Here is a 72089-nt window from a genome sequence, read left to right as displayed (position 1 = left end):
GATCTCATTTTTGAGACGTTTGTATTCCTTTTTGCCTGCTTCATTTACTGCATTTTTATATTTTCTTCTTTCATCAATTAAATTCAGTATTTCTTCTGTTACCCAAGGATTTCTTCTAGCCCTCGTCTTTTTACCTACTTGATCCTCTGCTGCCTTTACTACTTCATCCCTCAAAGCTACCCATTCTTCTTCTACTGTGTTTCTTTCCCCCATTTCCCACTATATCTAACTTTAACCTATCCATTTCCCTTTTTAAATTTTCTAACCTACCTGTCCGATTAAGGGATCTGACATTCCACGCTCCGATCCGTAGAACGCCAGTTTTCTTTCTCCTGATAACGACGTCCTCCTGAGTAGTCCCCGCCCGGAGATCCGAATGGGGGACTATTTTACCTCCGGAATATTTTACCCAAGAGGACGCGATCATCATTAACGATACAGTAAAGCTGCATGCCCTCGGGAAAAATAACGGCTGTAGTTTCCCCTTGCTTTCAACCGTTCGCAGTACCAGCACAGCGAGGCTGTTTTGGTTAGTGTTACAAGGTCAGATCAGTCAATCATCCAGACTGTTGCCCCTGCAACTACTGAAAAGGCTGCTGCCCCTCTTCAGGAACCACGCGTTTGTCTAGCCTCTCAACAGATACCCCTCCGTCGTGGTTGCACCTACGGTACGGCTATCTGTATCGCTGAGGCACGCAAGCCTCCCCACCAACTGCAACGTCCATGGTTCATGGGGGGGGGGGGGGGGAGTGTCTGGCGATATAACATCTAAATTTCGGAGAAACATCATCCACACAATTCCGCAGACTCCAAATGCCGCCAAGTGCGAGAATTATTGCACAATCAGCTTAACAGCCCATGCATACAAGTTGCTAATGAGAGTAATATACCGACCAAGAACGAGGGCTCGGATTATAAAGGGTGTAACACGGGGATGTAGACTTTCCCCCAACTATTCAATCTGTACATCGAAGAAACAGTGATGGAAATAAAAGCTTCAGGTGTGGAAGTACAGGTCAAGGTGAAAGGGTATCAGTGATAAGATTCGCTGATGACGTTGCTAAATTAAGTGGAAGTGAAGAAGAATTGCATGATCTGCTGAATGAAGTGAACAATCCAATGAGTACAGAATATGAATCATGTGTAGATCGAAAAAAGGCGAAAGTAATGCGATGCAGGAGAAATAAGCACAAAAACTTAACATCGGGATTGGCGGTCACGGAGTACATGAAGTTATGGACTTCTGCTGCATACAGCATAATTATCAAGAGAAAGTCGATGCTGTACAGATGGAGGTGATGGTTTAATTTTAAATAGTGACGACGCCTTTGGTACGATTTTTTTTATGTATCTCCACTGCAGGATGTGGTTTTAATGTATTTTTGCTTCTGATGAAGGTATATTTAGATATACCGTAACCGCTGTCAAGGATTTCAATAAATTTTTATCCTGCAACTGCTTGGCTGTTATCATTACCGTGAAGATTTTCGACAGTTGCTGCTTCAGCCATGTTTAAAATTTTGAGTCTACTAATACGAAACATAGGTCTTAACGTGAGGAAAAAATTTCTGACAATGTGAGTGTGGAATACAGCATGCTGACAGTGAAACATATACTATGGAAAAACCAGAAAAGGTGAGAATCGAAGCATTTGAGATGTGGTGCTACATAAGTATATTGAAAATTGGGTGGACTGATATAAAAAATGAAGTGGTTGTCTGGTTCTTGTACAAAAAGAAGGGGGATAACTTTTGGAGGGAGCTGTAGAAGGTAAAGCTGCAGAGGAAACCAGCGATCAGAATACGTCCAGAAAATAATTGAGGACTTAGGTTGTAGTTCGAGATGAAGAGGTTGGCACATGAGAGGAATGGCATGCGCATCAAACCACTCAGAAGTCTTTATATATATATAAAGTGCGATAGTTCAGGTATACATGCCGACGTCGCAAGCTGAAGATGAACAGATAGAGAAAGTGTATGAGGATATTGAAAGGGTAATGCAGTATGTAAAGGGGGACGAAAATCTAAGTCATGGGCGACTGGAATGCAGTCGTAGGGGAAGGAGTAGAAGAAGAGGTTACAGGAGAATATGGGCTTGGGACAAGGAATGAAAGAGGAGAAAGACTAATTGAGTTCTGTAACAAGTTTCAGCTAGTAATAGCGAATACCCTGTTCAAGAATCACAAGAGGAGGAGGTATACTTGGAAAAGGCCGGGAGATACGGGAAGATTTCAATTAGATTACATCATGGTCAGACAGAGATTCCGAAATCAGATACTGGATTGCAAGGCGTACCCAGGAGCAGATATAGACTCAGATCACAATATAGTAGTGATGAAGAGTAGGCTGAAGTTCAAGACATTACTCAGGAAGAATCAGTACGCAGTACTAAGGAATGACGAGATACGTTTGAAGTTCTCTAACGCTATAGATACAGCAATAAGGAATAGCGCAGTAGGCAGTACAGTTGAAGAGGAATGGACATCTCTAAAAAGGGCCATCACCGAAGTTGGGAAGGAAAACATAGGTACAAAGAAGGTAGCTGCGAAGAAACCATGGGTAACAGAAGAAATACTTCAGTTGATTGATGAAAGGAGGAAGTACAAACATGTTCCGGGAAAATCAGGAATACAGAAGTACAAGTCGCTGAGGAATGAAATAAATAGGAAGTGCAGGGAAGCTAAGACGAAATGGCTGCAGGAAAACTGTGAAGACATCGAAAAAGATATGTTTGTCGGGAGGACAGACTCAGCATACAGGAAAGTCAAAACAACCTTTGGTGACATTAAAAGCAACGGTGGTAACATTAAGAGTGCAACGGGAATTCCACTGTTAAATGCAGAGGAGAGAGCAGATAGGTGGAAAGGATACATTGAAAGCCTCTATGAGGGTGAAGATTTGTCTGATGTGATAGAAGAAGAAACAGGAGTCGATTTAGAAGAGATAGGGGATCCAGTATTAGAATCGGAATTTAAAAGAGCTTTGGAGGACTTACGGTCAAATAAGGCAGAAGGGATAGATAACATTCCATCAGAATTTCTAAAATGATTGGGGGAAGTGGCAACAAAACGACTATTCACGTTGGTGTGTAGAATATATGAGTCTGGCGATATACCATCTGACTTTCGGATAAGCATCATCCACACAATTCCGAAGACGGCGAGAACTGACAAGTACGAGAATTATCGCACAATCAGCTTAACAGCTCATGCATCGAAGCTGCTTACAAGAATAATATACAGAAGAATGGGAAAGAAAATTGAGAATGCGCTAGGTGACGATCAGTTTGGCTTTAGGAAAAGTAGAGGGACGAGAGAGGCAATTCTGACGTTACGGCTAATAATGGAAGGAAGGCTAAAGAAAAATCAAGACACTTTCATAGGATTTGTCGACCTGGAAAAAGCGTTCGACAATATAAAATGGTGCAAGCTGTTCGAGATTCTGAAAAAAGTAGGGGTAAGCTATAGGGAGAGACGGGTCATATACAATATGTACAACAACCAAGAGGGAATAATAAGAGTGGACGATCAAGAACGAAGTGCTCGTATTAAGAAGGGTGTAAGACAAGGCTGTAGCCTTTCGCCCCTACTCTTCAATCTGTACATCGAGGAATCAATGATGGAAATAAAAGAAAGGTTCAGGAGTGGAATTAAAATACAAGGTGAAAGGATATCAATGATACGATTCGCTGATGACATTGCTATCCTGAGTGAAAGTGAAGAAGAATTAAATGATCTGCTCATCGGAATGAACAGTCTAATGAGTACACAGTATGGTTTGAGAGTAAATCGGAGAAAGACGAAGGTAATGAGAAGTAGTAGAAATGAGAACAGCGAGAAACTTAACATCAGGATTGATGGTCACGAAGTCAATGAAGTTAAGGAATTCTGCTACCTAGGCAGTAAAATAACCAATGACGGACGGAGCAAGGAGGACACCAAAAGCAGACTCGCTATGGCCAAAAAGGCATTTCTGGCCAAGAGAAGTCTACTAATATCAAATACCGGCCTTAATTTGAGGAAGAAATTTCTGAGGATGTACGTCTGGAGTACAGCATTGTATGGTAGTGAAACATGGACTGTGGGAAAACCGGAACAGAAGAGAATCGAAGCATTTGAGATGTGGTGCTATAGACGAATGTTGAAAATTAGGTGGACTGATAAGGTAAGGAATGAGGAGGTTCTACGCAGAATCGGAGAGGAAAGGAATATGTGGAAAACACTGATAAGGAGAAGGGACAGGATGATAGGACATCTGCTAAGACATGAGGGAATGACTTCCATGGTACTAGAGGGAGCTGTAGAGGGCAAAAACTGTAGAGGAAGACAGAGATTGGAATACGTCAAGCAAATAATTGAGGACGTAGGTTGCAAGTGCTACTCTGAGATGAAGAGGTTAGCACAGGAAAGGAATTCGTGGCGGGCCGCATCAAACCAGTCAGTAGACTGATGACCAAAAAAAAAAAAAAAAAACAGGAACTTCCTCACGTAATTACACAGGGCGATTCAGAATTCCTATTCAGTTGAAAGACCTTAAACGATGGAAGGCAATATCCGTACACAGAAGTCGATGTGTCGTGTCACGTGATGTCAGTAATCATCAGAGAATAATCCAATCAACTGAAGCACTTCAGGTTGCCAATGAGTGATCGTGAAAGACAGTACATTACCCAATGGCAGAGTGTGTTTTCCGGGTACCCCGAGATGTTGTTCCCCTACGATAAAAGTGGGCGAAATGATCGATTAACACAACGCCTGCAATACGGAAGATTCCAGTGTCGTGGCCGTCCATCACATGCCAGTTTTGTTTCGGGAAACCGCCACCTTGAAGGCTAATAGGGCCGATTGTGGTCGTCACCGGACACGCCGCACTGTTGATGCGGAAGGGGCATTCCTTCAATTGGCCCAACATAACCCATCGTCGAGAACCCGAAACACTGCAGATTCCGCGGATGTATGCCAGAGCAACGTCTGGCGAACAGTAGCTTCGCCCATACCGCCTCCAGAGGGTGCAGGCATTTTGCCAGTTTCTGCGCATGGTTCCCACACCGTTGTGTTGACGTTCCAGACTTTTTTCGGGTTATTCTTTTCATATATGAAGTGCATCTTACAAATGAAGGTCTCTTCACCGTCGTAACAGCCACATTTTTGACATGGATGACTCTCAAGCCACACATTCCTATGGATTTCAACATCGTTCCACTGTTGATATATTACTTAAGGTCGTCTGAGAAGCCCATGTATTGTGTCATCACATCTAAAGGGTCACCACTACTTTGCCTTCCTATAAGACGTACAGGTGCAGCATTTGAAGGATGCGACACTGTATATACATCGGACGATGTAATTCCAGGAATGTGGACAGCCAGCCCATATTTCACAGGACATTCGTCAGTATCTTCACCGAACAATCGAGGCCAGGTTGGTAGGTCGTGGTAGACCGATTCGTTGGCCATCACGAACGCCCCATTTAACACCTCTGGACTTTTTCATGTGGGTCTTGTTTATCCTGTTGAATCACAGCACGATCTCCTTGCTCGTGTAATGGCTACAGCGGCGGTCACTCCAGGACTCTTGCACCACGTGTATGCGAACACTGCTCGCATTTACACTTCGTGCAACGAAACTCATGGTCGTCACTTCGAGCCTATTTTGAATTTTACCCAGGTACGTGCTGGTTAACACACGTGAAGCGTATCATTCCACGTACTTTCAGAGTCGTTTATCTTCCAGGTGGCGTATTTCTGGACATAGGTTTACTATCAAATACTGCTGTCCGGAGATCTCTACGGCACCTGTAGTTGTGTAATAGGAATTCTGAATCATGCTGTATAAGATTTCCTTTGCAGATACGAAGACCTGGTCTGGATACTTCGTCTTACTAGGACTGTATAACAAAAGAGGCTGTGGGTAGAATGTTACTGCAGTCTGGAGTCAGATTTTCCCAAAGAATCTAAATTAAAATCTTGATCTGAAAGCGAAAGTATGCTTCAGGTGGTTTCCGTTCTCTTAACAACCGACAATTCTGCCACTCTCTGGTCATTCTGCTCTCTGTTCACTGTACACTTCTTGCATTTGCACCGAGCGAGGTGGCGCAATGGTTAGCACACTGGACTCGCATTCGGGAGGACGACGGTTCAATCCCGCGTCCGGCCATCTTGATTCAGGTTTTCCGTGATTTCCCCAAATCGCTTCAGGCAAATGCCGGGATGGTTCCTTAGAAAGGGCACGGCCGATTTCCTTCCCTATCCTTCTCTAATCCGAGCTTGTGCTCTGTCTCTAATGACCTCGTTGTCGACGGGACGTTAAACAGTAATCGCCTCCTCCTCCTTGCATTTGCGCATGCATACCCCGCTCCAGGCGAATTCGCCCCACCAGTAATAATGATCCAGGTCGCTTCCACAAGAGTGACATACGTCAATACTGGGAGACAGTCACCTTCTGACAAAGAAGATCGTAAATGTTTTCTAAAGCTCTAGTTTTAACTCATATATGTATGGCACCATGGGACGCTTCCAATTCGTTGTTCACAACAGTTGAATCTTAAACGTTACTTCAATTTAAAACGTATAACCTTAGCTTTGAGCCGCGCGGGGTAGCCGCGCGGTCTAAGGCCCCTCATCACGGTCCGTGCTGCTCCCCACGTCGGAGGTTCGAGTCATCCCTTGGGCATGGGTGAGTGTGTTGTCCATAGCGTAAGTTAGTTTAAGTTAGATTAAGTACTGTGTAGGCTTACCGATGACCTCAGCAGTTTGGTCCCATAAGACCTTACCACTTTAGCTTAGCTTTGACAGCTTACGTTCTGTGCAAATGACACTCTCCATGAGAATTTACGTAGACCCACCGAGCTTTCAGGACAAGTTGAAAAAAATCTTTGGTAATATGTGTTACATTTAAGGCTTTCTTTCTTCAGTTACGTTATAGAGTGTTAAGATAGCTTTTGTGAGCTAAAGTAATTGAAAAAGCTTATTTTCAGACATATCTTCTGTCTAATAATTTTTTCTAAAATTACATGTTCCTCTCTGGGGTACTAAATTAGCCCATAGTTTCTATATAATGGCAAGAGGAGAATTCGAGACAATGAGTACTGTTTTTGGAGGCAACTAGTACGTCTGTGTCGAGACTGACACCGTCTCCACAATATCAAATTGGCGCGTACGTGTTGTTGCTATGTCGTGAGACAGTATCGTGTGTAGAAGTCAGATGCCTGTCATCGCTGTCGGCGGGAATTTGAGACAACACCCTCAAAACTATTTTCCAGCCCTGCAGCTAATGTTTCAAAGATGGGTCCGTTATTCAAGGCGAAAATGCACGAGCTTATCATCACCACTCGTAATCATCTTCCTTCAGCAGACGCGATCAACCGAATGGAATGGTCCGTGATATCTGATCACATGAACACGACTGAGCATGCTTGCCATCAGCTGAAACTTGCAGTGCGTCGTTGCAGGAATCAAACTTACACACTGAATGAGGGCCGACGTTGAGGAGTTGACGATCAATGCTGTGAGCTCGTTGTGGGAGCTACGGCAATGAGGACCAAGATTTTGCAATGCATGGAGTGAAGCAAGCCGATATTAAATTTTATACAGCGGCAGGTTTTAATTTCATAGCTGAACAAAGATGTGCACCTTCGAACACACTGCATTAATTTTGGTTATTGTTTCTTTTTCATTCCACAGTGAAGTTATTGTTCGTAATTCCAAAAGCTGATTCTTTTATTGGCTGCTCCTCTTGAATCTAAACCAACACACTTTCGGAGATGTGCAGCTGATGAAAAAATTTTTTTCAGCAGGTTGTTGTCTTGGCTTCGCTTGGCCTAGCGACTGGGTATAAGCACAGGTCATCCTCGTTTCCAAGAAGGATCGTCGAGCAGACGCACATAATTACAGGCCTACACTATCTGAGCAAAAGTATTCGTTCGGACATCTGTTAGTCGACATTAAAATGCTGTGTGTCCACCTTTCACGTTTATGAAGGCCTGAACTTTGCTGCGGACACATTCAGTGAAGTCTCTGAATGTCTGCGGAGGAATGGCAACCCTTGCTTTCTCTTGAGTCGAAACCTGAGAAGTTATTGATGGCAGACATTGGAGCCTAGGGCGAAGTAGACATTCTAACTCAGACACAAGGTGTTTCATTGGGTTCAGGACAGGACACTCAGCAGCCCAAACCATTTCAGGAACGACAGATTTACATTGCAATGCTAATGCAGATAAGCATCGTCTCGTAACTGTTTCTCTACTGTTCGCAGTACAAAATGCTGTAAAATGTGTTCATACCCTTCAGCATTTAGTGTCTCCTTAAGGGGAGGTTTACTATCCTTGGCCCGAAGAAAGCATGTTCTTTGAGAATTTTTTTCTCAGGATGTGTTACAGATATCAATGTCAAATTTGGTCAAAATGTTTATTGATATTTCCTCTACAAACTGGAATTTTTTCGACAGGAAATGTCGAAGAGCAATGGTGGAAGCGCCGTCGGAACGAAACAAAATTTCGATGTAGACCTCCACGGGTGGTATGTCACAGGTCAGCCGGCTCGTCTGCAATCAGAGTAGCGAAGTATATAAGGTTCTTTAGGAGTTGTACCTCGCTTAAGTTATTTGGGCCATAGGAAAAAAATGGCGGCCATTTGAAGAAAAAAAGGGGTTTTTCTCATCGATTTTTCGACTACGTCGGACAAGTAAAAATATATATAGTTGATGGATCGGAATAAAAATGGTACAACTCCTAGACAAATTAGATACCATCGTCGGAGACAATGAATCATGCCAATCGGTTCAATAGATTTAAAGTTACCATACCGGGCGATTAAAAAAAAGTCATTTCGAGAAAAACGCGTTTGAAGTTTTGACTACATATAAATGCAATATTACGCAACTTACGTTCAAACTGCTATTTCGGGTCCATAAAGTAGTCCTTCCTTTTCCTCATAGCGTGCGCTCTACTCGATCTGGGCCATCCTGTGCTGCTAAAGAGCCGCTCGTATGGCCGGCGACAAGCGGTTTTCGGCCGCTTGAATCCGGTGGTCGTCCGAATGATTGCCGAACTGCGTCGAATAGAGTCCCGGGTGACGTCCGTCGTTGTCATGGACTTCAGAATTGCTGAATACGTTTTGCGGAAGCTGCTCACTGCCAAGAAAGTCGCAGTCTCCACAGTCTTCGCACCAGAATTCAAATTCTTGGAGGCCAACTTCCAAACACACGCGTTCAAACTTTCATTTGAATTTTGTGTGTTTCCTCCCAAGCACCGGTACAGTAACTCGTCCTCCGAAAGAAAAAAAACTTGTGCGTGAAAAAGGCCGATTTCATGGAGGTGCATTTTTTTGTTCAACCGCGAATAACAAATATTTCCGTTCCGTATTCGGAATAACCGTTTCAGGGGTGGATTCTAAACACTTTTATGGATCCAAAAATGCAATTAAAAATCGATTTTTTGAACCAAAAGATAGTAAACCTCCCCTAAGCGCAATAAGGGGACCACACAGTAACTATTAAAAAAATACCTGCACACCGTAACACCACCTCCTCCGCACTTGACTCTTAGCACTACACATAACAGCAGGTAATGTTCATTCTCCTGACGTTCTGCAAACCCAAACTCTTCCTAATTTAGTTTCGTTCCTCGTATTAGATATTTCAGGAAATGCCTGTAACTTTTTCATTCATTACTCAAACTCTTCCATGGGATTTCCGTAGGGTATAGCGCGATTATCAATGGAAATCACTCGTTTCCACCTTCCACTGCTCAGTGACATAGCTCTTTACACAGCCTCAGGCGACGATAACTATTGACAAGAGAAATGTGTGGCTTATGAGAATCTGCTCCACCATTTGACCCCATCCTTTTTTTAACTCTACGCACATTGCGGTAGTTGGAACGCTGGGTGCACTTTGGAACTCACGAGTGATTCCTTCCGCTGATTTCATGCAGTTTTTTTTTTTTACAAAAAACCTCCGCAGTCTTCGACTGTTATGCCCATCATTATATGAGGTCTGCCTTGTCTTGGTTTTTCCGTTGTTATTCTTTCGCGTTTCCACTTTACAATCACACCTTTCACAGTAGGCTTGGTCGGCTTGAGAAGTGTTGAAATATCTCCGAAGGATTTGTTACTAAGACAATATCCAATGACAAGTCGACGTTTGAAGTGACTGAGCTCTCCTGGCTGATCCATTCTGCTGTTAATGCTTCTTTATTGGCAACACAGCACTCCCCGCTTCCTTTTATACAGGCGAATCCCCTCTCGATCTAGCGGTCAATCGGCATTACACAGTGGTGTGTGGATATATTTGATCAGACAATGAATATCAATGACATCAATTGGTTGTAGAATTGTGGAGCATATTTTATCAGCGGACATGGAGAACGAAAATATGTCCTATAAAAGCTACCATACACTTCGGAAATAGAGATCGCTGTGTATGTTCATGAGATCGACAGCGCTGTAGACGAAGGCGCTCAGTTTCATTACATGTCCCTTAACTTCCGGAAGGCATTCTACACAACTTAACACTGTCGTTAGAAGAATACGAATATACATAGTTTCGGGCGAGATTTGTGACTGGATACGCCATTTCCTTTCAGACAGATCTCAACACATTTTCCTTAACGTCATAAAATGGAAAAATATACGATAGTAATCCCGAAAGTAAGGTCTCCTATTTTTTTCATAAGTACATAGACCTGTTTATTTCTACAATTGTTTACATCAGTTTACAGCTTGAACATTTAGCTATTTCTCGACATAATCACCATTTCTGTCGATGCATTTTTGTAGACTCTGTGGCAGTTTTTGTATGCCCATATCATACCACCTCGCCGCCATGCTGTTCAGGAAGTTATGAACCTTTTCTTTCACCTCGTCGTCGGAGCTGAAACGCTTTCCGGCCAAATGTTCTTTTAACCTAGGGAACAGGTGATAGTCATTGGGCGCCAAGTCAGGACTACAAGGTGGGTGGGTGATTATGTTCCACTGAAACTGTTGCAGGAGAGCAACGGTTTGCCGCGCAATGTGTGGGCGAGCGTTCTCATGGAGAACGTGTATGCCCTTGCTCAACATTCCTCTTCTCCGGTTCTGAACTGTCCGTTTTAGTTTTTTCAGAGTCTCACAGTACCTGTCAGCGTTAATTGTGGTCCCAGCGTTTCAGCCCCGACGACGAGGTGAAGGAAGAGATTCATAACTTTGTGAACAGCATGGAGGCGAGCTGGTATGACATGGGTATACAAAAACTGCCACAGCGTCTACAAAAATGCATCGACAGAAATGGAGAATATGTCGAAAAATAGCTAAATGTTCAAGCTGTAAACTGATGTAAACCTCTGTAGAAATAAACATGTCTATGTACTTATAAAAAAATAGGAGACCTTACTCTTGAGATTACTCTCGTATAAGTAATTTCGGGGTCACCCCAAGGGAGTAGTATAGGGCGGCTCCTACTTACTATTTATATCTTGGGTAACTTTGGATGCTCCATGTGGCTATTCAGGGACGATAATGTTGCCTATAGAAAGATCCGCAGAGTATCGATATTTGGTGCAGCGGCTGGCAGTTGACCCAGAACGTAGATGTGACGTGTTGCCCATAAACAGGCGAAGAGATCCACTACCGTTAGATTACAACACCGACGATAATTCACCGGAAACAGAGCTAGAGGTAACCATCAGGAGCGACTAAAAGTGAAATAACCACACAAAACAAGTAACGGTAAAAGCGAACGCTGACTGAGATTGACTGGGAGAACCTTAAAAAATTTAATTCATCCACGTTGGAAGTGGCTTATAAAACACTTGCTGGACCGTTTCTTGAATACTGATCATCAGTCTGGCACCCGTACTATTTAGGATCATAGACGAAGCAGAGAAGGTCTATCTAAGAGCGGCATGATTCAAAAGGGAATCGTTTACTGGGCGCGAGAACACTGCAGAGATGCGCTACAGTTGGGCGTCATGGAGAGGGTTGCCACTGAAATTTCGATAGCTTACGTTCCAGGAAGAGATGGGCCACACATTACTTCCTCCCAACTAATTCAACGCGAAATGACAGCAACGAAAATGTCAGAGAATGTATTGGCTTGGTCCGTAAGTCCTGTCCCCTAGACTTTAGAACAACCTAACGAACCTAAGGACATCACACACATCCATGCCCGATGCAGGATACGAACCTGCGACCATTGCAGCAGCGCGGCTCCGGACTGAAGCGCCTAGAACCACTCGGCCACAGCGGCCGGCCGAAAGAAAATAATGTGCACTACAAAATAATGTGTTTCGTTTATTATGCTGATATACCTCCAGTACTTCTCAGGTCAGAGACCTGCTTTTTGCGTTTTATCGAGGCACAAAAACCACAGAAGCTGCTCGAGAGATTTGGGAAGTATACGCAAAGAAGCGATAGCACTTAGGACGGCTCAAAATTTGTTTAAGCCACACAAAGACAGTAATTTCGACCTCACCACGAATTACTTCCTCGGAACCAAATAGTGAATGCGGAATTTTACGTCCAACAAATGCAACGACTCAGTTTAAACAACCTAACAGACGATGCGGCGTTATTCTGCAACGCTACAATGTCCTGTCATCGCCACGGATGACATTCAGACGCTTGGTTGGGAAATGCTTCCAATTCTGCCGAGTCGGTGCCTTCGGATTTCGATCTGTTGTAACCCCTCTCAAATACAATGTTTGTCATTTTGCTCAGTAATGAAGTGGAATTGAAGGTTTGGATGAACGATTTCTTTGAGAGGTAAACCATGTGATTTCTACCGTAGAGGTAATGAACAACATGTTGAACGATGGGAAGATGTCCAACAACAACGGTGAATGCTCTACTGACTGATTTGATGTTCATTTCTGTGTCATTTTTATGCATAGCTAAACTTTAAAAAAAACGCCAGAACTTATAGGCCAGCCAAATAGAGACAATAGGGAGCTTTACGGAAATCATTCTTCCATACACCATGTGGAATGAAACAGGAAAGGGCGAAGAAGACTGCGGTGCCAGCAGTACCTTCCGCCACAAACCGAAACGTGGTTTCCGAAGTATAGATGAATTAAGACGAGCTAAGAAAATCGACCCTACTGCGCAGATGACAAGTCACAGTGGTGAGCCACATGGGATATATTTACGGTGACAAACGTTACAAGATTAACACCTGACTGAACATAGTATAATAAATAGTTTTTCTTAAGCATTTGACTACTTTTGTGGGAACACGCGTAGTTACTAGATCATTCATCTCTGGACTAAATCACTGTCATAAGCGGGTACACCCCAGCGTGTGTACCCCCTGGGGCTCCCAACTATAGCTGCGCATGGTCGGTAATTAATCATCCGTCGACGCCATCTGCTAAGCACGCTCCGTCCCCCCACCCAGGTCACACCTCAGTACAGAGCCACAGCATCATATACAGTGTCCTCATCTACTCACAACTCTCTGTATTTTCTCCTAAATGTAATGGTTTTTGCCGAGTAATTTATTCAAAATCAGTATTAAGAACATTATAACTAATAAATGGTGTAATAAGCTGAATATCGACTATAGGAGGCTCTCACGATACTGAGTTGGCACTGTTCGTAAGCTTCTCTCAATGAGTAGTGAACACCTAGCGTAGGCTCAGATTTTACACATTCTAAATGAGCCTACGATAGTAATAGTGGTCTAACCGGTGGCCTAGCGCTGTTGTCAGGTGATATTGTGAAAGGAATTTTCCGAATGGGGAGGAAATCGGTACATGGGTTTTCATGTACAGGCAAACAAATTATTGCAGTTTCAGAAAAACTGGATAATTTATTCAAGAGAAAGAGCTTCACAAATTGAGCAAGTCAATAATGCGTTGGACAATTTATGGCCAATATTCAAGCAGTTACTCGGCATGGCATTGGTTGATGGAGCTGTTCAATGTCTTCCTGAGTAGTACAGTGCCAAATTCCGTCCAATTAGGGCCTAAGATCATCAAAATCCCAATATGGCTGGATGATGATGATGAAGATTGGTGTGTGGGGCGCTCAACTGCCTGGTTATCAAAGCCCTTACAAATTCCCAACCTTCGCTCAGTCCAGTTTCTACACTTTCTTGAATGATGATGAAATGATGAGGACAACACAAACACCCAGTCGTCTCGAGCAATATGGTTGGAGGGCGCCGCCAATAATGCTCCAGACGTTTTGATGGGTAGAAATCCGGCGAACTTGCTGGCTAAGGTAGTGTTTAACAAGCACGAGCACAAGCAATAGAAACTCTAGCCGTGTGCGGACGGCTTATCATGAAGGGTAACAAAGCGGGGCGTAGAATATCGTTAACGTAGCGCTGAGCTGTAAGGGTAGCGCAGATGATAACCAAAGGGGTGTTGCTATGAAGAGAAATAGCACTTCGTGTCTGGGGCTTCTCTAGACACGTCTGCGGCATCGAATCTCATTGGCTGGGACAGAATTATTCTCAGTGATGAGTCCCATTTCGAACTGAGCCCCGATGACATGCGACGACGTGACTGTAGACGCCCCCGACGTCATGGGATACCAGCCTGACTGTCACTTGTCATACGTCCCGACAACCAGGAGTGACAGTGTGTTTTCATAGCAGCACCCGTTCGGTTGTCACCTGCGTCACTATTACAGCACACCGGTACGTCGACGATATTCTACGCCCCGTTTTGTTGCCCTTTTTAGCAATCATATGGCGCTTAAATCTCAGCAAGATATTAATTCTGAGGAGACGGAATGGCTGTTTTGCGTAGAAGAGGAAATAACCTTGACACTGACGAACATCTTGTTATAGGTGTAAAGAGTTTAAGAGCCTGGGTAGTATCCTTTTACGAGATGGAAGACGTGACAGAGATGTTCAACGGCGGATCAGGCAAGGAAGGCCGAATATCCAAAAATTACACCCCGCATTTTGATCCTCGAAAATGAGGTTAAAGGTTAAAATTCAGTTATAGAAATCCATCATGGAACGAATAGCAACCCATGGGAGTGAGTGCTGGAAACTTAGATCATCAGAAATGGACCACTTGAGAAAAGCTTGTAGACCCGGTTTGACGACGTAAGAAATGATGTTATTACTGATAAAATAGAAGAAAGACAGCTAAAATTCTTTGGGCATGTAAAAAAGAATGGATGAAGTCAGATGTCCCCAAGAGAGTAATTAACATGGCAACTTCCTGGTAGGAGAAGAAGAGTAAGACCACGAAAAGTGTGGCCAAGTGGTTTCACTGAGTGATAGAGAGAAGAAGAATGGAAGAGGATCAGAAAGAGTCGCGAGATCGACGCATTTGCCTACAGAGATGCGGGAAGGTGCCGCACTTGTAGGACCCTCGCAACAAGGAACAAAGGAGATCAGACCCGCCCCCACACGACGGGAGATCCTACCTCTCGTTTTCGTGCTTGCCAAAGCCTACCTTGGCCAGCAAGGTTGCTGGATCTCTCCCCAATCGAGAAAGCTTGGACCATTATGGACAGAACCCTCCAACCAGCTCGGGGTTTTGACAACGTAGCGCGTCAGTTGGACAGAATTTGGCACTATATTCCTCAGTAGCATATCCAACAACTCTATGAATCAGTTCTAAGCCGAATAACTACTTGCATGCGGGCTAGCCGTGGACCAACGCGTTATTGACTTGCTCAGTTTGTGAAGCTGTTACTTCTGGATAAGTCATCCAACTTTTCGGGAACTGTATTTTTTTTCTTTTTGTCTGTACGTGTACATAACATCTACTGATCTCTGCTCCTTTTTGGTGCGTCATTTTTTCCTGTCTTCGAATGTAGTACACAGATGTGGTGTCACCGCCAGACACCACACTTGCTAGTTGGTAGCCTTTAAATCGGCCGCGGTCCGCTAGTATACGTCGGACCCGCGTGTCGCCACTATCAGTGATTGCAGACCGAGCGCCGCCACACGGCAGGTCTACAGAGATTTCCTAGCACTCGTCCCAGTTGTACAGCCGACTTTGCTAGCGATGGTTCACTGACAAATTACGCTCTCATTTGCCGAGACGATAGTTAGCATAGCCTTCAGCTACGTCATTTGCTATGACCTAGCAAGGCGCCATTACCATTTGCTGTTAATCTTGTGATGCCTGTACCGTCAGACCGATGTTCACCAATTATGGATTAAAGTTAAGTATTCCTGAAGCTACGTACTTTTCTTGATAGTATAATTACTTTACCTGTTCCAGACCTCACGCCAGCCTCCGTGAGCTTAAACGTGTGCCTTTCGGCTACCTCCCAGTGACTTGGCTGTCTTGCCAAGTCAGAACAGATGTCTCAAAATATTACGATCACTGTTCAACCCGACATCGAATGCCGCCTAGTAGCGTTGGAGCTCGTGGAACAATAAGGAAAGTGTGTAACACGAGCGGTGTCGACTGGAGAATCATTCAAGTGACGAAAATGAATAATTCCCCAAAGATGGCAGACTTTTATGGCCCAGCCCCTGGGAACGAGCACCTCGAGGACAACGAAGCTAGTCTGCTGTTCGGCTGAAGGACGATGAAGTCACAGGGCGGTGACAAAATGTTGGCCATCCACATCTTATCACAGAACGTAGAGCTGGGCAGGTGGCTTCCAGTGACCTGTATGACGACGGAGTAAAATACTCCTGCAGGTACAAGTGTTTTGGAGCACACCGTTAGGCGCACATTGCTGAACATGAGACCCCTGCGTGTTTCCGGGCTGACCCAACTGCTATGTCAGTTACGAATGCACTGGTCACGAGATCGTCAAGATTTGACCAAGGATCAATGGAAACGTGGAGCCCTGTCGAGTGAATCACTTTTATATACTAGGGCGATGGTCGAGTCTACTGGATACGCCGCCATCCCTACTTTAAACATTCACCTCACTACCGACGTAAGCTGATGGCGGCATCAATGTGCTTGGGAGACACTCACCAGGGTAGAAATAGCAGGCACCGTGACAGCTGTGGACTACCTGAACATTATTGGAACCACCTGCATCCCTCTTCATGCTTCATGTCTTCCTCGATGGCGAAGGTATCTTCCAGCAGAAAACTGACTTTATCACAAGCCCAGCTGCAGTAGTTTGAGTAGCATGATAGTGATCTCACGTTACTCTCTTGGCCACCAAATTCGACTGATCTGAAACATATGGAACTATATTATGCGCCACCTCCGAACTCATGAAACACCGTCTTGTAATTTGCCCGAATTGTGTGATGTGTGCATCGACATTTGGCGTCCAATACCTCTGGAAATCTTACAGGTAACTGTCTAATACGGGACAGCAGATTCCTGCTGTGTTATGTTGCAGAGTTGGAGTAACACACTACTAAACTGGTGGTCATAATATGGTGGTTCAACAGTTTATGTTATTAACTCCGTTAGCCGGCCGGAGTGGCCGAGCGGTTCTAGGCGCTACAGTCTAGAACCACGCGACCGCTACGGCCGCAGGGTCGAATGCTGCCTCGGCCATGGATGTGTGTGATGTCCTTAGGTTAGTTAGGTTTAAGTAGTTCTAAGTTCTAGGGGACTGGTGACCTCAGATGTTAAGTCCCAAAGCGCTCAGAGCCATTATAACCATTTATTAACTCCGTTCATGTGAATTTTGCTACAATTTTGAACATAGTAGTCCTACACACAAAAGCACGTATGTTATAATAGTCCGACAAGATTCTTGTTACGTTATTATGCACAACAAAAAAAGAAAAAAGCAATTCGCTGACAAACTCTCTCCTCTCTTCCACTGGATTTGCCATCCCTCAACTTCCGGCTTTTGGTATTTTTAGTCTAATGATGGTTGAAGTAATTAGGAATTTAATAACCATCTTCCACCGTGTTAGACACAGCAAAGGGCTTTTTTGTTGTTGCATTTTTAACAATTGTAGCAACAGTTAGGAACAGCTGTCTCTGTAAAACTATACCTTCTTTTCAGTTATCACTTACACGAGATAAAAAATATGACTGCAAGAAACGAATAATAGGAATTATTGGGCACTGCAAACGATCCTTTCATCGGTTTTGGTAACAGCAGAAATCGCAGTTGATGTTGTAAAATACGTATAGCTGGATTATTTCAAAACTGCGGCTGAGTAATATGATAAACTGATGGATCTCCTACGGAAAAAATGTTTCAATTCTCGACCGTGTACTACGAATACTTACCGTTGATATATATTATTGAATGATTTGTGTTCTGACTGATTTGATACGGCCCGCCACGAATTCCTCTCCTGGGCCGAACATTTCATCTCAGAGCAGCAGTTGCAACAACCTAAGTCCTCAATTATTTTCGTATGTTTTCCAGTCACTGTCTTCCTCTGTAGTTGTTGCCCTCTAGCATCATGGAAGTTATTCCCTGACTGTGGCATTGTGTTTAAGATTATTGATTATTTCTTCAAATTTTTAATATGATCAGCTCAAGTCGAACGCTTCCTAGCACAATAAGCTCTACACAGTATGTTTAATTCACGCGAAACTTGATTTGTTGCGTGTACCTTTTCCAATATTTCTTCTATGATATAGCTCTCTTCAGCATTAACATCTCGCAAATTATTACTGAATTCAGTATTTTCCTGTAAGTATCCTTTATTCTTCATCACTCTAATAGGCAGTTCCCAGGTTTCATTATTACAGCCTATATGACTTCCTATTAAATGTTCTCTTATTACCTGAGAGTCAGGCAGGGTTAAAACTAAGTTGTTCTGGTCAAAATCAGTCCTTCCCTGATACTTTGATAGAAAATTGGTACCTATCTGCATATCAACACTTAAACCTAGCATTATTAAACAAGGATGATCTATTATTACGTCACTTATGCCCATGCGTATCAGAGCTTCATGCTGAACTGGTCTAGAAACTTTTCCAGTAGCAGCTATTATTTTTAAACCACTTACTTTCATGACAGTTAATTCACTCTTATTGGGAACAGAATCAAAAAATGCAAAGCGCTTCACTGCCACTGCCAAGATGACAACGTACTGTTACTCCTGAGATGTTCGTTTTTTAATAGGGTGATTTATTTTATCCTGAACCGGTTTCTCATAAACATCTTCTAACAAATCCTTCTAAATTTGTTTCCAGCTAAAGTAGTTTTTATCAGTTGTAAGAATATTCACACTTAAATTTTGGGGTTCATCAATCTCTACAATTTTAGCTGCTTTTTCCAACCTGTCCACTAATTTTAAATCAAAGCACTTGACGACTCCCTGTACTTCTGTTTGTTGCACATCAGCCAAACTATCCTCGAACTCTGAGCGACTGTGTCCCATTTGTGGCAAGTCAGTATAGCTATTAGATTCCTTAACCTCATTACTATTACTACCCCCTTCATTCATCAATTCCTCCTCTTTAAAACTTTGCGAAACTGATTCTACTTGCGCTACCGCAGCTTTAACTTTTAGACTGCCATCATTGCCGAAGATCTTCGTCCAAATCAGACTCAAAACCGTTAATAACTTCTTCCCTGTTACCTATAGCGTATTCTTGTTCTTCTTTGACTCATTTTTCCAAAGTATCCAAAATGCTCTCAACTGTGTTATGAGAGTGGTTTAACACATCACTGGTACTGTCTGTTCCCATTTCATCATCCCTGCGTTCTGTTTGCGTGTGTTGGCTGACAGTGGTCTGTGTTTTCGTTGCTGGCTGTGATACTGATACCGCCTGGTGAGCGCCAGTTTCCTCATAGAAGGGATTTAGTTTCCCCACACGCAGCCTGTTATGTTCATTTGATACAGCAATAGATATGGTAGCATTTTGTTCTCCTTCTTGTCTCAACGACACTGTATTTATAATTCTGCTTTCGTCATAATAACTGTTACGAAAGCGTGGTGAGTGTGTGCCCCCCCACCACATTTCCTCTACCATGGCCTTGATTACGATAATTAGTCCTTGTTTTCCTAACCTCCACACTTCTAACATTAACGTTCCCACTGTCATGATATCTTCTATGTACGTGATTGTTAGAAGTTCTGTTATTATTCTGGATCTGCTCTTCCGCAGCAGCTACTCTTTCCACTCGCTCTAGATATTCAATGAACTTATCTACATTATGTCTAGGTGCGGAAATGATTCTTTACTGCCAGTAGCAAGGCAGCTTACCTTCCAAACCCATAACAATAATATCCGGTTTCATCTTTCCTGTCAAATGTGAGTCGTGTTTCCCCCTTTCTAGGGAACTCTTTTACTGATTCACGTCCTGGGGCAAAAATTTTACCACGCCAAAACTCTCTTAACACTTCGTTTTGTTTTTTGTGTGACCAGTACTCGTTAAGAAATGCAGATCTAAATTCAGAAAGAATTTTACATCCTATCATAACGTCAGCTGACCACCGCAAAGCATCTCCTGACAAGTGACTTCTTATGCAGGAAATTTACTCCCGCTCTGACCATGCATGCATTAGGCAAAACATCTTCAAAATCATTCCAGAACTCTAATGGATGAATTTGTTTGTCTGGATCAAAACGTAAAAATTGTCGACACCCGATGAAAGCGGCGCCGACTGAACAGTAGTATTACTAGAACTACCAGAGGTTACTCTATTTTCTAGGTTAGCAACGTGAGTATTTAGTTCTTCTACTTGTAATTCTATTGATTCCACCCTGTCGGAACATCTTTTGCCCACATCTTCACAAAATTCTTTACAGTTCTCTTTCATTTTTTAAATATTTTTCTAATTCTTAATTCTTAATATTTTTCTACCTTAGTATTTACTTCCTCTACTTTCCTACAGCAAAGTTTGGATTCGTTGCCTATTCTTTCTGACAACCTTCCTTCGAAAAGTTCATCTGCATCTTGGAAATCTTTGCGAACTTTGTCAATTTCGCGTTTGAAAGTACTGCGCATTTTATTTAACTGTTGCCCTACTTTGGGTTCTAGATCATGGTGGATAGCATCAATTTTATAATATAAACTACTCAATTTTGAGGTCATTTCATCCTTTAATCCTTTATTAGTATACTCACTTCTATTCTCCAGTTCTTTGTTACTGTCCCTCAATTCTTTACTACTAGATTCAATCTTACTGTTTAGTTCTTTATGTTGCGATTAGAGGTTGGCAAACAGTAACTGCATGCAATTTGGAGTCTCTACATTGCCACTTGGCATTTCCTGACCTGGATGAGTTTGAGATATACCGAGCTCAGTTTCATTATCTGATAAGATTAATAATTCCATCTTCTTCTTTTTGACCTCTATTTCAATGATTTCATCATCAGAAACTAGTTCTAATCTCGCATTATAATGGAAATTCAAATCGTATTTTACTTTTGACAAATCACACTCCGATTTAACATTAGTTGGTTCGACTGATTCTGAGGATTAATTGTCAGAGACCGGTACCGTCTTAAGTTTCATATAGGTATCCATTTTTAGTAGCCTGTTAGCAGCAACTAACAAATATTTTACATACTCTTGACTTAACTTAATTGTTTGAACTCGATGAATGGAGCCGGCGCGCTGTACCAGCAATCGTGCTGCAACGCGTCGCGATGTAATGTAGGCACCACTTGCCACGCGGATTTGTAGAACTCACGGATGGCACACTAACAGTTACTTTATCGAAAATCTAAGCGATCTAGGACGGTGTACAGTCCTTGCAAGTTCACTATCAGTTATTACAGAAAATACACGCTTTGTCACAGTCCGTCCCTGACGTCATTCGAAGCAGAACGCAATCCGGTGGTCAGCAGACGCGGATCTTACAGTGGTTGAGTGCGAAGTGAAACTTATTCCTGCCTCTCTGGCTGTATTTATATATGTGCCATAGCGGACGGCCAAGGGAACACCAGCTGTCATCTGCCTTATGCACATGACGGCAGTCTCTGAACGACCGCTTTCTCGGACGCATAATATTTAATAACAAAGTTACGAATTATTTGAGATTCTTCTTGATTTTTAACTGCATTCAGGTAAGTTGGCTGAAATAACAGAAAATGTTTCAGCTCGCTTTAATAAAACCTTCGCCGTCTAGAATTTGTAGAGTGGAACTGACGGTAGATCGTTACCTCTGAACTATAACTTTAAAATACGTGGTATTGGTTGTTATTAATATTTCGGTCCTAAAATTTGTTATAGTTCTATTACTTAATAAGTTTTCCCATGTGCTGTAACCAAAATTTTCTAGCATTAAAATTACAGATACTTAATCTACTTCAAAGTTTTAGTTACAAATTTGGTTTTCATTAAATTACTCGAAAACTATTAAATGTAGCTTAACGTGGCCTCTTAGATATTATTTTTAGGTTGAACTAAACCAGCATACAAAATTTTACATTTCTAAGTCTAATATTTAGCACTTTAAATTTTTAAAAAAAAAACGTGGATTCTGACTATAATTTTTATTCTATCCCTCTGAAACTTGCACCATTTTTTTTTTTACATGCATTGACACATTATGACCAAATCCCGGCTTGTTAGCTTTATTATTTAGTACCACCTAATTTTTTCTTCAAACTGTATTTTTACGAAAACTATTGATTTGATTAGTTTAAGACTTGACATTTAAAACATTTCGTTATAGTATGTGTGGACAAAGTTTCAAAAAGAAATTTTGACTTTGAATTGTATACTTAATTACGGTGCAATACTTGTGTGCCACGCGCAGACGCACTAAGGTGACGTGGCGCTACTAGCAGTGAACTGATTAAGTCACGGTACACTCGTTCGCCTCTGTATCTCACAAATGATACAGCGCTTGTTTCGCTTCATGACGTCTTAACTGATGTCCTATCATCCCTTTTCTTCTTATTGTCTTCCTCGCTGATTCATTACTTACTTTATCAGTTCACCTCATTTTCAACATTCGTCTGTAGCACATCATCTCAAATGCTTCGCTTATCTTTTGTTACTGTTTTCCCACAGTTCATGTTCGACCATTGTACTATGTTGTGGTACAAACCTACATTCTCAGAAATATCTTCCTCAAATTAACGACAATGTTTGATACTAGCAGACTTCTTTTGGCCAGGAATGTCCTCTTTGCCAGTGCCAGACTGCTTCTGATGCCCTGTTTGCTCCGTCCGTAATTGCTTATTTTGCTGCCTAGGCAGCAGAATCCTTTAACTTTATTTACTTCGTCATCCCCAATTCTGATGTTAAGTTTCTTGCTGTTCTTTATTCTACTATTTCTCTTCTATTTACTCTCATTCCACATTTTGTGCTCATTACACTACTCATTCTATTTAACAAATCTTGTAATTATTCTTCATTTTCACTGAGATTAGCGATCTCATCAGCGAATCTGATCACTGCCATTCTTTCACCAGGAATTTTGATCTCACTGTCCATTTATTTCCGTCATTGTTTGTATGGTTATAGATTGAACAGTAAGGCTAAAAGACTACATCCCTGTCTTACGGCGTTTTCAAACGGAGCACTTCGTTTTCGGTATTCCGGCACAACGCTAGCTGGCTGTTTTCAGAGAATTGTTTGCTTTTTTTGCCTAGTAAGAGCCTGTTATCTTTGTAACCTAAAAGGCTATATAATCCCCTGCAGGTGTCTACAGTGTCACGGAACATTTAGTGAAGCTTCAGTTTGGAGACGTAGTTACATTACTGAAAGGGAGAATGTAGGTTAGTCGTTACCTCGGCCGCGAGGACAACAACTCTCTAGATAACGATTTCTGGTGGTAGAGTGTGTGTCTAGCCGTATCCTGGAAGTAATAGAGTGTTCTGACAACGCTGGACACAACAAATTCAGCTCGTTCTCGGAGATGTTTATCGCAACGCCTTTGCGTTCTGTGGAGTTATCATGGAACAACAGCGGCTCTGGGAACTCCTCGGCTCTTTGGCAGACACAGGACGGATGTGTGTCGACAGCTTCAAAATGTTACTTTCCCGTTAACTGTAATAGCTGTGGTTCCCAGGCCACAGTTATACGGGAAAATTCATCCGGGATGTGCAAGAGGGGTGATCATTTCTGAGGCAGCAACTCAAAGGGACACAGCAACTGAGAAAGTAGCAAAGGCAGTCGGCGTGGGTCTAGAGACGGGGTTGGGTGTACGTGGGCAGTTTTGAGCGTGTCACGGGGAGTTGGAAGCAGATCAAAGGAAGCGGTGGCAATTTTGTCTTGACCGATGGGCAGCGGAGAGATGTAGCGTTCACTGGCAAAGGTAAAGCGCCACAGGGAACGTTCTGTATCTTTTTATTTATGAGGATGGTTCCAATGGCTCTGAGCACTATGCGACTTGACTTCTGAGGTCATCAGTCGCCTAGAACTTAGAACTAATTAAACCTAACTAACCTAAGGACATCACATACATCCATGCCCGAGGCAGGATTAGAACCTGCGATCGTAGCGGTCGCTCGGTTCAAGACTGAAGGGCCTAGTACCGCACGGCCACTCCGGCCGGCATTTATGAGTGACAGGATTGAAAACTGGAGAAAATGAGAGTGTCGGTTGTACCAGCTCTCAGAAAGGTTGGTAAAGAATAGAAACGTTTATCGAAGAATATGAATAAAATCCTTTTTAATTTATATCGTCATGTCTTTTTAACATTTGGTAAGTGCTACGAGCCGACCTTTTATTTTCAGTGTCCGGCATAATCTCTGTTTGTGGTAAGACGTAGGAAGGGTACAGTATGTGTGAAACCCTGGTCCGATGTAATAGAGGGGTTGATGGTACTAATCAGATCAGGTTCAGGAAGTAAATTATTAATATAAGTTTATGTATAGTTGCCTGTCTTCCTCCACTGACATCCCTACAGTTCCAAGATCTTTATGAATGGAAACCGATGTCCGGTGAATTACTTCACTCGCGTCCAAGGCAGCAAGATTCCCACATTCTCCCTTTAACCGAAGAGTCACCAAAATAGAGCATAAAAACATCTCCAAACTGAAGTACCACCAAACGAACTGTCATATAATTACTACTGCTTGCTACACAACATTACAATTCTGCTATCGACTCATTAACCCATTACATAACAACTAGTACTTCCGTTACTTCTAGCGTCACTATGTCTATATACACGAAGGCGAGCTGAAAAGTAATGCCTCCGTATTCACGTGAAAACTTTTAAAGCTTTATAAATAAGACAAACTTTATTAACATTCTACATCTTTATTTTTCGTGTCTACACTTTTATAGTTTTTATGCGGCCCGCTACGCATTCCTCTCCTGCGTCAATCTCTTCATCTCAGAATTGCACTTGCACCCTACGTTCTCAACTATTTGCTGGATATATTCCAATCTCTGTCTTCTCCTACAGTTTTTGCTCTCTACAGCTCTCACTAGTACCATAGAGGTTATTCCCTAATGTCTTAAAACATGTCGTGTCCTGTCATCCCGCCCCTACGCTTTGTTAGTTTTTATTCTTCAGAGCACCTCCTCATTCCATCTTATGAGTCCACCTAATTTCCAACATTGATTGACTGATTAATTGAGAGGGGTTATCGGACCAAACGGCGACGTCATCAGTCCCGTGATTCCGAAGTCAAAGAAGAAAGAGGGTCTGCTAAAGGTGGATGGATCCAGTCAGGGAAGTCAAATTATAAAATAATAAACATTAAACACACAGAGTAAAGGCATAAAAGGAGAAATCAAATCTAAAAACTGGAAAAAAGGGGGGAGGGCGGTCATGGGATCACAGACCGAGAAGACTGTAAAAGAAGTCTCAGCCACAACCGACCGGCCCCTGCTCCAAGACTAAAGTACAAAATGGTTCAAATGGCTCTGAGCACTATGGGACTCAACTGCTGAGGTCATTAGTCCCCTAGAACTTAGAACTAGTTAAACCTAACTAACCTAAGGACATCACACACATCCATGCCCGAGGCAGGATTCGAACCTGCGACCGTAGCGGTCCCGCGGCTCCAGACTGCAGCGCCAGAACCGCGCGGCCACTTCGGCCGGCACTAAAGTACAATCTTACACTTGGAAATAAAAACTACTTCCACGGAGGAAACTGAGGACCAGTTCAACCATCAGTGAATCGTCGCTAATATTAAATTTAAGGAATAGGGAAGACTGTACTTAACACGAAGGACCGAAAGAAGGAACCGTTCCACCAATATGTGAGACATCGTCAGCCTGGCTCCACAACCACATTGTGGGGGTGGGTCGTTACGTAGGGGGGAACAATGTGTGGGCCGGGTATGACCAACGCGTAAACGGCATTAAGCATTGGACTCCTTCCGACAGGAGCCGAAGGAAGAGCGCCAAACTACAGTAGACTCCCTGATTGTGCGGAGTTTATTACTATGGGAAGTAGCCCTCCAGATGGCGTTCGACTTTTGAGCAAAGAGAGATTTGACGTAGATCCGCATATCCGCAGCTGGAATCATGAAAGGAAATGGCGGGTAAGTATCTACTTCTATAGCCAAACGGTCAGCCAGTTCATTCCCTGCGATGCCCCAATGATTTTGGACAAAGAGAAAGACGACTGAACAGTCGGCACGCTCAAGGGCAGAGAGAATGTCATGGATAGCAGAGACCAAAGGGTGATGAGAGTAACATCGGTCGATAGCCTGCAGGCTGCTCATGGAGTCTGAACAAATTACAACACTGTGGAGGGAGGCCTGAGAAACAAAAAGGAGAACCCTTTGAATGGATAGAAGGTCTGCTGTGAATACACTACATGATCCCGGCAATAAATGGTGTTAGAAGCCAGTACGAGACGTGAAAGCATACCCTACCTTATCGATTGTCTTAGACCCATCAGCATCACACATTTGAAACGCTTCTCTTCTGTTCCGGCTCCCCCACCGTCGATGTTTTGCTGCCATAAAACGCTGCGGCGCTAACGTACATTGTCAGAAATTTATTCCTCAAATTAAGGCCTCTGTTTGACACCAGTGGACTTCTCTTGGCTAGGAATACTCTGTTTGCCCGTGCAGGTTCGCTTTTTATGTCCTCCTCGCTTCGTCCCACATGGTTTATTTGGCTTCCAAGATAGGTTGATGCATTCCTCTACTTCTTTATCACCAATTTTGATGTTAAGTTTCTCACTGTTCTCGTTTCTGTTGCTTCTCGTGATTTTCATTTTTTTCGGTTTAGTCTCACTCCATATTCCGTGCAGATTATTGTTCATTCCATTCAACAGACGTTGTATTTCTTATTCACTTTCACTGAGGAAAGCAATGTCAACAGCGAATCTCATCATAGATATCCTTTCATCTTGGTTTCAATCCGATCCTGCAACTTTTCTTTAATTTCTGTAATTGCTTCTTCGATTATAGATTGAACAGTAGGGGCGAAAGGCTGCCTCCCTCTCATATACCCTCTTTAATCCGAGCACATCGTTCTTGGTCATCCAGTCTCATTGTTTCTTTTTGGTTCTATTATGCGTCTTTCTCCAAAGCACACTACTATTTTTCTCAGAATTTCGAACATCTTGTTCTATTTTACGCTGTCGAATATTTTTTCTAGGTTGATAAATCCTGTGAGGGTGTCTTCATTATTGCCCATTCTTGCTTCGATTATCAACCGCAACATCAGAACTCCCTCCATGGTGCCTTCTCCGTTTCTGAAGCCAAACCGATGGTCATCTAATAGATCCTCAACTTTCTTTTCGATTCTTCTGTATATTATACTTGCTAGCAACTTGGATGCACGAGCTGTTAAGCTGATAGTTATCGTAATTATCAGTCCTTGCTGTCTTTGAAATTGCGTGGATAATATTTTATCGAAAGTCTGATGGTACCGCACCATTATCATTTATTCTTCGCTCCAACATGAATATCGTTTGGTTTGCGCTTCTCCCAGTGATTTTGGTAACTGTGATCGAATTTTATCTATCTTTTCTGCCTTATTTGGTCTCAAGTCTTCCACAGCTTTTGTGCCTAATTCTGGATACCCTATGTCTTCGCTTCAACTCCTTACTGCGTGACGTCATCAGACAAGTACTCCTTGTCATAGAGCCCTTCAGTGTGCTCTTTTCATCTATCAGCTCTCTCCTTTGCGTTCAGTAGCGGAATTCCCATTGCACTCTTAATGATAGCATCCTTGCTTATAATTTCACCGAAATCTGTTTTAACTTTTTTATATGATGAGGCACTCCTACCAACAATCATATCTTTTTCGATTTCTTCACTTTTTTTGTGCATCCATTTAGCCGTGTCTTTCCTGCACTTCCTGTTTATTTCATTCCTAAGTCATTTATACTGCTGTCTTTTCCTGAGCATTTCTGTAGTTCGTTCTATCGTTGAACAATCGAAGTATTTCTGTTTTTAAAGGCTTCTCCTCGGTTATCATCCTTGTCTGCTACATCTGTGATTGCCCTTTTAGAAATGACCACTCCTGTTCAACTGAACTGCCTTCTCTCGAATTCCTTATCGCACTTTCCATATCCTTAGCGAACTTCATTCAAGCCTCATCATTCCTGAGTACTCCAGAACCCCACTTCCATCCACATTGATTCTTTCTAGCAACCCTCTTAAACCTCAGTCTACTTTTCGTCATTACTAGATTGTGTCTGAGTCTATACCTCCTCCTGGGTACGTCTTAAAATCGAATATCTATTTCGGTATCTGTATTTGACCATGATGTAATCCAGTTGGAATCTTTCCTTGTCCTCAGATCTCTTCCAAGTATATTTCCTCCTGTACTTACGCCAACCACATAAAATTTATTCCAGTCAGTCACATACTTGTGAAAATACCGTGCAAGATCTTACATAGATTTCAGTCACCAATGTGGCACAGCATCGAACGCATTTCGGGAACCTAGGGGGACTGAATTTACTCCTTTACTTGCATTTATTATTTGCTAAACATTAAGTGTGGAAAAGGAAGGTTGTGCTCGTGTTTTTATTTATTTATTTTTTATAACTCTCATACCGTGCTGCTTACCTGAACAAAATTTCTCTCCTGCCGTGATATGTGTCACATTCCACCTCAGAATATGTCTTAAGATTCTACAACAGACAGACTTTAGGGTATCAGCCTACAGTTCTGTACATCGCTTCTTTTACCTTTTTTGCGAACATATACACTTCTGACAATTAAAATTGAACGTCAGGAAGGAGAAGACGCAACTCCATTTTACTTATTGTGCATAAATTGTATAGCAGGAAGACGACATTATTAAATTTGTAGGTGATTCTGGATATAAAAGATACGAAATGTAGTGAGCAAATGTTCCCACTCTGTCAGGAACAATACCTCTAAGGACGCTGGGCATCGAGTCGAACTTCTCGGGTGACAAGTGTGGGCGCGTCGTTCGATACTGCTTCAACTTTGCTCCAGAGCCTACCAGTCACAGTGTCTGGCGAGTACTGGCGTGCCAGCTTCACTTCAACCCATGACCAGAGGTCTTCCAAGGGAGACATCCGAAGAACATGCTGTTCAGGGCGACAGTCGCATATCCTCTGTATCGACAACAAGTATTCTTGCGTTATTTTGTTTAAGGATGGCATCACGCAAACTGGACGTGGCCACTGTTTTTAACATGGTGGATATGTAACAGTTGCTGACAAAGCTACCAGCTATGTGAACCAGAAGTGATCGTGTTGCTTACCCAATGGCGCCCCGTGCCATCACAAATGGCTCTGAGCACTATGGGACTGAACATCTATGGTCATCAGTCCCCTAGAACTTAGAACTACTTAAACCTAACTAACCTAAGGACAGCACACAACACCCAGCCATCACGAGGCAGAGAAAATCCCTGACCCCGCCGGGAATCGAACCCGGGAACCCGGGCGTGGGAAGCAAGAACGCTACCGCACGACCACGAGATGCGCCGTACCATCACACAAAGTGCTGAGCCGGTATGACGATGATGGACGTAATCTGTCATCGTTCATTCTCCCTGAAGCCTCCACACACCGACACGTCTATCGTTATGGTGTACACAGAGCCTCCATTGTCGTTGGGTATGCCGTTATCGGTGCGCCTTAGCCTGTGCCGTGTCAAACGTGGCCGCACATAGGGTCACTGTGCTGACAGTGGTGGTGGTGGTTGTTAATGTTTAACGTCCCGTCGACAACGAGGTCATTAGAGACGGAGCGCAAGCTCGGGTTAGGGAAGATTGGGAAGGAAATCGGCCGTGCCCTTTCAAAGGAACCATCCCGCCATTTGCCTGAAACGATTTAGGGAAATCACGGAAAACCTAAATCAGGATGGCCGGAGACGGGATTGAACCGTCGTCCTCCCGAATGCGAGTCCAGTGTGCTAACCATTGCGCCACCTCGCTCGGTGTGCTGACAGTCTGTGCTGCTACATATAGTAGTAGTAGTAGTAGTAGTAGTAACTTTATTCGTCCTTACATCTCTTTTTACAAAGATATAGGACATGTCAAAGTATTTACAAGTTTAGTGTAATTTAAAATAAGCTGATTCGTATACACATACACTTACATACTTTCTAGTTGGAGGCAATCATTAGATTTGCTCTGGGTATACAATAATTTTTTTTACTAATGACTTATTAAATAATGTAATGCCACGCTGTTCACTCATATCTCACAATCAGTCACTGCACACGCTATACACACATTGCTTCATAACACTTCACACACTACACACACACACACTTACACACACACACACACACACACACACACACACACACACACACACAGAGAGAGAGAGACAGAGAGAGAGAGAGAGAGAGAGAGAGAGACAGATCTCTGGGCCATTTTCAGCACCACAACTTCCCATTTGCTATCCTGAAAAAACTGAGTCGGCATCCTTCTATAATAAGTGAGATGTTGAGCTCAGAAAGAGGAAGAGGTGTTAGGTTTGTGCTATGAATAGCTTGGGGGTAAGTATTTCTAGAAAGGAAAAAAGAAGGAAGAAAACGTAATGTGAAGGTGTTATGAGGCATGTTGGATGTTTTATAATAATTATTATTATTTATTTGTATAACGTTTTTTATCAAACTGCTATTCTATTCTGTATAAGTAATCCTTCAATATACAAAATGTATTGCACAACAGGTACTTCTTAACTGTCTTCTTTAATCCCTTTTGGTAATTTATTGTATAGTTTTATTCGTTGGTGGAAAATGCTGTTTTGAGTTTTATGTTTATTTTTTTTTTTTTTTGTAAATATAGGTTGAGTCTAGCTCTTGTTCCATGGTCATGGACAGAGCTGTTTGTGCAGTAACTACAAATGTTACCTTTGATGTGTACAACTGACTGATTAATGTATTCAGATGGAGCAGTTAAAATCTCCAGTGTTCTGAACAGATCTTTACAATGAGTTTGACTACTATTTTCTGTTATTGTTATTATATTCCTTTTCTGGAGTTTGAAAACTGTGTTCACATTTTGTGCATTTGTTCCCCAAAATATAATGCCATAGGTAATGAATAGTATGTAACTAAAAGACACACTGATGATAGGATTCTAAGGGCATGACATGCTGATGACGTTCTGTTTGCAAGTACCGTTGTGTGCCCACACCACTTCAGCTGAGAATCAATATTCATTCCTAAAAATTTTGCATTTGTTACACAGTCTGTAGAGATGCTATCTACATTTAATTTAACACTGTCATTTTCGCTCTTCAAACTGAAATTCATGGCATTAGTTTTCTTTATGTTCATTGTCACTTTATTGCTTACTGACCAATCGTAAATTTCCTTGAGAGTTTCATTGCTTTCTCTGCAAGGAGTACTCTTGTTTTCTCAGTGTCTATAATATTGCTGCCATGAGCAACACTACTGGGAAAGTCATTGATGTATATCAGGAACAGTATTGCTCCTAATATTCTATCTTGCGGAGCCCCTATATTAATGTATTTTCGCCCTGACAGGTGTTTTACCAAATGTTTAGATCTACTTGAAGTATGTGTCATTTCTACTCTTTGTACCCTATCTGCTAGGTATGATCGAAACCAGCCCTTAGCTACCACTCTTACTTCTAACACTTCTAATTTATTTAATAGAATCCTGTGGCCGACTGCATCAATGCCTTAGAAAGATCCAAAAATAGGCCTGTGATACACTCATCTTTGTCAAGAACATGAAGTACAACTTTTGTGAATTCTACTATGGCTGACTCCATATTTTTGCCACTTCGGAAACCAAACTATGATTCGCTGAAAAGATTGTATTTATTCAGGTAATTCATTACTCTGTCCTTCATAATTGCTTCTATTATTTTTGAGAGTAGTAACAACAGGGAAATGGGCCTGTAGTTTCCTATATCTTCTGCATTACCTTCTTAAGCAAAGGTACAACTCTTGCTTGTTTTAACTGCGCTGGAAATGTCCCTGATGTGAAGGATCATTTATTACTGTTATTAAGGGGCCTTGTGTAATCTCTATGCATTGTTTCAGTACACATTGGTACTTCATCTAAGCCTACTGACTTTTTATTTTTTAGTTTTTGAACAGTTTTATTGACTTCATTCTCTGGGTTGGGAGTAACATCCTTTTATTTAGTGCAACATTATTTACAGGCGCTATATTTGTTTTGGGGAATTTTTGCTGTAAATCCTCTGCAATACTTGACAAATGCTCGTTCACATAGTTTTTTAAGTGTTGTGGATCATTTATTACGTTAGCCCCCTCTGTTAGTAGTATGTTATTCTGCACAATAAAGGATGGCAGCCAAAAACAGTTGCAGTTTTGGCTGCCATCCTTTATTGTGAGGAATTTTAACAGTTGCTGCTGCAGCCATGTTTAAAATCTTGAGATGTTATTCTGCGTTTGTTTGCCTCTTCCTGTTTCCTTTTTTATAACATCCCAGACTGCTTTGCTTTTATTCACTGCATTATATATTATTTTGTCATTAAATGACTTTTTTGCAGCAATCAGCACCTTCCTATAGATCTTTTTGTAGCTATGATAGAAATTTAAGAATTCTGGATCATTGTGACTCGTTTTCATGAACCTGAGGCATTTAAGCGTTTGGGAGGACTTCTTAATACCTGCTGTTATCCATCTGTTTTGTGAGATGATGATACAGCCATGCACACTGGGAATGCATTTTCAAAGTTCAATTTAAATAATGTGGGGAATTTTGAGAATTTCATATTCACATTGGTTTCCTTATACACTTCCTCCCAACTTTGTTTTACTAGTTCTTTTCAAAAATATTATATTTTCATTTCTGATAGATGTCGTTTGTAGGCTTGTAATTTAGGAAATGATTCGATGCCTGACTTTACTGTTGTTTTTTGACAGAGATGGTCTGATAGTCAGAGATGTTTTACAGCTACATTACATTTTTCCCTGTCCATATATGTGGCCACATGTTCAATTACTGTGCAGTCATTGTAGTAACCCTTGTTGCACTATTGACAATAGGGACAAGCCAAAAATTTGAATGATATTTATGAGGGTGCTGCTGGATTCATTTATGATATTAATTTTGATGTTAAGTTCCCCACTCAGAATCATGTTGACTTTAGGTGTTGAGACTTTATCTAGAACTTTTGTTAATTTATTGAAAAAAGTGTCCACACTACCACCGAGAGATCTATACACACACAATATGATTTATTTCTTGGTTATATCAAGCCCTGTTAATTCAACAGCTGATATTTCAAAGTGTTTGTCTTCGCTTATTTCGCTGAGGTCATGTCTTGATTTGAACTGCGCTCCTTTTCTGATATAAATGCATGATTCTCCACTCCTTGAAGCAGTTCTGCAGTAAAAAGTTTGCCCTTTCATACGATGGTGACACTACATGTTGGATTTCTGTGTCCCTACACCAGTGCTCAGTAACACAAATTATTGTGCTGGTCGAAGATTGGAGCTCGACTTCAAATAGTTGTTTTTATTTTTTATTGATTGTGTGTTTTGATGGAGGATTGTTAAGTCTATGAAATGCCCCATGTTACTCTTTCGAATGGTCCGTTTTTCTTTGTGACAACTTGTATGTGTGATATTTGGAGTGTTGAAATCTGTCCTGTAAGTGATTGTTTCAGTATTTTTTAAACTGCTGGAGATACTCTTTAGGCAGGGGAGCCTGTTGTCTGGATTTATCCTAGAAAAGACTTTCTTTTCCTACCCATGACAACAGGTATTTGACCATGTGTGGCCCTAGATCCCGGCCGGCAAACTTTTACAAATCGAACAACTTTGGCCTAGATCACGTCTATCTAACTAGTAAAAAATACGAAATGTGTTAGTCAAATACTATTTAGAAAGGTTTAATTACACTTTTATTGCCACAGTAGACACTGACGAAACTAGTGGCTGTCTTTTTTTAACGAATTTTGAACTAACAAGAAAACTTGAATTTTTTTTGTTTATGACACGCAAAATTTCAGGTTATGTCGCAATTATCGGTACTTCAGATAACACGAAGTTTTTTCAAGAACAAGCTCTGCTGGGACGCTAATATTCAGTTACGTGACAAGAGCGGACACTACAGCAAGGATACGAAACAAAGAAAATTTAAATTTGACACTATTTCCTATTAAATAAGTTCTTTTAGCGGACGATGAAAATACCTGTGATCTTACTCGGCGGCCATCTTGGAGTAATCTTTATATATTATTTGATCTGCTCTGATTAAGTCCATCAGGCTCTTTCTTACATCAGACCAGGGTATCACACATACAGTACTTTTTCATATCATAGTCATCTAAGAAATAAAAATTTTAATTTGACAAATAGTATCAAAATGATATGAGTATCTAAAGTGGCAATGTGATTAAATAATACGGACTATGAACTAATGAAGTTAATACTGGCAGTACGTGTACAACTGCAGCTGCTGCCACTAATCGTGGTTATAGTAATAATAACAATAATGACAGTAATAATACATAATGACAATAATGATAATCATAATGATAATAACAAATCTAATGGTAGTGTCAGATACAAAAAGAATTTATAGGTCTACAAAACAGAATTTTGTGCTATAGGAAGTACAGGAGACTGCATGAGTATCGAGAAATGATGAAGACATGGTTGGAAAGAGGAATGTACAAGCTAACGAGTGCGTACAGGGATAATGCTTTTGTAGATATGTCATTAACTGTCTTCTGAAGCTGGGAAAGTTATTCAGTTCTTTCATATGTTGTGGAAGGTTACTACAGAGTCGAATTCCTGCTGTTGAGAAGGATTTGAGAAAACGACTGACGGTGGAGAGGGAAGGGAAACGATTTTGCTCTGATGGGAACGGGCGTTTCTGCCATGTTGTTCAAGCAAGGAATTTAAGGTTGAAGAGAATGATGAGGTACAGCATACATTGATAGGACAGTTGAAAAGACAGAAGATATGGAAATCTCTGCTCTTGTCTGCACGCAGCCAGGATAGCTGTGCATATGATGGAGAAACATGACCAAAGAGTCCAATATCACAGATATAACGAACACAGGCATTCATAACCAGTTCCAGGCTCTGTGAGCTTTCCTGAGAAAGACGTTGCTGGATGACATCGCTGTAATCAATAATAGGAAGTATAATTGTTTGTACGATTTACTTTTTCAGATTAAGAGGGCAGAGTTTTTAAACTTTTGTAGTGCATGGAAAGATGCTGATGCCTTTTTGCGCATTGCAGTCTAGTTTATATTTTCATCCATTATTATTCCTAGACTGTTTGCTGAAAGAGAGAAGTTGTCCCATTTACGGTTAAAGATGGTAATGATTCCTAATATTTTCAGGTAATGAGCCTAGAATGACCAACCAGATCTTCTTTGGTTTTTGATGAGTTGAGCCTTAACCCTATACCCCGTGTCCTTTTTAATGGTGCACACAGCCCAGTTTTGAGACCCTTGATAGCTGTCTTCAGGTTTATTGGTTTCGTACTTAGATGCAATTGGAGGTCATGAGTGTGCATGTGCTATTTGGAATGGGACTAAACTGATAACACGTTATTGACGTACCATGAAAAGAATAAAGTGTCTAATACCAAACACTGGGTGACTTCTGCAACTACATGCCTCGATTGTGACTTTATGGTGCCGGACATGGCGCATTCCTAGCGAGACGTCAGATACAAGAGAAAACAATGCACTGCTCTCAGCGAGTAATTTAGTGCTAGCTTTGGCGTGTAAAATATCGATGTCGACAGTGTCAAAGGCTTTATTCAAGTCTATGAAGCACATGATACTTACCTCTTGTGCCTCCCTGACAAACTTCAAGTCATCTGTTATATTTATTAAGGCGTATTTTGTGCTGTGATGTTTATAGAAACCAGATAGGTATTCGTTTGTAGTTAGGTAGTTTGTTAGCTGGTCAAAGACTATATATTATAAGGCTCTAGATAGTGCAGATAGAATGTTAGTACAATCTCTGTTGGTCCATCATCGCCATGGGACATCGACTGGTTAAGTAATAGTCAATGTCAATAAAATTCACCAACAGCGGTGTACTTTCGTATATTATTTTATTTTATTGTGAAGGCTACCAATTTCGGTTTTCGCAATAAAATAAAATAATATCTTGAAGTATACGGCTGTTGGTGAATTTTATTGACATTGAGAATGCAAGTAGGTCGGTACTCAGAGGATACTGTGAAAAAATCCTTTTTTGGTGGTAGCTTGACTAGTCCCTTTTTCCAGGCGTCAGGGAAGAAATCGTGGTTGGAGTGGTTGAAGACATCTGTTACAGTAGGCAGTAGCGGGTCATTAATAAGCTTCATCATTTGGAGTCTGATGCCATCGTGCCCAGTAGGTGCCGGTGTGATATGCATGTTGGCATTCTTTTTTTCTTTTTGACGATGTTGCAAAGAACAAGCTGGTGATTTTTCGTGGCTACAGTTGTTCTCACGCTCTCTGTGGGAATATTTGTCCCGCTACGAAGAAGCTCATTTCCTCACTCAAGGTATATGACGTTGCTGTACACGATAGAGCGAAACATATCTATCCATATCTATCCATAGGGCTGTTGGGGTGTTGAGTGAGGCCTTTCTCAACACATCTATTCCATGGTCGATTACAGTCGTGTGATCCCGACTGACGCCAGTAAGAATAACACGTAACGTCAGCTGCGTCGTAGGAAGAGGACGATTCGGATTCCACACATGCATTACAAGACGTTTCTGCTACTTACATAAAGCGTAACACGCCCTCCTCGAAAAAAAAACCCAACTCAAACGATTTTTCCGAATGCGAAACTCACTGCGCAATCTTTCCTTACACAGTGTTCAGTCACATTAATGTGGTCGAGCGGTTCTAGGTGTTTCAGTGCGGAACCACACGGCTGCTACGGTCACAGGTTCGAATCCAGCCTCGGGCATGGATGTGTGTGATGTCCTTGAATTAGTTAAGTTTACGTTGTTCTAAGTCTAGGGGACTGATGACCTCAGATGTTAAGTCCCATAGTGCTCAGAGCCATTTGAACCATCGCATTAATGTGACCATCGGTCACAAGCCTGAATAACAACATTTCACAGCCCTTGACTTGTAGGAAGAGAGTCGAGGAGGTTCTGGAAGGTACCGACAGGGTTGTAGAGCCACGTACAGTGTCCAGCTGGGCTAGGCTCCTCAGGTGAAGATCCATCGTGCAAATGGCCCAATCGAGGTGGTCCTACAGATTCTCGATTGCGTTTAAAACTGGGGAGTTTGTTTGCCAGGGGAGTACGGTAAACATCACGGTTGTCTTCGAGCCAGGTACGTACACTGCGAGCTGTGGAACACGTCGAACCGTCCTGCTGATAGACGGCTTCGTGACAGGAAGAAACCAACTGCGTGTACGGGTAGACTTGATTCTCAGGATAGATTTATAGTGCTTTCCAGAATGATGAGATCACCCAGGGAATGTTTCGAAAACATTCGCCTGACCATGCGGGTTGCTGTGTGTTAGCTTTCAGACATTTCACGCTGTATCACACGTCAACAGCCATCTATCCCATGGAACAAAGAAGATTCATCTGAAAAGGCCACCTTTTGTCACTCAGTGGCCAGCATTGGCGCGCAAATTGCAATCTTCGTCGCCGATTAAAACCAGGCAGAATGTGTCCATGAACCGGGCACGTGCTGCGGAGGCAAATATGCAGCGACGTTCCCTTAACAGTCGTTGAGGAGACACTGCTGCTACCCCTTTGTAGTCAGTTGCTGAACAGTTGCAAGCCTATTCACCCATACAAGTTCCAGCAGCGGTCGTTCACAGCTACTGCCTGTGGTACAATACATTTACCTTGGTGTCGGTTTTGGATACCACTACTTTGCCCTGCACGGTATACATTAACCACTGTGGCACGTGAACAGTTCACAAACTTAGTCGTCCGGAAATATTTCCACCGTTGGCCCGAAAGCCAGTCATCATGTCCTTTTCGACGTCAGATAAATCGCTTCGTTACCACATTACGACAAAAATTTCGATGTTTCCCTCGTCCTCCTGACAATCTTTGCATACGTTCCATTGTTAATGCTGCCATCTGCAGCTTGTGAGTGGTTATGGCGTGCTGACGTCGCACATCTCATTAATGTGATTGGACCGTGTAGGATGGTTATTATTTTTTCAGCTTCTGAGCGGTTCCGAAACTGAAACCACAGTGAAAATTAGATGTAACGTTGTGCAGTGTCTCCAGTATATCTCTCGATCGCGAGATGTTACACTTTTCAATTCCGAGTACACGGTGAGCATGTAAATACGCTTAGAACGACGGAGCCTCCCGCCAAGTGTGAGGTGCCTGCAGAAGGGTTCCACCTGACTCCATGCAGCCCACAGAACGTAACTGCATGCTTTCTTCGTCATAACAATACTCCGCCGCAACCTGCACGGGTAAGAACGATGTTTCTGCAGTGTTTTGGATGAGAAATATTCGATAGCCCATCCCACAGCGCCCGGACTTGGCTCGAGGGATGTCTTCGCTCACAGAAACCGCTGGCTGTGAGAAAAACATTTTGATACAGACAATGAGTTGCATACCAGCATAGGGAACTGCTGAAAAACACAGGCGGATTCCTTCTATGACGAGGGTGTTTGCTAATTGGTACCACAGTACTGCAAATGCCTGAGTTCCGATTATGTAGGGAAGTACACTATGTGATCAAAAGTATCCAGACGCCCCATAAACATACGTTTTTCATATTAGCCGTATTGTGCTGCCACCTACTGCCAGGTACTCCATATCAGCGACCTCAGTAGTCATTAGACATCGTGAGAGAGCACAATGGCCACTCCGCGGAACTCACGGACTTCGAACGTGGTCAGGTGATTGGATGTCACTTACGTCATACGACTGTACGCGAGATTTCCACACTGCTAAACGTCCCTAGGTCCAGTGTTTCCGATGTGATAGTGAAGTGGAAACGTGAAGGGGCACGTACAGCACAAAAGCGTACACGTCGACCTCGTCTGTTGACTGACAGAGACCGCTTACAGTTGAAGAGGGTCGTAATGTGTAATAGGCAGACATCTATCCAGACCATCACACAGGGATTCAAAACTGCAACAGGATCTACTACAGTACTACGACAGTGAGGTGAGAAAACTTGGATTTCATGGTCGAGCGGCTGCTCATAAGCCACACGTCACGCCGGTAAATGGCTAACGAAACCTCGCTTTGTGTAAGGACCGTAAACATTGGACGATAGAACAGGGGGAAAGTGTTGTGTGGAGTGACGAATCACGGTACACATCTTGGCGATCCGATTGCACGGGGTGGGTATGGCGAATGTCCGGTGAACGTCATCCTCTAGCGTGTGTAGTGCCAACAGTAAAATTCGGAGGGATTAGTGTCATGGTGTGGTCGTGTTTTTCATGGAGGAGGCTTCGACCCATTGTTGTCTTGCGCGGCACTATCACAGTACAGGCCTACATTGATGTTTTAAGCACCTTTTTGCTTCCCACTGTTGAAGAGCAGTTCGGGGATGGCAATTGCATCTTTCAACACGATCGAGCTCCTATTCCAAAAGCATGGCCTGTGTCGGAGTGGCTACACGAGAATAACGTCCCTGTAATGGACTGGCCTGCACAGTGTCCTGACCTGAATCCTATAGGAAACCTTTGGGATGTTTTGGAACGCCGACTTCGTGTCAGACCTCACTGACCGACATCGGTACCTCTCCTGAGTGCAGCCCTCCATGAAGAATGAGCTGCTATTTCCCAAGAAACCTTCTAGCACCTGATTGAACGTATGCCTGCGAGAATGGAATCTATCATCAAGGCTAAGGGTCGGCCAACACCTTACTGAATTTCAGCATTACCAGTGGAGGGCACCACGAACTTGTAAGTCATTTTCAGCCAGGTGTCCGGATACTTTTGATGACATAATGTAAGTAAAATGTATGTGACGGTACGCCTACCTACGTTGAGTGGTTGCACTTAAATGATAATTTGCGTATGCTAGAATATGTAGCATACTTTATGCCAGATTGAAGTAGCTGCCTGCCGCTTGCATGCTGCTGCTATTTTACTAGTCAGCCTTATACCACAACTTTTGGCTATCGCTCGCCATCCTCTTGTGTTAGCAATCAGTATGTAGTGAGTCGCGAGGCACTAAAGTAGTCAGTGAGTATAGGCTATACTCAGATGTTTATTAGGAGTGTGTACAAGATGTCAGGGGTATAGGTACAGATATTCTGGTCATTGGTACTTTAATATGTTCCCACATCAGCTGTTTTTTCCCTGCATCTAAAAGTCTTCCCACTAACACAAAACATAATTTATTGCCTGATGTTTTATTCACCCTCGTATGTGCACCACTAAGTGGACTGTGTCTGTCAAGGAGAGACTATCTATTTTGCGTCCACGTGTCTACATTCAGTTCCTGACCTGCTACCAAGGGCAAAATAAACATTAGTGGGCCGCGTGGAGTGGCCGCGCGTTTAGAGTCGCCCTGTCACTGACTGCGCGGCCCTTCCCACCTGAGGTTCGAGTCCTCCGTCGGGCAAGGGTGTGTGTGTTGTTCGTAGCTTAAGTTAGTGTAAGTTAGTTTAAGCAGTGTGTAAGTCTAGGGACCGATGACCTCAGCAGTTTGGTTCCTTTGAATATTAGTGGTTTGCTTTTGTCTTGATCAGTTGGAGGTACTAACCAACCTAAAACTATATTCCTCATAATAGCTAAATCATTAGTCTGCAAATGAAGTAAATACTGATGTAATGTTGTTCCGTTCACTGTCCTTATTCAACAACAGAAGTATCCACACTTACACCTCTGACGCCTTGATGTTTTTGAAATGACTTTACAAGATTTTTGTGCCCTTGGCATATATAACTGCTGCTGTAAACCAATACAGTGAGGATCTCACCAGTCCTAATACATAGTGCCTGAACCAACAGATCAAGTCGCTTGGAAGACGGAAGGTTGATCCGTGGAAGAGATAATGGGGTGAACCGCGTCGGTGTGCAGACAGTTGCATGTCTCTGGCGGGACGCGGTGACTGTAAACAGAATCTAGCGTTTCCGGCGTCGGAAGCCGACCTACGGATATGAGTCCCACACCCCCTCTTCCTCCTCCGCCATTGTCCTGGGGTATCGACCACCTGCCGGTCAACTCGGGCTGCCACTTATTTCGCCGCCACTGGCAGGGCACGGCGTCCGTGGCCGAGGGAGCCGTCCAAATATCCGGTGTCCCCTCCGCCAGCCGCTCGCGGGGAGCGTAATGCAAGAATTTGTGGCCGCGCCGACCCCCAAATTACTTTTGTCAGGCATTCTGCTCTCCGGTTCCCGCAACACGAGCCATGGGCGAGGACTGGCCGGTGCTCCCTGCCTATGAAGATTTCACAGAGTTTGACAGGCACACTGTTCCATCTTTTTCTTCGATTGCAAAGGTCCTGGGTTCAATTAAACTGTCATGAAAATACAGGACTAGCCTCAAAGAAGGGGACACCATCTGTTTATGAACTACATACACTACTGGCCATTAAAAATGTTACACCACGAAGATGACGTGCTACAGACGCGAAATTTAACCGACAGGCTATGATATGCAAATGATTAGCTTTTCAGAGCATTCACAGAAGGTAGGCGCCGGTGGCGACATGAGGAACGTTTCCAACCGATTTCTCATACACAAACAGCATTTGACTGGCGTTGCCTGGTGAAACGTTGTTGGACTGTAGCCTATCGCGAATGCGGTTTATCGTATCGCGACATTGCTGCTCGCGTTGGTCGAGATCCACTAACTTTTAGCAGAATATGGAAACAGTGGGTTCAGGAGGATAATAAGGAACACCGTGCTGGATCCCAACGGCCTCGTATCACTAGAAGTCGAGATGACAGGCATCTTATCCGCATGGCTGTAACGGATCGTGCAGCCAAGTCTCGATCCCTGAGTCAACAGGTGGGGACGTTTGCAAGACAACAACCATCTGCACCAACAGTTCGACTACGTTTGCAGCAGCATGGACTATTAGCTCGGAGACCATGGCTGCGGTTACCCTTGACGCTGCATCATAGACAGGAGCGCCTGCGATGGTGTACTCAACGGCGAAACTGGGTGCACGAATGGCAAAACGTCATTTTTTCGGATGAATCCATATTCTGTTTACAGCATCATGATGGTCGCATCCGTGTTTGGCGACATCGCGGTGAACGCACATTGCAAGCGTGTATTCGTCATCGCCATACTGGCGTATCACCCGGCGTGATAGTATGGGGTGGCATTGGTTACACGTCTCGGTCACCTCTTGTTCGCATTGACGGCACTTTGAACAGTGGACGTTACATTTCAGATGTGTTACGACCCGTGGCTCTACCCTTCATTCGATCCCTGCGAAACCCTACATTTCGGCAGGATAATGCACGACCGCACGTTGCAGGTCCTGTACGGGCCTTTCTGGATACAGAAAATGTTCGACTGCTGCCCTGGCCAGCTTATTCTCCAGATTTCTCACCAATTGAAAACGTCTGGTCAATGGTGGCCGAGCAACTGGCTCGTCACAGTACGCCAGTCACTACTCTTTATCAACTGTGGTATCGTGTTGAATCTGCATGGGCAGCTGTACCTGTACACGCCATCGAAGCTCTGTTTGACTCAATGCCTAGGCGTATCAAGGCCGTTATTACCGCCAGAGGTGGTTGTTCTGGGTACTGATTTCTCAGGATCTATGCACCCAAATTGCGTGAAAATGTAGTCACATGTCAGTTCTAGTATAATATATTTGTCCAATGAATACCCGTTTATCATCTGCATTTCTTCTTGGTGTAGCAATTTTAATGGCCAGTAGTGTATATGCGAAATTGAACTTCCTCTGGAGCACAAAAGAAGCACGTGTATTTACTAGTACTACCAATCCGTAGCCGGCCGGAGTGGCCATGCGGTTCTAGACGCTACAGTCTGGAGCCGAGCGACCGCTACGGTCGCAGGTTCGAATCCTGCCTCGGGCATGGATGTGTGTGATGTCCTTAGGTTAGTTAGGTTTAATTAGTTGTAAGTTCTAGGCGGCTGATGACCTCAGAAGTTAAGTCGCATAGTGCTCAGAGCCACTTGAACCTTGTGAAGCAATCCGTATCATGGCAACGTTGTCCTATAATAACTTTCACAAGCGACCTGTCAGTCTGGAATTGATTATATGTAATATCTAGTGCTAGAGGTATATTCACAAAAAATGCAGTTATGACCAAGAAATTACAAAAATACGCAGAGCAACAAAATATGAAATAACAATATTAATATGACTTAAAATTTTTGTTGTTAAATAAATGAGAAAGTCAGCTTATGATAATAGACTATTTATTTAAGAATAAAATGCAAAAAAGAAGCAAGCTAATTTAAGGAATTTTATGTTGCAGTGCTGCAGTTGGCAACTGGCGGACGACGGTTCAGATCTGAACCACGGAATATCAAAAACTGGGCAGCCAAAAATATTTTGAAAGTATAAGTTAGGTACTCAAAACATTTTTCAAAAAATTTCTTTACATAAACAATCGTTTGAATGTGTCACAATTATAATTAGTTATAATTAGTTTGACAAAGCATGAACCTGTGTTCAGTGTATGCCGCCTTTAACATCTGAAGATAGTTATTATATGGCCGAAACCGGTTATGACTGTGTCATAAAAATGTGATTGTGTCTATAAATAAACAAAAAAATTTTTACGGGAGAATCAATCACGCACTCCCTACCCCCACGAACCATGGACTTCGCCGTTGGTGGGGAGGCTTGCGTGCCTCAGCAATACAGATGGCCGTACCGTAGGTGCAACCACAACGGAGGGGTATCTGTTGAGAGGCCAGACAAACGTGTGGTTCCTGAAGAGGGGCAGCAGCCTTTTCAGTAGTTGCAGGGGCAACAGTCTGGATGATTGACTGATCTGGCCTTGTAACCCTAACCAAAACGGCCTTGCTGTGCTGGTACTGCGAACGGCTGAAAGCAAGGGGAAACTATAGCCGTAATTTTTCCCGAGGGCATGCAGCTTTCCTGTATGGTTAAGTGATGATGGCGTCGTCTTGGGTAAAATATTCCGGAGGCAAAATAGTCCCCCATTCAGATCTCCGGGCGGGGACTACTCAAGAGGACGTTATTATCAGGAGAAAGAAAACTGCCGTTCTACGGATCGGAGCGTGGAATGTCAGATCCCCTAATCGAGCAGGTAGGTTAGAAAATTTAAAAAGGGAAATGGATAGGTTAAAGTTAGATATAGTGCGAATTACTGAAGTTCGGTGGCAGGAGGAACAACACTTTTGGTCAGGTGAATACAGGGTTATAAATACAAAATCAAATAGCGGTAATGCAGGAGTAGGTTTAATAATGAATAAAAAATAGGAGTGCGGGTAAGCTACTACAAACAGCATAGTGAAAGCATTATTGTGACCAAGATAGACACGAAGCCCATGCCTACTACGGTAGTTCAAGTTTATGTGCCAACTGGCTCTGCAGATGATGAAGAAATTATTCAGGTAGTGAAGGGAGACGAAAATTTGATAGTCATGGGTGACTGGAATTCGAGAGTAGGAAAAGGGAGAGAAGGAAACATAGTGGGTGAATATGGATTGGGGGAGAGAAATGAAAGAGGAAACCGTCTGGTGGAATTTTGCACAGAGCATAACTTAATCATAGCTAACACTTGGTTCAAGAATCATAAAAGAGGGTTGTATACATCTAAGAATCCTGGAGATACCAGAAGGTATCAGATAGATTATATAATGGTAAGACAGAGATTTAGGAACCAGGTTTTAAATTGTAAGACATTTACAGGGGCAGATGTGGACTCTGACCACAATCTGTTGGTTATGAACTGTAGATTAAAACTGAAGAAACTGCAAAAAGGTGGGAATTTAAGGAATGGGACCTGCATAAACTGACTAAACCAGAGGTTGTACAGAGTTTCAGGGAGAGCATAAGGGAACAATTCACAGGAATGGGGGAAAGAAATACAGTAGAAGAAGAATGGATAGCTCTGAGGGATGAAGCAGTGAAGACATCAGAGGATTAAGTAGGTAAAAAGACGAGGGCTAGTAGAAATCCTTGGGTAACAGAAGAAATATTGAATTTAATTGATGAATGGAGAAAGTATAAAAGTGCAGTAAATGAAGCAGGCAAAAAGGAATATGAACGACTCAATAATGAGATCGATACGAAGTGCAAAACGGCTAAGTAATGACGGATAGATGACAAATGTAAGAATGTAGAGGCTTATCTCACTAGGGGTAAGATAGATACTGCCTACAGGAAAATTAAAGCGACCTTTGGAGAAAAGAGAACCACTTGTATGAATATCAAGAGCTCAGATGGAAACCCAGTTCTAAGCAAAGAAGGAAAAGCAGAAAGGTGGAAGGAGTATATAGAGTGTCTATACAAGGGCGATGTACTGGAGGACAATATTATGGAAATGGAAGAGGATGTAGATGAAGATGAAATGGGAGATATGATATTGCGTGAAGAGGTTGACAGAGCACTGAAAGACCTGAGTCGAAACAAGGCCCCGGGAGTAGACAGCATTCCATTAGAACTACTGACGGCCTTGGGAGAACCAGTCCTGACAAAACTGTACCACATGGTGAGCAAGATGTATGAGACAGGCGTAATACCCTCTGACTTCAAGAAGAATATAATAATTCCAATCCCAAAGCAAGCAGGTGTTGACAGATGTGAAAATCACCAAACTATCAGATTAATAAGTCACAGCTGCAAAATACTAACGCGAATTCTTTACAGACGAATGGAAAAGCTGGTAGAAGCTGACCTCGAAGATCAGTTTGGTTTCCGCAGAAATGTTGGAACACGTGAGGCAATACTCACCCTACGACTTATTCTAGAAAATAGATTAAGGAAAGGCAAACCTACATTTCTATTATTTGTAGACTTAGAGAAAGCTTTCGACAATGTTGACTGGAATACTCTCTTTCAAATTCTAAAGGTGTCAGGGGTAAAATACAGGAAGCGAAAGGCTATTTACAATTTGTACAGAAACCAGATGGGTGTTATAAGAGTCGAGGGGCATGAAAGGGAAGCAGTGGTTGGGAAGGGAGTGAGACAGGGTTGTAGCGTCTCCCCGATGTTATTTAATCTGTATATTCAGTAAGCAGTAAAGGAAATAAAAGAAAAGTTCGGAGTAGGTACTAAAATCCATGGAGAAGAAATAAAAGCTTTGAGGTTCGCCGATGACATTGTAATTCTGTCAGAGACAGCAATGTACTTGGAAGAGCAGTTGATTGGAGTGGACAGTGTCTTGAAAGGATGGTATAAGATGAACATCAACAAAAGTAAAACGAGGATAACGGAATGTAGTCGAATTAAGTCGGGTGATGATGAGGCAATTAGAGTAGGAAAAAGAGACACTTAAAGTAGTAAAGGAGTTTTGCTATTTGGGGAGCAAAATAACCGATGATGGTCGAAGTACAGAGGATATAAAATGTAGACTGGCAATGGGAAGGAAAGTGTTTCTGAAGAAGAGAAATTTGTTGACATCGAGTATAGATTTAAGCATCAGGAAGTCGTTTCTGAAAGTATTTGTATGGAGTGTAGCCATGTACGGAAGTGAAACATGGACGATAAATAGTTTGGAAAAGAACAGAATAGAAGCTTTTGAAATGTGGTGCTACAGAAGAATGTTGAAGATTAGATGGGTAGATCACATAACTAATGGGGAGGTATTGAACAGAATTGGTGAGGAGACGAGTTTGTGGCACAACTTGACAAGCAGAAGGGACCGGTTGGTAGGACATGTTCTGAGGCATCAAGGGATCACAAATTTAGCATTGGAGGGCAGCGTCGAGGGTAAAAATCGTAGAGGGAGACCAAGAGATGAATACACTAAGCAGATTCAGAAGGATGTAGGTTGCAGTAAGTACTGGGAGATGAAGAAGCTTGCACAGGATAGAGTAGTATGGAGAGCTGCATCAAACCAGTCTCAGGACTGAAGACAACAACAACAACAACAACAACTTAGACAAAATGTCGTTTTTTCCAAAATAATTGTTTATAATAGTTTACAATTAACTGCCGAATAACGAGAGTTCTTAATGGTTAGCTATAGGTAGATTAAATACGTAGCTGTTATGCTGTGCAGAGCAGGAGAGTGCGCTGAAGAGGGCATGGAGAGGGAGCAAACAGGCCAGCCGGCTTACCATGTTATGTCGATTAACATAAAAGCTCTGTACACACGAATGCAAGACAAGAATTTTATTTGATGAACACGGAAGTTATATAAATCGATTTTAGACTATGGCAACCCATGAAACCTCTATTAAATCAGGGAAGGCTCATTATTTAAACATGCATTTTGTGCTCTTAACTTGAACCATAGCTTAAAGCTACTTTATAAAATTTCCGGCGGGTTCATTCATCGGTGACGATCTTTGACTACGAAGCGCCTCCTTTGCAATGCGGCTGGTTTAGCGTGCGGCAGCATACACACTGACATAGAAGGAGCTCCTTTGCGGTGCGTCACCACGTGTTGTGTGTTGGACACCGGTATTTTTGCAGATAACGAGTCTAAATACAGTACGAAAATTCTGTCGCCACTTCGTCAGTAGTAGCTGAGATCTCTCACGGAGCATTTCTTTATTATCGAGGCTTATAACATTTCTTTTGCATCGACATGGGTCCTAAAAAGCATAAAGGTGATAGTGAAAATCGGAAGTTTTTGACTGAGTGGACTGAAAAATATTGTTTTACACTGCCTGATAGGCCTGGAGCTGTTCCACTTTGCCTCATATGCAATGGAACTGACGCTCTTCTTAAAGGTGTTAATTTAAAGCGATACTACGGAACAACTCATCAATAGTTCCATATAAATTTACCTCTGGGTAGTGAAGCTCGTCAAGAAAAACTCCAGGTACATCTAGCTTCTTAGAAGAAAATCGCTGCCTTCGTAGTTCGCTCTATACGCGAGCAAGAAAAATCTACAGAGGCCGTGATGCGTGTGTGTTGGACTCTTAATAAAAACCGGAAGCCATTTTCCGACTCTGGGAAAAGAAAAAGGATGCTGTTGCTTGAATTCAAGGTGCTCTATTGTTGACACGAAATTATACAAAAAGGACCGAAATTTTGGCAGCTGACAATAAAAGTAGTTTGCTCAAACTCTTGCAGAAGGCGCCTTGCTGAACTGAGGCATTAGATGAATCGTGTCCATTTTCGTGCAATTTTTGGATATTGAAATTATAGAATTTGGGGAAGAATTGCTACCAATATTGCCGTTGAAAGGCAAGACTCACGCAGAAGATTTATTCAACCCTTTTGATGACTTCATGTCAGAATCAAACATTAGTTACGGTAGAATGGTCTCTTTCAACTGACGAGGCCCAGCGATGATCGGCAAAGAAAAGGACTAGGAAAGAGAATCTAAGATATGAATGCTCGACTACTATCTTATCAGTGGATAATTCGCCAGGCAGCCCTTCGTGGAAAACTGAATGTGACTCTGAAAGAAGTAATGGTCAGTTTGATCAAGTTGATTAGTTTTATGAGGTCTCATTCTGCTCTTCAGCACAGACAGTTCAGCATCTTGGACATTAATAACCGGGAGAGCTGTATTTGGCTGTTTATTACTGTACCAGCCGGTCGGGGTGGCCGAGCTGTTCTAGGCGCTACAGTCTGGAACCGCGCGACCGCTACGGTCGCAGGTTCGAATCTTGCCTCGGGCATGGATGTGTGTGATGTCCTTAGGTTAGTTAGGTTTAAGTAGTTCTAAGTTCTAGGGAACTGATGACCTCAGAAGTTAAGTCCCATAGCGCTCAGAGCCAGCCATTACTGTACCACTACCGGTTTCGTGGCGCTGAAAGCCACATCTTCAGCTGAACAAATGATTAATACATTAGAGCGGAAAAGCTCGAATTTTTTTCCCAACACTCGTTGTCCGTCAAAACGAAACACCGCTAAAAGGCGGTATGTCATGGATTAAAAACAGCCAGATTCCAATATAGGGCACTGGTCCAAAACAAATCGTAACATAGTGATCGCTTCTCCAATATACATGGAACCGCGTGCAGGAGACGCGGTCGCATGCTCTGGTACAGTAATAAAGGACCAAATACTACTGAAACGGTTATTAATACGCAAGTTGCTATGGTTGCCTCACCTAGAAGAGGGTCTACAGTTCAAACAGTTGTTTCTGACTATGATTCGGTGCATTCTGGCTTACTGTAGTACGATAATGTTCGTTGCCTAAGTAAAGGTCAAGTGATTGAACGATTTTGGCAAATAAAAGTAACTTCCTTCTTAAAAAAAACTCAGATTCTCTGGAAGCAAGATACCATTCGGAGTTCCTAGCAAATGAAATCTGTATGCTAGCTGTGGCTTTCTTAAAAGACGCTCTGAAACATTCAAACGCGCTCAGTACCGATCGACAAGGAAAGGACACATTAACATGTGATCTGCTACAAAGTGTCTCTTCTTTCCGATGCGAGCTGGATATCTTCGAAAAAGACATTGAAAGTCAAAATTTTTTCACTTCCCAACCATTTTTGAATATAAAAATAATTCTGAGACATTTCAGTTTTCTCAAATTTTATGTCAAATCTTAAGAAGGAATTTTCAGCATGATACAAAGACTTATCAGAGACAGAGAACCTGTCGCGATACTTAAAATCGGCCTTTCTTTTTTAGTTTCTCCAGCGGCAGAATGAACGAATGTGTGTGTGAAGTTGCTCAGCCTTACAAAGCGTTTACTGCAAATGGAGATAACAGATTTACATTTCATTGCAAACGTATAAAACAATATCCGCTGAAGAATTTTGGAATAATCGTGTCCTATAAAAATGCGAAAATCGCAAAATGTTGCCCTATACCTGGCTTTTAAGTTTGGCTCGGCATAAATTTGTGAAATTTCGTAATCAGAAATGAGTTTTTTGGATAACAAGTATCGGCCAAGATCAAGGCCTGCCCACCTTGGAGACATTATCGCATAAGCTCCTCCTCCCGGGAACGTAACTTTAAGAAACTGGCTCAAGATTGCTAATGTACTTTCTCCAATTGGTTTTTTCATACAAGTATGCCCACCTATTGTATTTCATATTTCGAGGGTGAAAATTAAAATAAAAAACAGTTCTCAATGTTCTTTTCTGGATTTTTCAATAAAACATGCCTATCTATTGTAATTCATATTTTTTGAGTGAAAATAAAATTAAAAAATAGTGAAGAATATGAGGTTTTTCTTCTGTACATCGAGAAAAATTTTCTAAACCATCCGGACCACATCTAAGATTTCTTACCGACCACTGTTGTCTGCTCCCTTAACCGAGTCCGCAGCTCGTGGTCGTGCGGTAGTGTTCTCGCTTCCCACGCCCGGGTTCCCGAGTTCGATTCCCAGCGGGGTCAGGGATTTTCTCTGCCTCGTGATGACTGGGTATTGTGTGACATCCTTAGGTTAGTTAGGTTTAAGTAGTTCTAAGTTCTAGGGGACTGATGACCATAGATGGTAAGTCCCATAGTGCTCAGAGCCATTTGAACCAACCCTTAACCGACTGGTCTGAGCGTGTGACGTCCGTGTAATGGGCATGGGTTCGATTCCCGGCCGGGTTGGAGATTTTCTCTGCTCGGGAACTGGGTGTTTTGTTGTCCCCATCGTAAGTTATCATAATCGACACGCAACTCGCCCACTGTGGCGTGAGCTGAAAAGATTTGCAACTCGGCAGACGAACTTCCCCAGGAGAGGACTCCCGGCAATCAATGTCATATGATCATTGCATTTTTATTAACATTACAAGAACGTAGCTAACTTAAGATTTTTTTTATATCCTCATTTTTACTTCAGTTTATGAGCTCTGAGTAGCAATATAAAATGAATTCCTTGTCAAATTTTCAAATGGAAGTGATTTCCTACTGTCAGTTAACAAAGTCTTATAGTTAGAAATACTTTTTTTCTACTTCAGCTGACAGAAGATGAGCGTACTTAAAATGGTGTATCACTTGAATCTAAATCTAAATGGTTGATACAGAACTTCTTCCTCAAGAAAATCATAGAAGTGTATAAATGGAATACAGCCTCTCGTTTTTTAACAGCTTTTCCATTTTCTTTGACAGTCACTTTCTCACTTTATGACAATCAGCATGTAATTTCTTCATTTTTTCACTTGTTAAATTTTCTCATTAGTGGCACTTCTGACTGTTGAAAAATGGCTCTAATCACTATGGGACTTAACATCTGAGGTCATTAGTCCCCTAGACTTAGAACTACTTAAACCTAACTAACCCAAGGACATCACACACATCCACGCCCGAGGCAGGATTCGAACCTGCGACCGTAGCAGCAGCTCGGTTCCGGACTGAAACGCCTAGAACCGCTCGGCCACAGCGGCCGGCTTCTGACTGTTCCAAGGCAGTTAAGGCTGCAGGAATAAATCCGAAACTTAATTTTATGTACGAAAGTTTGAATGAAATTTCACCATTAGACATTAATTCTTCGCGTAGTCCAATGGAACTGGCTTGCTCAATGAATCTGTGATGCTTTTTACAACGTTGAATTTGTGGCAATAATAGTTGCAGGCGTAAGTTCAGGGCCTATCCTGTCAAAATGAGAAATAGTGCTAAGGAAGTGTCTGGAGCTAACAAATTAAACACTGCAAGTGGTGAAGGAGCTTTCAAAAATACCTTTTTGACACACCCAATAAATTTGTCAACAAGTTAGTTAAGTTTCTACGAATCTCTTGTGAAATTCTGTGTAAAGTGTGAAATAAGCAAATTACATGCACCATTTTACTGTGTTTTGCTTTTAGTGAATCGGCATCTTTCACCATATAAGATGCAGCATCCCTTACGAAGCGTAGTACATTGTGACGCTTAACGTCTTCGGGCCGCATGGCAATCACAGATACACTCCTGGAAATGGAAAAAAGAACACATTGACACCGGTGTGTCAGACCCACCATACTTGCTCCGGACACTGCGAGAGGGCTGTACAAGCAATGATCATACGCACGGCACAGCGGACACACCAGGAACCGCGGTGTTGGCCGTCGAATGGCGCTAGCTGCGCAGCATTTGTGCACCGCCGCCGTCAGTGTCAGCCAGTTTGCCGTGGCATACGGAGCTCCATCGCAGTCTTTAACACTGGTAGCATGCCGCGACAGCGTGGACGTGAACCGTATGTGCAGTTGACGGACTTTGAGCGAGGGCGTATAGTGGGCACGCGGGAGGCCGGGTGGACGTACCGCCGAATTGCTCAACACGTGGGCGTGAGGTCTCCACAGTACATCGATGTTGTCGCCAGTGGTCGGCGGAAGGTGCACGTGCCCGTCGACCTGGGACCGGACCGCAGCGACGCACGGATGCACGCCAAGACCGTAGGATCCTACGCAGTGCCGTAGGGGACCGCACCGCCACTTCCCAGCAAATTAGGGACACTGTTGCTCCTGGGGTATCGGCGAGGACCATTCGCAACCGTCTCCATGAAGCTGGGCTACGGTCCCGCACACCGTTAGGCCGTCTTCCGCTCACGCCCCAACATCGTGCAGCCCGCCTCCAGTGGCGTCGCGACAGGCGTGAATGGAGGGACGAATGGAGACGTGTCGTCTTCAGCGATGAGAGTCGCTTCTGCCTTGGTGCCAATGATGGTCGTATGCGTGTTTGGCGCCGTGCAGGTGAGCGCCACAATCAGGACTGCATACGACCGAGGCACACAGGGCCAACACCCGGCATCATGGTGTGGGGAGCGATCTCCTACACTGGCCGTACACCACTGGTGATCGTCGAGGGGACACTGAATAGTGCTCGGTACATCCAAACCGTCATCGAACCCATCGTTCTACCATTCCTAGACCGGCAAGGGAACTTGCTGTTCCAACAGGACAATGCACGTCCGCATGTATCCCGTGCCACCCAAGGTGCTCTAGAAGGTGTAAGTCAACTACCCAGGCCAGCAAGATCTCCGGATCTGTCCCCCATTGAGTATGTTTGGGACTGGATGAAGCTTCGTCTCACGCGGTCTGCACGTCCAGCACGAACGCTGGTCCAACTGAGGCGCCAGGTGGAAATGGCATGGCAAGCCGTTCCACAGGACTACATCCAGCATCTCTACGATCGTCTCCATGGGAGAATAGCAGCCTACATTGCTGCGAAAGGTGGATATACACTGTACTAGTGCCGACATTGTGCATGCTCTGTTGCCTGTGTCTATGTGCCTGTGGTTCTGTCAGTGTGATCATGTGATGTATCTGACCCCAGGAATGTGTCAATAAAGTTTCCCCTTCTTGGGACAATGAATTCACGGTGTTCTTATTTCAATTTTCAGGAGAGTATGTCGAAGAACTTGCTAATGTTGGAACAATTTGCTTTCTCTAAACGTTCACAGTTGATTGGTAACTTGTCGCCTGGGCCATCTCCCTCCAAAGTTCTCATAATAAAAGTTGCACCATATCTTCCCTTATTTTAGATTTTATTTGTGACTCGTTGTCTGACTTGTTGTATTGCTTTTTTGCAGCTTCGACCAAAGTAGTTCTTTCTTAATGTAGAAGGATCAGCAGGAGATTTGCCTGTGTGTTTTTCTATGAATTCACGAAATTTTGGATGGTTCAGTTTACTTAAAGGGACGTCAGCAGAAAGGATAGCTTTACAAAATTCTTCAAGGAATGGTGAATAAGATTGGTAGGATTGCCTTAGGAGTATTTGCTGCAGTGTTTTTGCTATTTCGGTCAGTTCATACTAAACTACTTTTCTGTTGCTAGATCCTGCTGAACGTCAAATGCTCTCTCCGCTCTTACTTTACTTCGTACTGTTTACAGTACATTATTTTACCAATAACTGAAAATACTTTCTCAACATAATGAGGCGGAACTGCTGTACTTTTACCTGCATCCTTCACTTCACTTTGCGTACCTTTCTGAATTTTTGACTTTAACAAGACTGAATAACACAATGAGACACTGGTCTGCAATACAGGGCCGAGAACGGCATGATCAGCTATCTGCTCATAGAGTAACAGTATGCTACACAAACTCACTGTTGCGTAAGCGTGAAGTAGATATTATGAATTCAAACGAAATAGGGGAGGAAGGAATATACTTGTCATTTTCCGACATGTTCTACCAGAGAGAAATGCCCACATTCGCATTAATGTGACTGATGAAATACAGTAATTCATTACTTTTTCATACTAAGCGTTTATAGGAATTTAAGGAATATGTCAGTCTTACCGAAAAATGTATACCCCATCATAAAAATCCCAACCCCAGACGTCACCAATCAAACACCCAAACCGCTTCCGACAGTATCACGAATTAAATGGTTCAAATGGCTCTGAGCACTATGGGATGCGCGGGATTAGCCGAGCGGTCTTAGGCGCTGCAGTCATGGACTGTGCGGCTGGTCCCGGCGGAGGTTCGAGTCCTCCCTCGGGCATGTGTGTGTGTGTTTGTCCTTAGGATAATTTAGGTTAAGTAGTGTGTAAGCTTAGGGACTGATGACCTTAGCAGTTAAGTCCCATAAGATTTCACACACTTTTGAACATCTGGTACCTGCGATCTAGTACGCAAATTCAAAAAGTTTAGATTTTTATGCCGCAACTTGAATTTTTTGTTTTGTTTTCAAGAGCAATAAAGAGAGCTGCAATGTTGTTTTTGTATGTCTACATTCCATTTTTATGTAAATGACCAGGAACTCCTAGAGCTTCGGTGACGCAACACTTTTTCTGATGTATGTATATGTGTGATCATGGCCGACATTGTGGTGTTTCAAAATGACCATAGGCCGAAATCATGATTGCACAGTACAATAAACGATCTATATAGTCAACTGGCGGAACATCATTTAAAAAGTATTATATTCTGCGGCCGCAAAACACGGTAAAAGTATCACGGAATGCAAAGTGCACTGTCATAACTACCCATACATCAACCTGCTGCGTCTTTATAAAAACTTTTTAGATACCTGACTGGTGAAATATCTAGAGCACTGAAAAGCGCACTCTACCTGCAGAAGGTGGCTTGGTTGTAGAAGATTAAATTCGCGGACTTTTATATGTATTACAGAGGATATAGAGGGCAAAATTTAGAAATCCGACACAAGGAACACTGTACTCAGGGTAATTGGACGGAATTTGGAGAGCATGTAAAAGACAACAGGCCCGAGGTTATCACTGTAGTCGAACAAATGACAGTGCTATACAGACCGAAAAGTTTCAATTTGAATATGCTGGAGGGATTGGAAACTTACTTCCAACAAGTGAAAGGCCCAGAGAATCTACTTAATGAGCGAAGTGACTTCGTGCATAGTAATCATTACGCAATTTTTAAAGTCATGTTATACAGTTACTTTGGGAACGGGTCGGACGCTCTACCAAACATCATCTGCGGCGGCCCTGAGCAGACTGGTATCAGTGAATTGGAAGCGGAACAGGGAATTTAGCGTGACACGGCGTTCGGCCCTGTGCAGGCAGCCCTGTGCAGTAGAAACTTCCTCTTCGATAGCAAAATAAGGGGAAGAAAAGATATTTTGGAATGTTCTATAGTTTTCAGGAAGTCGTGCCGAATAGCTCGTACACGTCTGAAGAATGTCGTATTGCGTATTGCACAGCACTGACAACAGGCCGCCGTATGGATATTGTATAAGGACTGGAAAATTACACACATTGGCAAAAAGCCTCTTGGTGTGTAAAACAGGAATTTCATCGCAAATTTTAAAGACGTACTAGGGGTCATTACGTCTCGCCTTAACTACACGTTACTATCATGTCACTCAACTCTTTTGCACATTGTGTGTTCAGTGATCTGTTTTAAACATAACAGTTCTAGGCGCGCAGTCCGGAACCGCGCGACTGCTACGGTCGCAGGTTCGAATCCTGCCTCGGGCATGGATGTGTGTGATGTCCTTAGGTTAGTTAGGTTTAAGTAGTTCTAAGTTCTAGGGGACTGATGACCACAGATGTTAAGTCCCATAGTGCTCAGAGCCATTTGAACCATTTTTTTTAAACATAAAAAACCTTTGTTTTTATTCACGTTATAATGTCTGTAAAAAGCTGCTGATGTCTGATAAATACCTGCAGGGTTGTTTGTATTCTCTTTACATGTATGTAAACGTAGTTGCTGTGTCTATAACTCTATGTTACCTCACTGTATACGAGTGAAACATATTAGTCTTAGACACTTATTGTATCTGACATTCTGTTGGTCATTGTAGCGCAAACTCTACGTATGAGTTTATATATGTTAAAATATGAACAATTACTAAACTTACATTAGCTGCACAATTCATAGAACAGGACTTTAGGTCATCATACGTCTCTCTGTGTGTGAAAAATCCTTAAATGGTCACGCATTAACGCAACTGCTGCTTGAATCTGTTATGTGAGCTATTTTTATAACCATTTGTCTATGAAGTGAACGTCTTACTTCTGCTATACTGTAATATATTCAGATGATCCTGCTTGGCATAAATTTTATTTGTCTGTTTGGCTTGTCTCATAAAAGTTACTATACGACGAAAGCCGTGCACTAGTGTCTATGAGTACATGTAAGCGGTTACTTCTATGCTTTTTGTTTTCTGTCACCGCAACTGTCATTGATACGTGCGTAAGCTGCTATGACGCAGCATATAAAACATCATTTACGATTGTCACATGTATCGCGTTTTACGACATTGAGCTTGTTAATAGTAAAATGCTAGTCACTATCGACGTAAGAAGACCTCTGTGACCATATTTGATTCTGGTAGCAAATTATGGTCAGCACTGCAGTCGGCTTTATGTGGTATGAATCTGTACGTAGAGTTAATGCCCATTACAGTTATAATACGAATGAGTCCGCGAGGTAGCACGGTTTTAATTGACGGCGTTATTTATATTACGATATGATAACAGGTAACTCTACATAAATGTGAACCATTTACTTTTATATGATATGTGGTTTTCGAATTTAGTCGCATCACTGTGTTATGGTACACTTTTATTTTTAATGTCTAATTCACGGTTTTATCATTTGACATTAATGGTTCTATATTTCTCCGAATATGAAGCAGTGAATAATTTTATGTGAGTTCGCGTATTTATTTCGTGTATGTTGTCGTTAACACTCACATCAGTTAACAGTTTCGTGACATTTTAGGCCTGTAACATTATTTATGTATTATTTTATTACATATATAGGAACCTGATGATACGCAGTCGACCTAAGCTGCTTATGTAAATAAAGAAGTCTATCGGCAGGTCAAAGTGGGAATAAGACATTTTTATAGTTCTACAGTTTCTTTTAAATTTTTTAATGATATTATACCCCTAATCTATGTTTTGTATGCTATACTTATGAACATTTTTATGTATGAATTATTTCAGTCCTTAGAAGGCACTTTTGAGCGCTGCTGGACCTACGATCGCCAAATTGGAGGAGGAGATATGTTTGGAATGTTTCAACGCTCGTTTAAAGTTTTTGATCGTATTAAACTCCTCATTTATGTTCGATAAGTTACATTTAAGAACATATTTCATGTACTACATCAGTCCATGGAGGGCACGCTACATACTTAGCACCAATTAAGGCCGTATATACAAAGAAACTTCTGTTCTTGTAATTGTTTATAAAGTTATTTTAAACATTTTAATGCTATAGTTAAGGTTATTTTTTATGAATTACAACAATGCACTCAACAAAGACGTAAGGCCCTTTTTAGCGCTGTAAATGTCCTAATCAAGTTCCTAAAAATTTTATAAAGCCATAGCAGGCTGTTTGTTGTATGATTAGTCACGGCAGTGAACTTTCAAGTCCGTATTCGACGGGTTACACTGTAACTGTAAAAAATGGTATGTTGCACAACTGTTGTGACTCATTTCTTGAGAAATTTGAACCGTTCTGAACATAAATCTTAAACCATTTGTTCTTTGAACTAATTGCAATTTAACCTTGTGTAATAGATCTGAAGATTGCCAGTTGGCCCGAAACCGCTCATGTGGAAATAAAAGAAAGCGACCTGGAGACTAAGTTTGAATAGTTTTACTTAAATGTGAATTACAGGATTGTAACACGCCCGGGAGTACAAATGGGTGGGGTACTTTAAACTGACTTCTTGTTTCGTGACCGTTGCTTTTCTTGACCGTGCGCCCTATCCACACGACGTACCTGAGAATCCCGCGGCGGTCGTACTGTTCTGCCTCACACTGCTGTTGGCTTGCCTGAAATTATAAATAACACAACACTGCCCTATGTCTGGTATGAACATCTATATTCTGAGATGATTAAAGGAAAATCGCAGGTTGCACTGTTTACATTCTAAATCACAAGTGTTATCCCAATTAATGGATGATTAACAGTCCACAAAATATCATTTAGACGAGCGTACGCGTAACCGACACGACGTGGGTGATTGTTGATGATGCGGAAGCCGAATGATCGAACGAAAGTTCTTACGCTCGTCACACATAAAGAAATCTGGTAATAGTCCTCCTTGTCACTAGTAATGATATAACACTGTTCGTAAAGCTAATTTTTCAGTTCTCAGTTCTCACTTGTACGAGCGTGCGTGTAACCGTCGCGGCGCGGCTGATTGTTGATAATGCGGAAACGCGATGATCGAACACACGTCATCATGCTCGCTACAAGATCCTCGTACTTGACTACACTCTTTTATGGTAACTAATTTCTACTGATTCACATCAGTTCATTCTGGGAGACCGAGCACGGCGCGGATGATTGATACTGTGCGACACGCAACGGGAGGATACACAAATACGTTATCGCCGGCACTGCTCATTTTTAATTACACCTTGACGCACTTTTCTCTGAATTACTTGCATTTTTAATCACTTTACTGTAGTAGCACTTGTAGCACACTTCAACCTGTATACTAAAAAAGCCTTTCACATGCAGAGCTACACAACATAACAGTACCGTGTCCCGTGCTCGACTCTCTACAGACGCGGCTGCCCACAAAGATACTCCACAACTAAGCCAGCGATATGACAATACTCTTACAGGGTAGGTATGGAGATATAGGTGTAAATAATTAGTCTATAAGTATGAGGCTACTTTCTAGAGTTCATTGTTCGTTTATAAATTTTCATTTGAAAAGTATTATAATGATAGCTGTTTGGAGAAAATTTTCGCTACCCTCGCTACAGTAACAACACCATAAATTTTGGAATGTGCACCCTAGTCTATACGCAAGTTCATAATGTTTTTCTCTATACGGAAAAATATATTTAAAAAAAATAAATACATTTAAATTTTCTTTCTTTTATCTAGTGGAAGAGAGATAAACTGTTATAGGTTCCATACCGCGCCACCGACAATGTCATTTTTGTACGGCTTCTAGCTTTTTACCTGCGGCTTCGCATGGGTACGCGCGTGTTACATATTTTTCACGCGTATACACTGTCGAACCAAAACATTGTGGGCACCGCCCACCGCAGGTGGAATGTCGCTTTGTGGCGTTGCGTGCACGTGACGCGCTTAGAAAGGGTTTTCGTAAACATATCAAAATGCACTAATTCGCAGGTAAAAATTGACACACACGCCTGACATGTCATGGGGTTTTACTGAAACCGAAAAAGAGTGAAAAAAGTGGCCAACAGATGGCCGTGGACAGAGGCATTCCAGCGACGCTGCATGAGATTCGCGTAGTGAGAGAGGGAGTCACATTATCCCTAGCCAGGCTGCTAAAGGCCTGCTGAACGGTATGAGTTTTATGCAAGATGATATTTCAGGCGATGCTGCTACACATGTGAAAGATGTGAAAGATTCCTAGTGCACATCGTTTGGTGAGGATCGTGTACTGAACCTTCACGTACGTCATGCTAAGCCTCCCAGGTTCCCTGACCTCAGTACGTTTTATTATTAGTTGCGTGGTAATCTGAAGCCGCAAGTCTGCCACTATCGTCTGACCCCCTTTGGGGTGCTAAGAGCCGACATCCGCCGGCAGTTTCTCCCCATGTTTACTGGGGTGCTGTACACTGCTGTTTACAACATTGTCCCTTGACTATAGGTATTTCTGATAAATGACGGCCTACATGTTGAACTACAAATCAATTGTTATGCTAATTATAGCGTTAAGGACTTTTCAGTCGGTGCTGTGGCTTGCGTGGCTCAGCGATACAGATAGCCATACCAGATACAACCACAACACAGGGGTATCTGTTGAGAGGCCAGACAACCGTGTTGTTCCTGAAAACGGGGCAGCCAACTTTTCAGTAGCAGGTGCGGCAACAGTCTGGACGATTGAGTGATCTGGCATGTAACATCAATCAGAACTAACTTGCTGCGCTGGTACTGCGAACGGCTGAAATCAAGGGAAAGTACAGCTGTAATTTTTCCCGAGGAAATGCGGCTCTAGTGTATGGTTAAATGATAATGGCGTTCTCTTGGGTAAAATATTATGTAGGTACAATAGTCCCTCATTTGTACCTCCCGATGGGGACTACTCAGAAGGATGTCATTATCAGGAGACACAAAACTGAGGTTCCACGGTTCGGAGCGTAGAAAAATCGGGAAGGCAGGTTAGAAAATCTAAAAAAGGAAATGGACAGGTTAAAGTTAGATATAGTGGTAATTAGTGGAGTTCGGTGTCAGGAAGAACAAGACTTCTGATCAGGTGAATACAGGGCTATAAACACAAACTCAAATAGGGGTAATGCAGGAGTTGGTTTAGTAATGAATAAGAAAATAGGAATTCTTGTAAGCTACTACACTCCTGGAAATTGAAATAAGAACACCGTGAATTCATTGTCCCAGGAAGGGGAAACTTTATTGACACATTCCTGGGGTCAGATACATCACATGATCACACTGACAGAACCACAGGCACATAGACACAGGCAACAGAGCATGCACAATGTCGGCACTAGTACAGTGTATATCCACCTTTCGCAGCAATGCAGGCTGCTATTCTCCCATGGAGACGATCGTAGAAATGCTGGATGTAGTCCTGTGGAACGGCTTGCCATGCCATTTCCACCTGGCGCCTCAGTTGGACCAGCGTTCGTGCTGGACGTGCAGACCGCGTGAGACGACGCTTCATCCAGTCCCAAACATGCTCAATGGGGGACAGATCCGGAGATCTTGCTGGCCAGGGTAGTTGACTTACACCTTCTAGAGCACGCTGGGTGGCACGGGATACATGCGGACGTGCATTGTCCTGTTGGAATAGCAAGTTCCCTTGCCGGTCTAGGAATGGTAGAATGATGGGTTCGATGACGGTTTGGATGTACCGTGCACTATTCAGTGTCCCCTCGACGATCACCAGTGGTGTACGGCCAGTGTAGGAGATCGCTCCCCACACCATGATGCCGGGTGTTGGCCCTGTGTGCCTCGGTCGTATGCAGTCCTGATTGTGGCGCTCACCTGCACGGCGCCAAACACGCATACGACCATCATTGGCACCAAGGCAGAAGCGACTCTCATCGCTGAAGACGACACGTCGCCATTCGTCCCTCCATTCACGCCTGTCGCGACACCACTGGAGGCGGGCTGCACGATGTTGGGGCGTGAGCGGAAGACGGCCTAACGGTGTGCGGGACCGTAGCCCAGCTTCATGGAGACGGTTGCGAATGGTCCTCGCCGATACCCCAGGAGCAACAGTGTCCCTAATTTGCTGGGAAGTGGCGGTGCGGTCCCCTACGGCACTGCGTAGGATCCTACGGTCTTGGCGTGCGTCCGTGCGTCGCTGCGGTCCGGTCCCAGGTCGACGGGCACGTGCACCTTCCGCCGACCACTGACGACAACATCGATGTACTGTGGAGACCTCACGCCCCACGTGTTGAGCAATTCGGCGGTACGTCCACCCGGCCTCCCGCATGCCCACTATACGCCCTCGCTCAATGTCCGTCAACTGCACATACGGTTCACGTCCACGCTGTCGCGGCATGCTACCAGTGTTAAAGACTGCGATGGAGCTCCGTATGCCACGGCAAACTGGCTGACACTGACGGCGGCGGTGCACAAATGCTGCGCAGCTAGCGCCATTCGACGGCCAACACCGCGGTTCCTGGTGTGTCCGCTGTGCCGTGCGTGTGATCATTGCTTGTACAGCCCTCTCGCAGTGTCCGGAGCAAGTATGGTGGGTCTGACACACCGGTGTCAATGTGTTCTTTTTTCCATTTCCAGGGGTGTATAAACAGCATAGTAAACGTATCATCATAGTCAAGATAGAAGCGAAGCCCACGCCCATCGCCGGCCGGGGTGGCCGATCGGTTCTAGGCGCTACAGTTTGGAACCGCGTGACCGCTACGGTCGCAGGTTCGAATCCTGCCTCGGGCATGGATGTGTGTGATGTCCTTAGGTTAGTTGGGTTTAAGTAGTTCTAAGTTCTAGGGGACTGATGTCCTCAGAAGTTAAGTCCCATAGTGCTCAGTACCATTTGAACCATTTTTCCACGCCTATCACAGCAGTACAAATTTATTTGCCATCTAGGTTCACAGATGATGAAGAGATTGAAGAAACATATGATGACATAAAAGATAATATTCCACAGTTAACAGAGAAGAGAATTTAATTGTGGCTGGGGACGGGAATTCGATGGTAGGAAAAGAAAGAGAAGGAAAAATAATAAGCGAATATCGACTGAGGGCAAGGAATGAAAGAGAAAACCGCCTGGTAAAATTTTGCACACAGCGTAATTCCATCAGCACCAATACTTGGTATAAGAATCATTAAAAAAATGTCGTGTGTCTGGAAAGGACATGCAGACATCGAAATGTTTCAGATTGATTATGTAATGGCTAGACACAGATTTAGGAACCATATCTTAAATTGTAAGATACTTCCAGGGGCAGATGTGGACTCTGATCACAATCTATAGGTTATGAACTGTAGACTAAAACTGAAGAAATCGGAGAAAGGTAGGAAATTAAGGAGATGGGACCTGGGTAAGAAAAAGGACGAGAGATTGTTGAGATTTTCAGAGATACCACAAGGCAACGGTTAACCATAACAGTGGAAAGGAATACAGTAGAGAACGAATGCATAGCTTTAAGAGATAAAGTAGTGCAGGCAGCATATGATGAAATAGGTAAAAAGAGAAGGCCTAGCTAAAACCTTGGATCACACGAGATACTGAATTTAATTGATGAAAGGGGAAAATTTAAAAATGCGCAAATGAGGCAGGCGAAAGGGCAAACAAACGTTTAAAAAATGAGATTGACAGAAAGGGCAAAATTGCTAAGCAGGAATGTCTAGAGGTCAAATATAAGGATTTAGAAGCATATTTTGTAGAGAAAACATAGATACAGCCTACAAGAAAATGACAGATGCCTTTGGGAAAAGAGAAGCAGCTATATGAATATCAAGAGCTCAGATGGTAAACCGTTAGTAGCCAAGCAAGGAAAGCTGAAAGATGTAAGGCGTATATAGAGGGTCTATACAAGGGAGATGAACTTGAAAGGAACAGTACAGAAAGGGAAGAGGACGTAGATGAAGATGAGATGGGAAATATGATACTGCGAAAAGGAACAAGGCCGGTCAGTAGATGAAATACCGTCTGAACAACTGATAGCCTTGGGAGAGCCAGCCGTGACAAATCTTTTCCGTCTGGTGTACAAGATGGATGAGACAGGAGAAATACCCTCAGACTTCAAGAAGAATGTAGAAATTCCTACTTCAATGAAATCAGATGCCGAGAGGTGTGAAAATTACCAAACTATCTATTTGAGGTTGCAAAATACTACGCTAATTCTTCACAGAACAATGGAAAAACTGGTAGAAGGCGATCTCGGGTAAATCAGTTTGGATTTCGGAGAAACATAAGAACACGAGAGACTATGCTGACCCTACTGCTTATCTTAGAAGAAGATATGTTAAGGAAAGGGAAACCCACATTTATAGCGTTAGTAGACATAGAGAAAGCTTTTGAAAAGAAAGTTCCTGGCAGATTAAAACTGTGTGCCGGGCCGAAACTCGACTCGGACCCGGCACACAGTTTTAATCTGCCAGGAAGTTTCATATCAGCGCACACTCCGCTGTAGAGTGAAAATTTCACTCTAGAAACATCCCCCAGGCTGTGGCTAAGCCATGTCTCCGCAATATCCTTTCTTCCAGAAGTGCTAGTTCTGCAAGGTTCGCAGGAGAGCTTCTGTGAAGTTTGGAAGGTAGGAGACGAGGTACTGGCGGAATTAAAGCTGTGAGGACAGAGCGTGAGTCGTGCTTGGGTAGCTCAGTCGGTAGAGCACTTGCCCGCGATAGGCATAAGTCCCGAGTTCGAGTCTCGGCCCGGCACACAGTTTTAATCTGCCAGTAAGTTTCACATCAGCGCACACTCCGCTGTAAAATGAAAATTTCATTCTAGCTTTTGAAAATGTTGACTGGATTACTCCCTTTGAAACTCTGAAGATAGCAGGGGGTAAAATAAAGGGAGTGAACGGCTATTTACAACTTGTACAGAAACCAGACGGCAATTATAAGAGTTAGGGGCATGGAAGGAAAGCAGTAATTGAGAAGGGGGTGAGACAGGGTTGTGGCCTATTCTCGATGTTATTCAATCTGTACACTGAACAAGCAGTAAAGAAAACCAAAGAAAAAAATGGAATAGGAATTAAAGTTCATGGAGAACAAATAAAAGCGTGTCCGTTATGACAGTTCGGCGAAATCTGGCGTTGATGGACTACGGCAGCAGACGAACGACGCGAGTGCCTTTGCTAACAGCTCCACATCGCCTGCAGCGCCTTTCCTGGGCTCGTAACCATATTGGTTGGAGCCTAGACAACTGAAACATCGTGGCCTGGTCAGATGAGTCCCGATTTCAATTGTAAAGAGCTGATGGTGGCGTTCGAGTGTGACGCTGATCTAACGAAGCCGTGGACCCAAGCTGTCAACAAGGCATCGTGCAAGCTGGTGGTGGCTTCATAGCGGTGTCGTCTGTGTCTAAGCCGACATGAGGTGGACTGGGTCCTCTGGTCATACTGAACCTATCATTCATTGGAAATGGTTATGTTCGGCTTCTTGAAGACCATTTACAGTCTTCCACGGACTTCATGTTCCCAAGCAACGATTTAATTTTTATGGATGACAATGCGCCATGTCACCGGGCCACACTGCTCGCAGTTGGTTGGATTATGGACAGTTTGAGTGAATGGTTTGGGCACCCAGATTGCCCGACATGAACCCCACCGAACTCTTACGGAAAATAATCGACAGATCAGTCCGTGCACAAAATCCTGCACCGGCAACACTTTCGCAATTATGGCCGTTATAGAGACAGCATGGCTCAGTATTTCTGTGGGATACTTGTTGAGGGCATGCCACGTCGTGTTGCTGCACCACTCTGGCGAAAGAAGGCCCGCCACGCTATTAGAAGGTATTCCATGACTGTTGCCCCCTCAGTGTATAAGGAGAGAAAAGACGATGGGGATTCATTCTGGCGACGATTCGGGACGAAGATGGAGAAGCCGCTTTGACAAAGGTCAGTTTGACCCGGCGCTTGGGAATGAGCAAATCGGAAAGAGCGACGAAGCTGGTCGTTTTTGTGTGCTACTGTTGTGAACATCTGTGGATAGTGGTTTGAGGACGGCGAGAACACGAGCAGGCGACAGTGGTAGACGTCCACGCCCTAACATAGAACGTGGAGGTTGGAAATTTGTTCACAGGATAGACGGTGATTTGTGACATCTGACGGCAGAGTACAGTGCTGACGCTGGCGCAGTGTTCCGGAGTACCGTTAAACTGCGAGGTTTGAGTTGTGTTTGTGCAAGGCTGTGTGAACAGATGCTGCTAACACACCAGGGTGAAGGGCTAAATATCACAGAGATTTTCTCGTATTACGTTACAAGGCTACTGCTAAATCACTTATTCTCGGTAAAAATAGATGCAGCATCTACCACACAGCCAGGACAAATTTCTCGCTCATCTAGATACACATGTATATGATACTCCGAAAGCCACCTAATGGTGTGTGGCGGAGGATATTTGTGGTATCAATATATGATCCCGCCTTCCCTGTTCCACTAGCGAATGGCTGTGGAAAGTATGATTATCGGTGATTAGTGCTAATTTTACGAATTTTCTCGTCGTAGTCACTTTGAGAGATGTATGTGGGAGTAAGATCTATGTTGCCCGACTCTTCCCGGAAAGTGCTCTCTCGAAATTTCAATAGTAAACCTCTTTGTGATGCACAAGGCCTCTCTTGTAACGTCTGCCACTTGAGTTTTTTGGGTATCTCTGTAACGCTCTCGCACCGACTAAAGGATTCCGTGAGGAAACCTGCTGCTCTCCGTTTGATTTTCTCTATCTCTTCTATGGGTCCCACCTCTTAAGGATATCACATAGATAAACAATACTCAAGAACAGGTCTAACATGCTCCTTGTAAGTCACTTCCTTCGTGGATGAGTTATATTTCCTTAAGATTCTTCCTAATAATCTCAACTGGCTCTGAGCACTATGGGACTTAATTTCTGAGGTCATCAGTCCCCTAGAACCGAGAACTACTTAAACCTAACTAACCTAAGGACATCACACACATCCATGCCCGAGGCAGGATTCGAACCTGCGACCGTAGCGGTCGCGCGGTTCCAGACTGTAGCGCCTAGAACCGCTCGGCCACTCCGGCCGGCCCTAATAATCTCAGTCTGGTATATGTTTTTCCTGCTATTTTTTATGTGGTCATTCCACTTAAGAGCGCTCAGGATAGTTAGTCATAGATATTTTATTCTAGATATTATTTCCAGCAAATTTTCAGCGCTAGTGTAGTAGTGAATTAGTGTATTTCTATTCCTATGTATCTGTAATATGTTACGGGACAAAAAAAATGTTACGTTCAGAGTAACTTCCAGAGTCTGTACCATTCATCAATACTCTGCACGTCTTTCTACAAATCGATACTGTCTTCTGAAGTTGTAATTTTTTACAGACAACCGCATCACCTGTGAACTCTTAAACAGCTTCCAACGCTTTCTACTACATCATTTTTAAGCTTTCTAAACAGTAAAGGTCCTATAAGAATTGGGCTACTCCCTAAATTACATTTGCAGCTGTAGATTTTGTTATTTTAAGTGTGACGTGTTGAGTTGTATTTGCAAGCAAGTCTTGAATCATGTTGCAAATCTAGTCCGACACTCAGTAAGCTCGTAATTCTTTTTTACACTAAACATTGGTGCAGAACGATGTCAAATACCTTCCGGAAGTCAAGGGGCACATCAGCCTTAGCGCCGTTCACTATAGCGCTATGCATGAAAAGAGCAAACTGAGTTTCGCAAGATCTCTGTTTGGGGAATCCGTGCAGATCCTTATAGAGGAGATTTCCGTTCTCTGAAAACATCATAATTCTTGAGCATAAAGCATGTTCCATAATTCTACAACAGACTGACATCAACGATATAGGCCTATAATTACGTGCATCTGTCCTACGGCCCTTCTTAGAAACTGGACTGGCCATCATACGGTAATCGGAGACTGCCAGCCAGCTGGGTAGTGCTTTTCGTGCAACACTTACGTCGTCCGTGAAGGCTCTACAGTCAATTACGGGTTGACATTAACAGTACACGGGAAGAATCACGGAGGTAAACGCAGATTAGCGTCGGTAAAACAATCTACGTCATGAGTGCGACAGAGGATTGTATCACGTTAATCAAAAAACTAAAACATGGCTTAAAATACCAAAAAATAAAATACCGCATTTGTTCACCGTAACGGAAGATAACAGTAAGATGGACGAAATGCAGAATTCGATCTTCCGAAACTGTTTCACCGTGGAAGGACGTATCACGGTCTCTATTTTCAGTCATCGCACGAACGCCGAATTGGCACATATTAAGATAAGTGATCGCGGAACAGAAAAGCAACTACAATCGCTTAGCAGCGAAAAGCCATCTGGACCAGACGAGATACCTGTTAGATTTTACAGAGATCATGCGAAAGAACTTGTTCACCAGTTAAGTACCAGTTTATCGCAGGTCGATTGAATTGCGACTGGAAAAAAGCGCAGAACATTCCCGTCTCCAAGAAGGGTCGTAGAACAGATGCGCATGGTTATAGGTTTATACTACTTCGATTTGTTTTATGCTCAAGTATTATGATGTCTCTGGATAACGCAAATTCCCGCTCTAAAAATCAACATGCATTCCGCAAACACGATCTTGAAACTCACCTCGCACTGTTCCCCCCTCAACTCCAGAGAGCCGTAAACATCGCTGCTCAGATTGATTCTTTGATTTTAGGAAGGCATTAGGTACAGATCAAACTATCGTTCAGGAGAGAAAATGCAAGCTTATCGAATATCGGAGCAGATTTGTGATTCCATTCAAGAGTTCCTGGTAGACAGAACTCAACATGTCGCTTTTAACACAGCAAAGAGACACATGCAAAGGCTGAAAAGCACTGTCAGGAAGGGTGATGGATCTATTGTTGTTCCCTACATACACTGTCCTGCCACATTAATGTGACCACCTGCCAAATGCGTGAAGAACCACCTTTTGCTGCGCAGAGCGCTACGAGAAGAGCAGTAACAGAGCGAATGAGATTCTGGAAGGCATCGACTCGTGCCGTCGCCAGCTGAGATTGAGGATCCATGACAGGAACAGCCCGATCGAGGTAGTCCTACTGATTCTTGACTGGGCATAAATCCGGAAGTTTGGTCGCCATGGTAGTACAGTAAACTGATCCTGCTGCTCTTCGAACCATGATGTACACTGCGAGCTATGTGATACGTTGCAATGTCTCGGTGATAGATGCCTTCATGTCGAATAAAGGAAACTACGTGTGGTGGTAGACAAGGTCCCAAGGATACAGGAAAATTTGCATTGATCCATTGCGCCTTTTAGAACGAAGAGATCATCCAGGGAATGTCACGAAAACATTTCCCAGACCGTAACGCTCCCTCCTTCGGCCCGGACTTTTAAGACGATTGTTGCAAGGTATTTGCGTTCAGATGTTTCAGGCCCGATGGAGTATGACACTTGATTCATCTGAAAAGGCCAACCGTCGCCATTCAGTGGACGTCCAGCTGTGGTACTGGCGTACAAATTCCAGCCGTCGTTGCCGAAGAACAGCATTTAGCATGGATGTATGAACCAGGAGCCTGCTACGTGGTCTTATACGTAGCAATGTTCACTGAGCCTCCACTTAGTTCATGTGAGTACAGAGTTACTCAACAGTCGCATGTCTATACACCCCTACACATCTCCGCAGCCGTCGCACTCCTGGAATGTACGGCACGTGGTACACCACAGCCGCCACACCCCGATTTTGGATAGCGCAGTTTTTCCATACACGGTATATTTTAATCATGCCGAACGTTTACGAACTTAGAAGTTTCGGAAATTCTTCCACGCTTGGTTCAAATGGTTCAAATGGCTCTGAGCACTATGGGACTCAACTGCTGAGGTCATTAGTCCCCTAGAACTTAGAACTAGTTAAACCTAATTAACCTAAGGACATCACAAACATCCATGCCCGAGGCAGGATTCGAACCTGCGACCGTAGCGGTCTTGCGGTTCCAGACTGCAGCGCCTTTAACCGCACGGCCACTTCGGCCGGCTCCGCGCTTGGTCCGAAAGCCAATGATCGTATCAGTTTTGAGTCAGATACATCGCTCCGTTTCCGCATTGTGACAACGGCTGCACTATTTTCCTCGGCCCTCAGACACGTTTTATATACCCTCAAATGCTAGTGCATCCACCTGCCGTCTGTGAGTGGCTGTTGCACGTTGACGTCAAACATAGGTAATGGTCACATTAATGTGACTGGACCGTGTATATTAATGACCTAGTGGTGAACGTCGGGAGGCCCACGACGCAATTCACAAATGATGTCGTTGTTTGCAACACAGAAGAATGTGGCGACTGTAGGAAGACCTTCAGCGAAGTAGGAAGTGGACCCTAATGGGTCAAATGACTATGAGCACTATGGGACTTAACATCTGAGGTCATCAGTTCCCTAGAACTACTTAAACCTAACTAACGTAAGGATATCACACACATCCATGCCCGAGGCACGATTCGAACCTGCGACCATTGCGTTCGCGCGGCTCCAGACTGAAGCGCCAAGAACCGCTCGGCCACACCAGGTGGCCCTAAAGGAAAATAAATATTAAGCATTCCGTTATACAGGAACAGGAATCCAATAACGGACAATTACAATATTGGTGACAAATAATAGGAAATTCTGAGAGAATACGTCCCAGGAAGAACCGGGCAACATACTTCTTCTCAAATACGTCTCATGAAATAGTCGTGAGATAATTCGATAAATTAGAGCTAATGTAGTGCTTACTCCATAAACGTACGTGAATGAAACAGGGAAAATGGGACCAGTTAGTCGTACTAAAAGTACCCTCTGCCACACACCTTAAGGTGGCTTCTAAATTACGGATATACGGGGTGATTCACGAGCATACGCAAATATTTTAAAATGTTACTCTACGAGTGAAACTAAAGAAGAAAGTTCATACAAATACAGGTCGCAAATGTTTAGTTACGGAGTTACGGCTAATAAAAGATTTTGCCTGAAATTTAGCAACTTCGATAATATGAAACGATCGCAAAACTGCACGAGATAAAAGTAAAGCACGATTCCCATTTATTTTGTAGTTATTGGTCTGGTGGATCTAATAAACCATGTCCCAGACGTGTATCTGCAGAAGTTTTCCAGAACATCCAGAGAAGCAAAGACTATAATACAAGTAAATTTGTAAACTTTCCATTAAGAATGTAGAAACGTTTATGTCATTGTTGTCAACCATTAGTAAGTTGTTTCACTCGTTTCCTAACCTCGAAAAGAGCTGTATTGTTCAGCGAAAGAACATAATAACAACAGTGAATTTAACATTAATTCACGTGTGCTATGGTATTAACAAAAGCCGATTTTCTGAGAAATTCATACAGTTCAGCTAACGTTATTACCATCATTTTTCCAAAATTAAATTCTCTACAACTTCTGTTGTAAACTTTGCTGGAATTTAAAAAGAATTGGGCCAAGTAGATAAAAAATTAAAAATTTTACGAAATTACTTCTTTGCTTCTCTGGATGTTGTGGAAAACTACTGCAGTTACATGTCTGGGACATGTTTTACTTGACTCACCAGACCAATAACTAAAAAATAAATGGAAATCGTCCTTTACTTTTAATCTCGTACAGTTTTGCGATGGCTTCATATTAGCGAGGTTGCTAAATTTCAGGAAAAATCTTTTATTAGCCGTAACTCCGTACGTAAACACTTGCGGACCTACGTTTATATGAACTTTCTTCTTTAGATGTATTTGTAGAATAACATATTAAAATATTTGCATAGGTTCGTGAATCTCCCTGTAGATGTACGAGCGCTATCCGGAAAGTAAGCTCCATTCTGTCACGAAATGCAAAGCACTTTGAAAATCAAAAATATTTTATTTGCAACAGTTAGCTACACCTTCCAGCTACTTCTCCACATATACGCCGCTCCGACTTAGACATTTGTTACAGCATTGTACCAACTTCCCAATATCCTCGTCATAGAAGGCAGCTCCCTGCGTTTTCCACCAATTCTCTACTCTGATCTGCAGCTCGTTGTCGTGCTAAAATGTCTTCATAGCCAGAGGTTCCTTTGAACAGAGATGATAATCAGAAGAGCCAACTCAGGGTTCTATGCTGGGTAATCGAACACTTCCCATCGAGGACGCAGCTGGAGCGTCTTCGTTGCCAGCGCAGTGTGCAGTCGAGAATTGCCATGAAGAAGTAACGCATGACAGTTACGTTATGTGGGCAGCATGAAACCGGGTGAAATCTCGGGGCAGGCACCCATACTTCGCGGGCGACACTACTTTTTAGGCATGTTTACGTGCTCACTGAGCACTCAGAACTGAAAAGAACGACCGACGCGATCGATGTGCGTACTAGAGACACTGCCCAACACATCTGCGCAAAGGTTCATCGGATTTTCACTGCGTTTCCCATTTCGCATCCGATCGGACCGCTCTTTTCGATTAGTCCTCGTAATGTACAGGGTGTTTAAAAAATGACCGGTATATTTGAAACGGCAATAAAAACTAAACGAGCAGCGATAGAAATACACCGTTTGTCAATATGCTTGGGACAACAGTACATTTTCAGGCAGACAAACTTTCGAAATTACAGTAGTTACAATTTTCAACAACA

This window comes from Schistocerca piceifrons, chromosome 8 (genome assembly GCF_021461385.2).
Source record: "Schistocerca piceifrons isolate TAMUIC-IGC-003096 chromosome 8, iqSchPice1.1, whole genome shotgun sequence".
NCBI lineage: Eukaryota > Metazoa > Arthropoda > Insecta > Orthoptera > Acrididae > Schistocerca > Schistocerca piceifrons.
The sequence above is the reverse complement of the archived record's forward strand: the minus strand, read 5'-3'. Positions refer to the sequence as shown.